This window comes from Microtus pennsylvanicus, chromosome 9 (genome assembly GCF_037038515.1).
Source record: "Microtus pennsylvanicus isolate mMicPen1 chromosome 9, mMicPen1.hap1, whole genome shotgun sequence".
Classification (NCBI taxonomy): Eukaryota; Metazoa; Chordata; class Mammalia; order Rodentia; family Cricetidae; genus Microtus; species Microtus pennsylvanicus.
In genome coordinates this window covers 58,517,615-58,589,703 of record NC_134587.1, presented here as the reverse complement: position 1 = coordinate 58,589,703, position 72,089 = coordinate 58,517,615, and positions in this window count along the sequence as shown.

Here is a 72,089-nt window from a genome sequence, read left to right as displayed (position 1 = left end):
GTGGTGTATGCTGTGTGTGTTTTGTGTGGTGTATAGTGTGTGGTCTGTTGTGTGATCTTGAACGTCATCCTCACCAACCAAGAAGGGAATGATAGCTGGGTACCAGTGAAGGGACACATGAGCCTCTACTGACTGCACTGGGTTCAGCAACCGACACTCACAGACTGGCCTCTCTCTCTCTCTGAGAAGCAGGGAAGAGAAAGGCTCAGCTCTATCCATGGCTGACCCATGGGGAGGAGGCTACAGCCCACTAGCTTCGCTCGTGTGGTTTGCACTTACGCCCATGCCAAGCTCTCTTCCTATGGCCCGTGGGACATTCTGATGTGAGTGTTGTCTTTAGACTAAATTCCCTGTTTTCCGTCATTGCTGCTGCCTGATTTTCTTATAAATGTACTGTTTCCATGAACATCCCAAGAGAGCTGCTGGCTCCTCTCCAGGTTCTTCTGAGCGTCTCTGTGGCAGCTGCCGGACACTGCCGCCCCGTTCCTCCTGTGACAAGAAATGCGCGTCTTTGCATCAGGTTGCATCAGATGATGTCAAAGGCTGGAAGAAAACAAAGCGTTTTCTCAAGGGAGTGGGACCTTGGGGACCACAGAAGAGATCCAGGAGGCCCAGCTTGTGTTTCCAGCGGGGACCGTCTCCCTCGGCTTTACCAGTCTTCCCCTTATCAGGCCCGCCACGCTTTTGGTGACTGTTTATTTTCCGGTCTAACAGTGCTGTGGCAAGCAGGGGCCTTGCCTAGAATGCACAATTTCCTGTCTTCCACCCCAGCACTTAAAAAATCGGGCCCTGGGATCCACTCTAATCTCAGCACATGGGAGGTGGAAGCCGGAGGATCCGAAGGTCATCCTCTGATACAGAGAAGGTTCAAGACTAGCCTGGGCTTCATGACAATTTGTCCCGGAACAAACAACAAAAAAAAACCATGCAAGTGAGCAAAAAAAAAAAAAAAAAAAAAACAAAAAAAAAAAAACACAAAAAAACCCAAACCCTGACCAGATGTGAGAGAGATGGGCAGAGCTGGCTGTGAGCCTGCTCAGAGGTGCAGGTGTAGCTGGGCACGCGTTGGAAGGCTCGAGAACCTTGCCTAGCCCAAGGTGGGTCAGGATGACAAGTCCTTGGGAGGAGTTCTGGACAACACCTGCAGCTGTCAATCACACTGTGGTCTGGTGCCGTCACAGTTGTAGCATGAGGGCAAACAAGATGAAACCAGTCCACATCCAACCCCTATCCATAATTCTCCAGTGCAGGGAAAGCAAGGTGTTGTGAGCTCTGAGTCTCCCAGACATTTCTACCTTGGCGCTTCTGGGGCTGTTAGATAGGAATAACTGGTTAGGGGTTCTATGCATGCTTCTGGGGCTGTTAAATAGGAATAACTGGTCAGGGGTTCTATGCGGTGCTGTCTGTGTTCTCCCAAAATATCCTGGCACTTTTTTTTTAACCACCTGTTCCCAACTACAGGCCATGAGGAAGCTGGAAGGCCGTGGAAAATGCTAGTGTGCGGTCAGGACATCGTCACCTTATCTGTCCAAGCTCTGAGTATGTCTGGCCTGGTTCCCCTCACTCCCCTGTGGGCCCAGGTGGGGGGAGGAGAAGGTGGTGACAGAGCTGGGGGTGCTTTGCCCCAGTGCCTTTTATCTGAGTCTTCCAGTCCATGCATGGTTAGTGAACAGATGCCAGACCAGACATCACACAGGGTCTGTGAGACTGTGCAACAAGTAAAGGCCCTTGTAGCACAAGCCTAGCAACTTAAGGGTGGTCTCTGGGTGGACCAGAATCCACCAACTGACCTTTGACCTTTGACCTGTGTCATGGCATGAGTACCCCACCTCTCTGTCTCTCTGTCTCTCTGTCTCTGTCTCTCAAAAGCTGCCACACAAACCCAGAAAGACATCCAGTTACCATTAGATACCCTGTATTAGAGTATCATATTAGAGCCCCTGTAGTTCATCCATGCCACCGTCTCAGGGCAGAGAGAAACCACTTCTCCAAAGGGGACTGGCGCTGTCCTGCTCTGCCTACAGCTCCCAGCTGCCCACCCCTGGCACCTGCTCTCTTTTGCCTCTGCCCACAACTCTTGCTTCTTCTCTGTATTTTGCAGCCCCTGGGTTTGCCCTGTTCCCCCCTCTCTGGCTGTTCGCGGGTGTTTTTCTCTTACTTAAACCCCTGCCCCCCCTCCTTCTACCAGGCAAAGCCCTGAGGGCCTTCAGAGCTAACTTCCTCAGGGAACCTTTCTGTCTCTCATATGAGGCACAGGATTTGATGATATCACTGGGTCACCATATTGTGTATTTCCTCCTTGATTGTTAAGGAACAGGTCAAATACTTTGGAAATGTTCTGATGTGATGTCATGCTTTTCAATTCCTGGACCATGGTCACCTCTTCTCAGCCATAACAGCCGCCTCCTGGGGTGAAGGATAACCCACAAGGATACAGGAAAAAAGAAAAGAAAACAAAACCAAACCCAGTTCATCCCCCCAGCAAATATACTGACTAGGACTTGAGAAGCGCAGAAGCATCCAGGCCCCAAAGGTAGGCCTTGTAGATGAAGAATATGGAGATCTTCCAAGCAGGGAGTCTCTCCTTTAGACAGACCCACAGCCAAGCAAGATGATCCAATGATCATGGAGGTCTGTGTTAGCAAGGTGTAGTGACAGGGATCGAAAAAGGATGTGGATTGTGAGGGCCCCCGGAACTGGAGCTAGAGCTCCAAGCAGTGATGTGAAAGCTGTCGTCAACTCCAGAGAGGCTCCTTGGGTCTGTGTGAACAGGAGAGAATGTGGGTGAGGGAAGAGTCCTTGCAGAAGTCCACGGGCGGAGAGGCTCTGTTTGCTCATTCGTTCTCTGAAAAACTTTGAACATGCGTGAGTGTGAAGGTTGCCTCTGTTCCCAACCCAATGGTTGATCCCAGCACACACAGGCAGACAGCGCCCAGCACAGGGCATCCTGCTGTTCCCATGGGTACAGGGGAGAGTGGAGAATGTAGAAAACAACTCAGGGACGTCTTAGAGACAAAGATGGCCTGTGCTCGAACTTAGTGGAAGTCAGCGACAATATTAGGGAACCCGAGAGCCAGGGAGCAGGGGTATTGGGTGGTGATTCCTGGGAAAGACAAGGGCATAGTCAAAGGAAGCAGGCGTTCACCAGCTACCAACTTCAGTGCAAAAAGGGCATCATATCAGGTAGGCATACGGTGGCTGTGACTCTCCGGGTAGGAGGGTCACAATAGGCTGGAGTCAGGCAGAGACTTGGCATGCTTGTAGTTATTGTTAGCCATGGCCAGGACACTCAGGTTTGACTCTCACACCCATAACAAAGTAGCTGTGTTAGTCTAGTCCTGTGGTCTCAGTAGCTCACTGTAGCAATGCAGTTTACTATTGGAAAAGTTCAGTGATGTCAGAGAAGTCAAACTGTGAGGATGGGGGGCCCCCACCACCCCGACAGTGGCTCCACTGCTGTGGCCCAAGGTGAGGCTGGACACCTCAGAGCAGACAAAAGAGGGGGACTAATTAGGGGGAAAAGTTTATTTTTTCAGACTAGCCCACTTCTGCTAGCTAGGGCCTATCTCTCAATTCCCAATAAAACCATTGTATTACGAATCCATCATGGAGTACTTGAGTTCAATTGCCTCTCATGAGTCAACCCACAAGCTGGGGACAGACTCTGATGTAGGAAGTCCTTCTGTATGTGTGTGTTGCTTTTATTGGTTAATGAATAAAATCTGCTTTGGCCTATGGCAGGCAGAATATAGCCAGGCTGGATATATATATATATATATATATATATATATATATATATATAGAGAGAGAGAGAGAGAGAGAGAGAGAGAGAGAGAAAGAGAAAATAGACAGAGCCAAGGAGATGCCATGTAGCTGCCAAAGGAGAAGGACACGCAGGAATCTTACCTATAGGCCACAGCCTCATGGCGATACACAGATGAATAGAAATGGGTTAATTTAAGATGTAAGAGCTAGCTGGGAATATGTCTAAGCTATTGGCCAAGCAGTGTTGTAATTAATATAGTTTCTGTGTGATGATTCAGGTCTGGGCGGCCGGGAAACTAATGAGCAACCTCTGTTTACAGACTCCAACATCTGGGCCTCTTTAGGGGTCATGTCACATTCAAACCACAATAGTGACAACTCTTTCACCAACTCATCTTGGTGGCTGCTACAGCATTATGCATATCACAGAAGATGAACAATATTCCTGGCTATAATAAACCTTTATACTGGTTTATATAAATAAACCTTTAACTGGAACAGGAAGCTTATTTTTAAGGGGTGTGTACTTGTGTCAATAATAGTGAATGATGCCCAGAAGGAAAAGAAAGTGCGTAATAGAATAACTAAGATTGCTCACTGCAGCACACAGTACATGGAGTGGGATTAAGTTTCCTTCCTTAACAACACGCAGAGTCTCACACTGACTTTGACACACAAAGACATGCACGGGAAGGAAGGCAAATGGCACTGAAAATGTAGACGGGATCTGAGAAGGAGCTAGAAGACAAATAGGAAAGGAAAATCAGCATTGATATCAACTGGAGTAGACTGTAAGTAAAGAATAAGGAACTGGACTACTCTAAGTTTAAAAGGGACAGTTTGGCCTGCCATGATACCAAAGAGGTATGTTTAGGAACGAGATGGCAAAGCCTCAGAACACCTCACGGAAAACCATTCGGCAGACAGTAAAGGACTTGGCAGAGTACAATTTGAATAGGATACTTGAATAACATCTCTGCTCTTTTTAATGCAGATTTATATTTATATTTTTATAAGTGTGTATGGGCACGAGCATACAACGTCACTTGTGTGGCAGTCTCAGGACTTCTAGAAGTCACTCTCTCTTTCTACCACCTGAGTTCTGGGGACTGAACTCAGATCGGCAGGGTTAGCAGCAAGCACTGCTCCCCACTGAGCCATCTCTCTGGTCTATCTTCATTCTTGGTATATATTAAAGTAGATGAATTTTTAAAGGGAATTGAATAGTGTAATCATCACTTTTTGTTTACTCAAAATTTGCTAAACACAAAACCAAGCAACAGAACAAACAAAAATCCCTCTGTTAAAATGCCCGTGATCTAGTTACATTGTTGCAGTCTCAGGAATAGCACAGCAAGATAAAGATCAAGGCAATGCTTCCTGAAGGCGCAGCAGCCTTGTAACTAGAGAATGCAGCAAGCCCCCTGGAAATTAAAAACACTCAGTGGAGAAATTGAGGATAAGGGTCTCAGAATTCAGGGACGGAACAGGGGAACAGGGTGGGTGTGTCAGGGGAACCTTCGTGAGTTTCAGCTGAGAGCTTGGTTACAGCTCAACTCTCCCTCCCTTGTAAAGCAGGGAACCTTCAGGGGCAACAGCCTAAGAGAAAGCAATCAATAAAGGCGCTAGGAGACAGCTCAGTGTGTAAGACCTTGCTCTGCAAGCTGGGGGACCTGAGTTCAGATCCCAAGCACCCACATAAAAGCTGAGATAATGTGCATACCTGTAACCCTGGAACTGGAAAGACAGAGACATCTGAGTCCTGGGGGCCCACTGATCAGTCAGTCAGTCTAGCTCCAAGGTGTCCCAGGCTGAGCCAGAGACCTGTCTGAAAAGGTGAACAGAGAGATAGAGAAGGCACCTGACAATGACCTTTACCCTCATGAGCAAGGAGGAGGGTCCTGGTACATACATGTGCACAAACACATAGACACCACACACACAAGGGGGAAGATGAGGGAGAGAGGGAGGAAGGGAGGAAGGGAGGGAGGGAGGGAGGGAGAGAGAGAGAGAGAGAGAGAGAGAGAGAGAGAGAGAGCACGCATCTGCTTAAAATCCCTGCTTTCTGTGCTTCCTCTGGCTGCCCTGGGCCCACGACTCTTCCACAGATACTCTGAGTCTCCCTGAGGGTTTTAGACACTCCAGGGACCACACAGGTACGACAGCTTTCACTTTCCAGTCCTGACTGGACTTCAGTCTGGCTTTAGCCATCTCTGATTCTCTCTAAGGTTCCCACCATCCACGGTTTTGAATCTGTTGGTCACTGACCTAGCAGGACTTTTTTTTTCTTATTCCTTTGTTTGGTTTGTGTTGCTTTTAAATGTAGAGCTTTCTTCTGGTTGCCACAGAGAAGGAGGCTGCCCTTCGCAGCCAGCGGTGCCCACCGAAATTTTATTTTGCTGGCACCTCTTGGCTTGTGCTGTTTTCTCTTCTACTCCTTCCTCTCCTCCCCCTCCTGATTGTAGCTCCTTCCCTTTATGGGTGCAATTTCCTTGGCTATCTCCCTGGCTCAAATGGGGTGTTTGATTATTGTTTGCTTCCTCCTGGGCCAGCTCTTTCGCTTGCTCCTTGCTGCCACTATCAGCTTGGCGTGTTCCTCTGCCTGGGATTGGCCCTTGGTTCTGTTTTTATGAATGGAGGCTGGGCTGCTTTGTGCAGGGCTGGTGCTGGTTTCTTCTGCCCGTGTACACATCTGTTTCCTGTGCGGCCTCTTCCTTGAACGGCAACTGCTGCTGCTCAGCAGTGGGCGAGGCGGCAGGAAGGCCAGAGCCACCTCCCCACGCTTGCCTGGGCCAGCTGCCAAGCTAGGGAGGTTTTCCCAGGAGCTGATAACTGCATTACGGAGACTTCCTGGCTCTCTTGGTTCAGGGCGGCCTCCTTGCCTCAGTAAAGGTTCACAGCAGCCCAGGCCAAGAGAACTTTTTGCTTTGTGCGGTGCAGAGGCAATCAGGGGCAGCCCCTCATCCCCACTGGGCAGCCACCGCGTCTGCAGAATCCATTCATGGAAACGGAAAGGAAAACAGTGGGTTTTTTTTGTTTTGTTTTGTTTTTTGTCATCTCTAAATCTCTAAAATCCTGGTGCTTACCAAAGGGCTGTTTGTGTGCTGGCTTCTCAGCCTTTGTGTATGGTTTGGGACTGAGATGTCCCTCAGGCTCAGATGCCAGTCCTCTGGGCTTTGTGTAGGTGACTGAGTCTTCAAGCCTCTTTGGTGGCCTCATAGCTTGACGGCAATATTGGGAGGTCCTGGAAAGGAGGTGGGTTCTTCTTGGAGGTAATGGTCCCCAGAGACCTGCATCTTTTTTTTATCTCTGGGCCCTCTTGTAGCATGATTAATAAAACCCAGAGTCAAATATTGGGGTTCAACCTGAAGGTCAGAAAAGCAAAACAGCCAGCCACTGGCTCTCGCTTCTATCTTAGTACAAAATGATGATCCTGCCTCCAGGAATCTTCAGAATAAGACTGTGTGTGAGAGCTGTCTCCTCCCATCTTATATTCCTCTCTAGGGCTGGGATTAAAGGTTGTGCACCACCACCACACCATTTGTATGGCAAACTAGTGTGGCTACTTTGATTAAAGGTGTGTATCACCACTGCCTGGTCTGTAAGGCTGGCCAGTGCGGCTGTTTTACTCTCTGAAATTCAGGCAAGCTTTATTTATTAAACTACAAATGAAATATTGCTATATCCTCTCTGTGTGTTTACTGGCCACCATGGGAGAGGCAGCTCTACCCTGCCGCATACCGTGAAGATGCTCAGCCCAGGAGTGACTGAGCCCAGGGACCACAGACTTGCGGCAGGCCCTCACGCCGATCTGTCAGTCTCTGGGAAGCTGAGTTCTGTCCTCACTCTTGTGGCACACATACTGTTGTTGATAAGCCATCCCTCAATCCCCCAGCCCCATCTTTTGTGTTGCTAGGCATTTTGTCACAGTAAAGAAAAGTGGCAACCATACCTTGGGACTGGATTGGACACCTGCTGGCATCTCTATCCACACTGCTTTTCTCGTGATGTATACCTTTTATTATGACACCTGATGGGAATTTTCTTTTCCAAGACGGAGCCTCATAAGGAAGAATGCAAAGCAACCCAATACCAATACTGAGGGTATCCAGGGCATGAACCCCAAGTGGGTACAGCTTCCAGGAAGCCAGCCCTTCTGTTTTGCGGTTCTGGTGTGGGCAGCTTTTTCAGTTCCCAGCGATGTCCTCTTCTGCAGTGCCAACAGTGCACGCCACGCCCACATCACACACCCTTGATCCTCTGCCTTCACCCGTATCATTTATTTTCCCTCTCTCCTCTTTACCCTCGTTGGCACCACCTTGCCTGAGATCCAGCTTTTAGGCCAGCTTCTCATATGGAGGTTCTCTGGAGTCAAAGCAGCCAAATCCCCATCCCAGAAGCTCTTGAAGAATGAGCTGTCTCCCCTGGAGCCTCCGATATTCCCAGCACATTTGGAGAAGCACCCCACTTCCTGGCTGGAAGGTTCTAGAGACCCCTGGCTGTGGCTCCAGCCCATCAGCACCACTGGAGTTCCACAGCTCAGAGGCTCTTTGGGGTGGGCTCCCATCACATCCTTAGGACCCCAGCCTGCAGTCTCCTCCAGAAGTGAACACCCCTGCTTCTACCAAGGCTCAGGGGCTCTCACACTAGGAGTCCTCATCTTTCGGGTGTCATGTCTGTGCAGGCTTCATTGTGGCCAGCACCTTTCCTTCTCCAAAACCAGGCTCCATTCTCTGCTTGATGCTGCAAGCTTAGCTCCCTATTGCTTATCCTTTTAACTATATTTCCCTCTGAGTTCTTAGCGTGTCTTTGGACCAAAGAGCAAGGCTGCAGTGCTTGTAGCACCCTGTTTCTCATTCTTCAGCTTTACTTAGAGAAGAAGGGGTGATTTAGGACTCAGACACATGGCATCCACTTTTTCTGGGAGAAAGACAGCATTGTCCATGTCATTGGACTGATTTTAAGCTTTTGAAATGCTCACAGATTGATAAAAGAGGGTTATGTGCTCCAGTTTTCAGGCTGCTGGGAAACCTGTGTGAGTTGCCTCATTTGTGGGAAATCCTGTGTCTAACATGTAACCCGAATCCCAGCAAGCAAATGGCCAGTATTCGGAGAAAGAAAATGGAAGGTTAAGGGTAGGGCAAGAAGTCTGTCTGGGAACTGAACTCAGGCTTAAAGGTAGTTCAAGGGCAGCACCTGAGGTCTGCTGGGTGAGGAGCTCATCAGCGGAATTGGAAGCCACTATGAATGAATGGGAGCGTGGACCGAGTTCACTCTTTTCTGACTTACTCTGGTTGGACAGAGGGTGATTTTCCCCACTAAAGAGAAGTAAGCAAGGGTGGACAGCATAATCTTCTAAGGTTTTCTGTGGACTCCACAGTGGGGCGTGTGGGTTGGATTCCCAGCTATGGCTTGGTAGTGCTCTGGGAGGTCTCCCAGCCTAACTCCTCAGTTGAGAAGTGAGACTCTGGCCTGGGTAACTACACAGCTTTCTTGTGGTGAACACAAAGCTGTCACAGTGTAAGCTCAGGGAGTCATTGGATTCGATCAGCTGAAGACACTCTGGAGTTTTCGTGATGGTGGAGGCTCCTGCACGCTCCTTCATGCTCACTGCAAGCTTTGGGAACATGGCAGCTACCTGCCTCGCCCTGTCCTCTGGCTGCGCATCTATTCTCTTTTCTCTTTAGATATTTTTATTGCCCTCAGTTCAAACCCAAAATGCTATCCCCCTCACTGGTCTTACATGTGGCTCATCAAGCATCAGCTATCAAGCTGTTATTATTGCAAGCTCAGATGTCTTTATGGAGAGCTGTATTTTCAGCCCCCACGGATATCGTTGCCCCAACATCTTACCTCTCACTCCAAGTGTACAGAGTTGAATTTGTGACCTTTCTTTGTAACTGATCCCTTGTGATAAAAATACTGCTTCCCTTCCCTCCAAAGTCACCTCCAATCCATCCGCCCTGGGTAATAGAACGATCCCGCTAAAACCCAAATCTAATCACATTTTTTGACCGATTACAACTCTCTGGTTTCCTCATTGCAGTCCGAGTTATTTTGGAAACCCTCTACAGCCTTTCAAAGCACACCTTCCAGGCTCCTCAAGTATCTGTTCTCTGGCACACGAGCCCTTCAGCCACGCAGAAGGCAGACTGGTTTCTTTAGGCATGTACGCCTGTCAGGCTGGCTACACGTATGGATGGGCGTGCTCTGTCACAATTAGGATTCTAAACAATTCCTTCGTCCCAAACCCCCTCAGGCCACTGCTCTGATTGGACCCCCTCTGCACTACCCTGGACTTGGCAACCATCACTAGGGAGCGTCACTGCCCATTTGTCTTCTCAATGGTTTCATCCTAAGATATGGGGCTCTAAGGACCAGCTGGCTTTATTTTACTCACCGGAGTGCCTTTAAGAGTCATTGAAGCCGGGGCTGTGAGCGCACTCCTTTTCATGGCTGAGTTGTAGTCAGTGACCATGAGGTCTAGAGCGTCTTCATTCATTCACCTGTGGAGAGACATTTTGGTTGTTCAAGCATGGGGCAATTATGTCTAGAGTTGCCACACACGCTCCAGAGTAGGTTCTCCTCTGGAGACCTAGTTCTGTTTCTCTAGGGCAAACACCCAGGTGTGGTGTGACGCGGTCTCACAAAACATTCTGTCTTATGACTCATTCTGCAGCTCCATTTTGGGGGTGTTTTTTTTTACTTGTTTATTTACCAACTTATTGTCTTCTCAAGTTGGAATTCAACCTTAGGGACTTGGGCATGTTAGGCGAACCCTGAACCTCTGAACTAGAAGCCTTGGCCCTGGTTTGATTCCTGGGGCAAAGACGGTCAGTCTAGAGGTCTGTGACTTTGTAGCTGCCTCATGAAACCAGTGGAGGCTCAGGGGATAGGTGTGTGTGTGTGTGTGTGTGTGTGTATGGGGGGAGGTATCCTAGACACAGCATGGACACCTGTCTTTCCCTAGAAGGCCCCCATATATGCAGAGGGCCACACACATTCCTTGCATTCTTCTCTGTCCCCTATTTATAATGTCACTGCATCTGCAGGGTGTCCCTAAGCAACTGCAGCCATACCCTTCCCTCTTCCTGTTACCACTGGTTTCCCACTGGTCAGGCACCTGCCTCAGTTTCCCTGTGAGGATATTTGTTCCCCAGAGTGTGCCAGATATTTCGGCTGGTGTAGAGCAACCCAGCCTGGAGTGGTGTGGCCAGCTTGGGGCAGGCTCTCATAGATTAATTATTTACCTAGCAAATAAGTGATTGAATAAAGGAGTACTCAGAAACTCTAAGACTCGATATTCCTGGACTTGGTCTCGGAAGGGCTGGTGTTTATTTTGATTTCTGCTGTATTCAAGTAACTTATTTATGCCTCTTCCAAAGAGAACATAGGGTATCTTACAAAATGTCCACGCAATAAGATAAAAATAGGCACTGAAATCAGAGTAAGGAGAAAAGCAAGGTGGCTTCATTCTTATAGACAGGAAACATGCATTTAAAAAATTTACCTCTCTGGTAAAATCCAAGCTAGAATATAGGAAATGCAAGGCACCTCAGGATGATGGTTCTCCAGACATCAAAGTGTGTTCTCCTGGCTAGATCAAGGGTTTCACCCTTAAAGCTATGACTCTTCCCAAGGGCACTTTCAAGGTTAGGCATGTGGAAAGAACTTTCTCTGTGGAAAACAAACAAACTTCTCTGGTGGGTTACCTTTTTCTTAAATCTTTGGCTCAGTCCACAACTTATCTGCCAGGAAACACTTGAACTGATAAGAAGTAAGAGCTAGTTCCAACCTTTTCCAAGCAGCCGCTGAGATACCTTGTGGGCAGCTGTGCCCCTGGGATGAGGCTTGCAAAATGACTGACCTTTTTCAGCATGAAAAGAAACAGTCCAGTTTTGCAAGGGAAGGCTTTATCGTGTTCTGATTTTTGAGTCCCTAGATAATCAAGCGTCCCCGTGCAGCCTCAGTGACCCCCCTCCACCGCCCTAAGCCTAAACAGAGAACTGTTCCCTAGGCAGCGTGCCCACAGAAGCTGTGTGCCCTGGGTGCAAACTCATCAAACTGCAACAAGTGACTTGCAAGGCTGCATGTATTCAGGGGTCTCTGGGCCCCTCAAGTCTAGGCGCCATCACAGACGCCAGTCACAGCATGGGCACTTGAATGCAAAAGTCCAGATTTGTTCCTGTCTCCGTGGTCCAGCAAGTGTAGATTTGGGTTTAACGCCTGTAGGTGCCTCCAAAGCAGTTGCGATGAAGAGATTCGTGGAAATCCCGTTCAAACAACTCACTCAGCCAAAGCCGGATTCAGGGAACAGAAGTGACCCCTCAACAGCTTCAGGCTGTGGAACCTCACAGAGGAGCTTCCATCTCTTCTCTCTGTCCCCTATAAAGGTCATCGAGAGCGAACTCCTACTTAGCACACTGAGTGCCCATCTGGGCCAGCCCACCGTATTTGGGCTTCTCTGACCTCAGGCCCCCACACCTGTCCCCTTCCTCCTTATTTGCCTGCATTCTGGCCCTGCTGAGCCAGGCACAGTGCCTGTGGATTTTCAGGCTCTCGTAGTCTCCCAAACAGCCCCCCCCCTACTCCCTCTGGTTGCCTAACTTTTCCTTTAACCCAGACCCAAAGGAGCCAGAGGTAGAGGCTCCTGTGCCTAGGGCACCAGGCTGCTGCTGGGTCAGCTGTTGGGATGAAGTGAATTCTTGCAGCCTGGGATAAACATCACCTTTCCCCTAGTTGACCTGCTCCTGTTGAAAACACACCCACCCTTGCTGCTCGGATTACAAGTCTAGACTTGACCTCAAGCCAAGTTGCTTGTTTTCTGCTTCTGGCTGGGTTTTGCACAGGAGGCCACTGGGCAGGCTTCTTGGACAGCCTGTTTATACACATTCTCCGAGCTGCACACAGTGGGGTTCTTTGATTTTGATTAAGCCACGTTTAACGTGGCAGAAGCATCTGGAAGACCATTTCTCACGTGTCCCCTTCTAAAAGATGCGTTGGTTGCCTATCCGACCTCATTTTCATTCATGTAGGATGAGATCTGACGTCAATTTGTTCAAATTCCTTGTTTGATCTTGGGGTGCCATATGCCCTGTGGAGGTTCAACACTTGAGGCGATCACAGGATGTCCTGGAGGACAGGTGGGCAGTCTCGGACCTTGGAATCGTAAGTTGGAGATTAGTGACATCAGCAGGGGGTTGGGAAATGTTGACATGCAACAAAAACCTCAAAACTCAAACAGTTCTGGGTGGGGCATACTCCTTCTACAGCCAGGCTCCACTTATCTTCGTGTTTGCCCAGCTCCGTGAACTTTAAACGAATAAATCTTCCCTTTGTGAAGTAGAGCTTTCAAACTGCGCCGTGAGACGTACTCAGGTCGTTTCCGTGACGCTATGAGCCCCGTGGGGATTCGTCTGCAGCCATGTCCTCTGATCCCACTACATGTGTTGAGCTCGCCCTGGCCAGGGCACCTTTTTGCTTGCTCTGCACCTCAGGTGTAAGACTCTCCCTGGGAAGGAGTAACACTTGTGTGTAGGGTTGTCATGGCGAGTGATGTGTCCAGAGAGCTGGGCAGTGATGCCCTAGGGGTCTACATGTGTGGCATTCTCCTTCCCTTTGCTGGAGTGAGGCTCAGCATCCTCACATACTCTTCTCCTCGTTCCATTCCTATCCCTGAATTTAGCACCTTGCTATCTGCCTGCCTCCACATGCACAGACATTCTCGAAGGGGCAGACACATGTAGGCAAAGTCCTGAGCTTCTCATCTGTTCATATAAACTCTCCCCTCTTCCCTACTAGGGTGCACTGCCCGTCTCTCCAGTCTTTTTGGCTACACTTATTAGGGACAGGATGACCAACACCTTCCTGACATCCTCCGTGTTAAGGTCTCATCTTCCTTTCTTTCTCTGCATTTTCTTTCCATAGCTTGCAGCGTGGTCCCAGCATTCAATCCCCACCCCACCACCGCCATCATAGTGATGTCCCATGGCTTGTCTTCTCTCAGTAGTGTTACCGAGTTTGTTATTTGTGTTTGAAACTGGGTTGGACCTTATGGAAGAGAAAAAGAAAAAGCAGGTCAGCCAGGTGATGGCTAACAGAGTACAGCATTTGCTGCATAAGCTGGAAGTCCCGAGTTTAATGTCTGAAACTCCCGTGAGAAGAGGTGGTGGTGTGTGTCCACCACCCCAGTTCTCCTACGGAGGGGTGGGAGGTAGAGAAAAAAAGAATTGCACAGGTCACAGCCTGCTTAACCTAGAATACACGGTGTGGCAGAAGCCAGAGAAGTCCTACTTCAAAAACAAGGCGTAGGAAGAGAATGTCTCCCCAACACTACCCTCTGATCTGCACAAGTATGTCCTGGCAAGTGCTCACTAGCAGTGCGTGTACACACACACACACACACACACACACACACACACACACACAAATGTACTGACACACGAGTGTGATTGTTCACACAGAGCAAATTAAAAAGAAAAAAAATTTTAAAAGAAAGAAGGAAAAGCCCATTATTGAGAAAACGGCTCTTCCCTGCTTTCTCTGAGATCCAGTCTTGCACATCATATGTCCCTGGGTGTTCTAGAACTTGGTACGGTGCTGACGATGACCTAGGCTTCTGATCCTCCTGTGAGCTGAGATTACAGACAGGAACCACCATCCCTGGTTCACGCAGTACTGGGGATAGAACCCAGGGTATCTTCACATTTGGCACACACTCTATCCGTTAAGTTTATTTGTAAGCCACATGGTTCCACTCTTTGCCCGGTGGTGTCGGATTTAGTTGACCTGTTGCACTGGAGAGGATGAGGTGATCTCAAGGAGCAGAAATGCCTTGCTGGGAGGGGGGATCAACAAGGATCTCAGGGGCTTAGCCACATAGAGTTACGGAAGACAGAGGCACCAGGTACAGTCAGTCTTGGAGTCTGAGATGGTAGGAGCAGGAGATGCTAAAACTGGCATCTATAAAAGTTTCAGGACTGGGCAGGTGGCGTGGAGCAATACAGTTCTGGAGTCTTCCCCCTTTCTCCACCGCTGACATTTGAATCTAGCCCCCACTAACATGGCACTAAACAAGCCCTGCTCTACCATAGAGCTGCCTCTCTGGCCTCCAGCCCTGGGAGCCAGAATGGCTGCACTAAGTCAGGTCAGGGATAGCAGCAATAGAGATGGGAAGAAACAAGCTGCAGCCATACTGATACATGTGACAGTCCCCAGAAGGTGACATCAGGATGCTCCAGACATCTGTTTACTGGCTTTGGATTCAAGGTTGTCCATCCTTGTGGATTCTTCAAAAGCAGGCAGCATCTGTGTGTGAGGCAGGTGATGGGTCCCCAGGATACAGAGTTTCACAGAGCTGGCACACACAGTGAGGGCTTTTCTAAGCCCTGTTCATTGCTGCGGGCCTCACCTGTGGCAGCTTCGCAGCAGCTATGCGCTAGCTTCTTTCTCATTCTGTCTTGATTGCTCTTGGTAGAACTGCCAGACCCAGGGCTGACTGACAGGGCCCTGCACCCTCTGTCTCATCCTTTCCTGTGTATTCGCAGGGATTCCTCAGTAAGTGGCCACTTCCGAGTGCCACCATGTGCCATGGAGAGCTGCAGCCTTCAAGAGCTTTGAGTCTTGTTTTCCGACACATTGGGAGGGGCCAGGACACATTGTTCTTCAGCATGGCTCTTGCCACACACCGCTCAATGTTCCAAGCCCAAGGCTCCGAGCCTACGTCTTATCAGCTAAGACCGGGGCTGTTCTTGGCTGTGTGGTGTAAGACCAATCAGCCACAAGCTCTGGATGTCTGCAACTCAATGAAATAGTTCTGACTCGGTGAGTTAAGTTTGCTGAAGGACGCAATGATGTCATTGGGATCCCAAAAGACCCTGTACTGGTTGGTGTTGTGTGTCAACTGGACACAAGCTAGAGTCATCAGAGGAAGGAGCCTCAGTTGGGGAAATGCCTCCCTGAGATCCAGCTGTAAGGCATTTTCTCAGTTAGTGATCAGCCGGAGAGGGTTCAGTCCATGGTGGGCGGTGCCTTACCCAGGCTGCTGGTCCTGGGTTCTATAAGAAAGCAGGCTGAGCAAGCTAGTAAACCGTACCCCTCCATGGTCTCTGTAGCAGCTCCTGCCTCCAGGTTCCTGCCCTGTTTTGAATTCCTGCTCTGACTTCCTTCGGTGATGACCAACAAATAAAGTCAAATTAACCATTTCCTCTCCAATTTGCTTTTTGGTCATGGTGTTTCATTGCAACAATAGAAACCCTTATTAAGCCATGTCCCTTCCCGGAGACATGATTTCAGGACTGACTGTTTGGTCCTGGACAACCCATTTGATGTGCTCCTCCCTGGGGAAGGCCACATCGCCTGCTCCCACCTTCCCTCAGTTTTTCCATAGTTCTCTGTGTGAGGTTGAGGCCTCAGGGACTTTTTCCTGTCCACTTTGGCATGTTCATTGCTATCACCCTTGCTCAGCTCACACCTGGGCAGTCATATTAGTGAGACTTTATGGGTGTCACTTCTGAAGTTACCATGAGATCCAATCTCTCAGCCAGCTCACCAATCCTCTTACAGTCTTTCTGCCCACAATGTCCCCCGAGCCCTAGGGGTAGGAGTGTTTTGTAGCTGCTTCCAGGTTTTCAAGCTACACAAGTCCCACATGTGTGTGCTGTGTTCAGCATATAAGACTTTGGAGAGTGCTGTAGAGGTTGGAGCTGAAGTTAGAGATGTTAGGTAGATGGCAGCAAGCTGAATCCACATTCTGCAATCCAATAGAACATGTCTTATTTGTTGTATGTCACATTTTAAATCACAAAGTCTTTCCTGCATTTGCATCTAGCAGACAAGGAGAGGATAGTGGTCGCATGGCTCAGTGAATGGATGAGCCTTCTACAAAGTTCCCTGTGTTCCTTCTTCCGTCTCTTTAAGCCACCCATTCCACAGGGATGCCATCTGCCCTAGGGACACTTACCCTCAGTGGCTCCTTGTGTATGGATGAACATTAACATCCCTGCCTGTAAACTCCAGTGGCAGAGCTAGGCCTGGGTCTTCTTCATCCCAGCATCCTTTCCATTCCCAGTGTGTAAAAATAACAGCCTGAAAGCCCGGGGAATCGGGTACCACTCTGCCATCTCTGCCCTAGTTCAAATGCCTTTGAGGTTACAGTGTCTATGCAACAACAGTAGCAAACCCAGAAGCCGTGCGCTGGGTTTCCATCTCTACCTGAAATGTCTGAAGGGGAGGAAGCCAGTCACAGAATATGAAAATCCACTGACTCAATGGACAAACATTTATTAAATACCTGTTATGTTCCAGGTATCTTGTGTTAACATGCCTTCTTGTGCTCCCCAAGACGCCTAGCCTCAAGAAGTACGTAACGTGGAAGAGGAGGGCAGGTCACACACTGCTGCATGATAAACAGCTAGAATGAGAGAGAGGAGGTGAGGCCAGGTAAGAGGTGGTATCCTGCCAGGCCTGGGACCTGACAGTTGAGATGGAGCTGTCAGGAGAGCCTCGTGGTAGTGAGTGCTCAGGCACATGGTGGAGAAGGATGGATTTGAAATGTAATTTATCAATGGCATTTCTATGAGGTTTGAATGTAATGTAAATATTTTTTCCTTTAGTCCCACACCCCCACATTATAATACTTCTAAGGATAATGGCGTATTTAACCAAATAATGCAATAGAAAAGGAAGATTTATAAGCCCACAGTGGATAGCTTTGAATCTATCTTAATTTTCACCCAAGGATCAGAGTCCCCAATACGAACTTAATAAAGATGTCTTGGCTGATTCTCTTCACTTAGCCCCTGTCTAGCCCATCGAGGTGGTGTTTGGCTCTTGACTTTCATTTTTCTCTTTGACGGATCCTTTTAACTTTGCTCTGGGTCTTGAACGTGACTGATGGATGCCTCAAGACACAGCGTTTGCAACTTGTATTCAGCACCGCCAAGGCGATGTAGTTAAAGGCATAATGTAATTATTTTCAAAACAAATAGATTTAAAAGCACGCAAGGTGATGACATAGTTAGATTCATGCACACTTGTAGGAATAATACAAACAGACGCCGTGCCAAGTTTCTCTCAAGGGGGAGACTTTGGAAAACGACGGTACATGTAGTACACGGGTTGTACAAACGGGCCACCCTGGGAGCACCTACAGTCTGTCCCCAGTTGTTTTGTCTGTATGGTCCTCGTTATCTGTCCCTTCCATCACAGTCCCTCCATCCTTAACTCCTGGAAAGTGTAATGTGTCTTACACGTCTGAAATTGTGCCATTTAAAAAAGTACTAAACAAGGTGGGTCTTGAGAGACTTCTCAGTGGTTAAACCCCTGCTGCTCTTACAGAGGACCCAGGTTCAGTTCCCAGAACCTACATCAGGTGTTTCCCAAGCTGCTCTAACTCCAGTACCCTAGGATCTAAAATCCTCTTTTGGAGTGAGTGATGTTAAGTTGGGAGCTTAGGCCCCAGCCCCTTGCATATATCCTAGCCCCCTGACCCTGAGAGTTAGCACTCTGAACTCCAAATCCCAGCAGGCCAGGTCCTGACCCCTCCTAGGGGGAGAAGTCAAGACCACTCCCAAGAATATTTAAGTGAACTCCCAAAAGAGGAACAGGTGGTCTCCTTTTCTTCCTCTTGGTGGTTGCATTCTAGCATGTGCATGCGTGCGCAGCTTCCCGGTTTCCCCTCGGGGACACCTGAGAGCACAGACCTCCCATTAAACCTGGATATCTCTTAATTTGGCTTGTTTTGATTTGGCTTGATCGGGAATTTTGCGTCAGCAGAGAGCTCACGTTAGGAAAATATTCCTAACAAGTGCCCAGGACGGATAGGGCCCAATACATAAAGGCTTTTGTAAATAAAAATGGGTCAATAAGAGAGCTGGGGGTTTCTGGCAGGATCCCTGCTGTCCTGGGAAGTGGTTTTATCTTGTGTCTTACATGGAGGGCAGGACGGAGGCCTTGAGAACAGCCTGAAAAACTTCCTGAGCTTGGGGGAGAACCAAGCCTTCATTTCCCACTTCCATCCTCATTTTCTTTCCTCATGTCCCAGGGTCTGTGGTTACCAGGCTATCAGGTCATTTACCCTAGGTCTGTCCTAGGTTTCTAAGCAACGAGGAGATGCAGCTTTTTCCCTCATCCTTTACGGAGGTGGACATCTGGGACTTAAGCCCAGGGCTCAGGCGTCATCAAGGCTCGGACAGACGTTTGCACCCTGGAACACAAAGCCAGCTTACTCAGGTTGAGAAATCAGCTTGTCCGCAGGGCTGGCTCCTGCTGGCAATGCTCCCTCCCCTATAGACAGCAAAACGCAAAGCCCCTGAGAGGAGCTGAGTGAAAACACATTTCATTGAGTCGGGGTTTTGTTACAAAATAGATAAACTTGCAACTGTTTCCAGGCCAACGGATTCAAACCGCTGAGATGTTGACCAAGTTGGCAATGCCTTCTGGAAGTCTCTCAGCTCCACTGGAATGAACTGTTTCATTGGGAGAAGCCCTCAAAGGGGAACATGTGAGTGAGCCAGGAAATGGAGTAAACTGGGTCCCCCAGAACATTTGATTGTAACACTGGGCATTTGTCCAAATCCCAGGGGCCTTTGTCCCAGAAAAGATAATCGCTTAGCGGTGATGCTGGACAGAAGTCCTGTGTGCAGTGTGGTGGAAGAAGCCAGGGTGTTCTTGCTTTAGCATCTCCCCATTAGCTTCATTAATTTTTTTGGATAGTGTGATCACGTGATGGGATGTGTTTGGTGCCCAGTATGGTTGTTTTCAGATGATTCACAGAGCTATGTGGCTGATACCACAATCCCATTTCAGGACATTTTTATCATGCCTGGAAGAACCCTCCATTCATGAAAGACTAGTCAGCCCCCAGTTCTATTGACTGTAGCCCCTGCCAACCACCAGGGTATTTCACAACCACAGACCCACATGTATGTGGGTTCAGTCCCTTCTTGCTGTCACCCATGCCAGCGCTCTTGTGACTGCATACTAGTCTGTTGTATAAATAAAGCCTTCACTTTTAAAATCAGAATTAACCCAAACACGCACTATCCAACACAAGAGGCTGTCTTTGATTATGCACCTAAATACTGACCGCGGGTTCCTCTTGTGGCTTTGTTAAGGTTCCCCACCATGCTCTGTTCTTACTCCGCCAGGGTTTTATTCTCCTGTTGGTTGAATGTGATGCGGCCGGCACTCTGGGCTGGGTGTCTGCCGCAGGCTTGCTTTGTTCAGGTATGTCTTTAGGATGGGAAACAGAATTTTCTGAATTCGCTTGCTGGGTGTTGGAGGCGGCTGTTCTGGGTCTCAGGCAGTCCGTGAGGTTTCCTAGTGAGGGTCAGCAGTGTGTGTGGCGACAGGGTTGTGTACGAGGGAGAAAAGACTCAGTCTTTGATTTCAGGTATTTGTTGAGAAAGCATGTCTATGCCACCCCCTACTTCAGGCCTGAAGTCATTGTTACCTGAGGTACTGACCTGAGGTCATGCCTTGACGACCCGTGAAGGTCGACAAAGATTCCACTTAGACAAGACAAAGAGTAGTGCTGGGCCAGTATCGCATCCACGTGAGGCCGTCCTGGGCTCAACCAGACCTTCCTGGGCTCCGTCAAAGCACAGTATCGGTGAGCCAAGTGGAGGACAGGATGTCCACATTGGGCAAAGGCAGCCAAACCCAAGTCATTCTGGGTTCCAGCAGATGCCCTGGGAGGTGGTGGTAACTGGCACACTGTTGCGGAGTACCTCTTGAGAGTCCGCAGAAGAACTACTACAACCTCCCTCCCACCAGATGTCAGGCTGCAGGGATCTGGACAGAACACGGGAGGGCAAGGGAATTCTCAGCACAGGCAGCCTTGCTACCTTTGTGCCTCTTTTGTGTGTGTGGTGGTGGGGAGTGGGGTTGGTCACTGCACCAACGTGACCCTACACTGGATCCTTGCTGCGGTAGCTCTACATTTTCCCATGAAGTCTGCGGGAAGTTCTCAGGCTCCCATCTCAGAGGGGTAGTTGCTGCCTCTCTTGCTACCGGTATGGGAACAATTACAGGTCTTGCCTATGTTGAATCTGAACCAAGACATCCAGGAGAGGCGATTGGACTGCCTCTCCATCATCAACAGTCACCTGCTAAGCACACCACCCCCAGGTCTGTGCGCGGGAGCTCAGGTGTGCAGGGACGGTGAGGACAACATGAAGCAGCCTGTGATGGAAAGTCACCTCGGTGGTGGGAGTGGCGGACAGGCTGTGCTGTCTCCTTTGAGTAAACCAGAGAGGCTGCCAAGTGCTGCACGGCCTCCGTTGACTGGCAGAGGTTCCTCCTGGCACCGTGTGGGATGTGAACTTCCCCCTCAATTCCTGGATTTATTCTGGGATAATGGCCTGTGGAAAGGTTACAGGAGGTTGAATCTGGCCTGACGATGAAGCTCCAGCCACAGCCAGAGGCGCACGGGGCTGTAGCTGAAGCTTCTTAGGAGCCTGCCTCCTCTGAAGATCTGGTGCCATCTGAGGGTCCATGCAGTGGCCATGTGAAAATCCTTCAGTTAGTGGGGATATAGCACCCTCCTCGCCCCCAATTTATTCCTGTAGCAGGGCTAATGAACTGCGTATGTCTGTTTTGGGGACACCCTCTACCTACACTCAATCATGGTGCTTTGGAACAAATGCAGACAGTCTCCCATCTCCGAGGATTAGTCTTGGGCTGTGTTCTCAGGGATGCTGGGTTTGGACAAGAGGTCTCCACTGAGGAAGCATCAACATCTCTCAGGCCTCCAGGAGCAGTCGCCTAGGAGTAGGAAGGGGATTCTTAAGGATTTCTTCCCTCAGTTTCTCTCTCTGTACCAGTCTTCTGGGCTCCCTGGATGCAAGACTACAGAGTCGGTAGTTAAAGGCCCCAGTCCTTCCATCATAGGACACTGTGGAGCTCAGGTCTGATGGACACCAAGCTATTTGTTCTATTGTAGCTGCAGTTACTAAGCTATCAGGAGAGTCTGCACCCCGAAGCCCCATGGCTGCCTTTCGGTGGTAATCCAATACCTGACCGGAAGCAGCTCAAGACAGGGAAGGTTGATTCCTGTGCAGTGTGGACATAGAGACTGCTGTGGTAGAGAAGACGCAGCTGGAGAAGTGGTTCTCAGGGCTGCCGGCTCAAACGCTGGAGAGGATTAGGCGGCTGTGAGCGGACAGGAAGTGGGCCTGGCCCCCTCCGGAGAAGCACCGACTGCCCCACCTCTCCCTGCTCCACCTGTGCCGGGAGGAGCAGCAGGAGTGTGCTTCAGGGACCAGCTGGGGTAGAGGGTTCTCGGCCTCCAGGCAGTGACTCACCACACACTTCTACCCCATTAGACTTTGAATTAGAGCCTTTCCGGACAGAGGGCCAGAGAACCGGATCTAAACACTCCATCCGTTTCCAGCAGGGCTTTGGTTTTCCCTCATAATTTAAATCCATTTGAAAAAAAAATCAAAAGAACAGAAGAAGAAAGGTTAAGTTTTCAACCTGGCAAAGAGGCTCAGGTGACCTCCTCCGGTGTCAAACAAGCCTCCTTGTGCAGCCCACCTAGGGGCTCCCTTCTTGAAGGCTGCTTATCAAAGGGAGCCGGCCCTTTTGTTTTTAAACCTGTTCTCTGTAAAGCAAGAGTCTGCTCTGGCCACCCCCACCTCCAGTGGGAAACAACTTTATTTTGACTGGTTGGTTTTCTTTCTTTTTTTCTTTTTTCCTCCTTTAGAATCTGCTCCTTTATTCCCAAATGTAAAAATGCAAGCTTCAAAGCAAATCCCCCTCCAATCAGTGCCAAACAAGGCAAGAACCCTCCCAAAGCCTGGGGTTGTCAAGGCCTCAGTTTGGGTTTCAGTAGGCCACTCCTGAAAGAGTGCAGGCCGCCCCTACCTCCAGGCACTTAGCAACACGACGCCTTTTGAATTTGCTTAAAACTATTAAGAAGTAATTAAGCAGTTAAAGGGGCTTTTTCAGCCGTGCAGAGGCTGGGGAGGAGGGAGCCGGGTTCCATGAATGGGAGGCCGCCAACCCGGCCTTGCTTTCCTCTGAGCTGACCTTGCAGGGTAATACATTCATCCTGTATTTTTCTGCTACTGCCAATTTATGGCCTACAGGAAACTAATCTTGTACAATAACTACCTTCCTGTACTTAGTCCCTAAGTAGAGCCAAATGGATTTGGTGGCGGATGGGCTCTCCAGCAGTTCCCGGGGAACAGTGCTGAGCCCAGCAAGATCTGATAGGGGCTGCCGCTCTTAACTGACTCCGTATAATTAGGTTCCTGTTTTGGCTGCCCTGCATTTAAGAACAGAAAATAAAAAAGCTGTCCTCCGGCCCCGCCTACCGCTGTGGTTTCAGTTCCAAGCCAGAGAGGGAGATGGGCTTTGGAACACGCGGGAGGGACACGATCGCCGTGAGTTTAGGGAGATGACGGCCACCCACCCATGCTGTGTCACCGAAGTCTTTGATGAGAGGTGGGAACCTGCTTTGTGACTAAGAAAATTATTCACATAGGAGTAAATTCTGTAATGAGCTAATGAAAGATGTTCTCATTTCAAAGTCAAATGCATTTTTTAGCGAGAGAGAGAGAGAGAGAGAGAGAGAGAGAGAGAGAGAGAGAGAGAGAGAGAGATCTGGAAGAAAGGAGGTGAAGGGGGTCAGGAGGGGGAGAAGGAGAAGAGAAAGGAAAAGGGGGGAACATTCCTGGGGGAGGGGTGCATTTCCAGGCTGAGGTGGTTTGAATTAAAATGCAGGATGTTGACAAAAGACAGGCTAACAAATGCACAGGCTCACCTGGGTGTGCAGTGGGGGTAGGGGCAGGTGCTGGTGCTTTTCTGCCTGCGGGTGCACATTCCACTGTGTGCAGAGGTTTCCTCTTTTATCTCTCCATATTATTATTAATTATTGTATTTTGAGGCAGGCCCTGGAGTTCACCAACTGACTGTGCTGGCTGGACAGCCAGCTTCAGAAAGCCTCCTTTTTCTGCTCCCCAGGATAGAGGTTCCGTGTGGGTTCTACCACAACCAGCTTCTAGGTGGGCTGCTGGGGGTCTGAACTCGGCTTCTCAGCTGAGCAATCTTCCCAGTCCCAGATGAGTTGAGAAGCTCCGGCCAAGGCCTCACTGGCTGTTGTTCCCTAGTTCACTGATGGAAGCAAGACCTCAGGTCCACATCGATCTTTCCCTTGCGAACTGCGTTCCCTTCCGGCTTTATCTTGTTCTAGAGCTATAATGGGCCTGATAATGCAACAGGAGATGGAATCGTCTTGAGAAAGGTTGAAAACATGACCACGACCAAAAGAAAAGAATAGAGAGGAATCTATATCTATTTATCTATCTATCTATGGGCGTGGTTAGAGAGGTGTGCTTCCCCAGCAGGTATGAACCCCTGTCTAGAGACCCCGGCTTACAATTCTGCACTGTGGCCCGGGCCTCAGGATTTCTCAAATGCCCTATGGAGTGTAATCAGGCTTTGCAACCGGGATTGGGAAGGACCACATGACCGTCACCACAATGACTGAAGGCCTAGTTCCCTGGGGCCTTACGCCCTTGTGTCCTCTGAGGATGACAGGATGGACCAGCTGCTGGGAAATAAACTTGAATGAGTAAGAAGGCTTGGCTTCATCTTGGTCCTGGTCATGGGCGGGGTTGCCCATCTTTGCATCATACCCCGCTGTAAAGTAAGTCCATTAATACCCAATTAGTAGAATGCTGTCAAGACCAGGGATCGTGAGGAAAAACAACAACAAACATACATTGCACATGACTGATGCAGACACGCTACCTGAAAATTCTTTATGTCAGAGAGCGGCCAACTGTCTTATTATTGACATAATTATTTGCATCTATATGTTTGTCATCCAACTTGAGCACTGTCTTTGAATGGTAGAAATTGTGTGTTGGCCTGGGTGGAAAGGACTGGGTGATCCAGAGTGGGATGGAATAGCCCGATAAGGAGACTCAGGAAGGAGTTTTGCTCCTGTTTCTTTTCGTGGCCCCTCTTCTTCTCCATCCTAAAAGCCAGCAGGCTCTTGTGTGTGGTCTTCTTTAAGTACTTGAGCCTAGGCAGGGGTCAGGACTGACTTCAGCGCCAGAGGAAGGGGCCCTTCTCACTGCTGTTGGCTAGAATGGTTCCTAAAGGCTGTCAAGAGAAAGGAGGTCATGGGAGCGGGAGGGGGGCACAGGCTGGGCAAAAGATCCAAGGCACAGCTCGGGTCTGGTGCTTTGACAGCAGTTACACATTCAGACCTGTTTGGTCTGCCCTTACCTAGTCTCCTTCTGTCCGAAGATTTGCTTGGGGACCTCCTCGGAAGGTATTGAAAGATACACAAGCAGGGAGGCTCCTTGCTGCATCCCTCCATGTTGCCTCTCCCGCACCAGCTGTCTCCTGCCTGGTTTGTCAGATAGGTACCTTTCCTTCTCCTACACAGTAGCGAGCAAACAGCAGCCCACACGGAGGAGTGTGCGGCCATCGCTGCCCAAAACTGGCAAGATGTGTTTTAGAGTAGACACATGGAGTGACCTGGGGTCATCCCCTGAACTTCATACCCTCCTGGACACTTTCTTCCCTCCGCTCTCTTTGCCAGCTTGAAGGGAAACAACCGGGGCTGGGATACATGTCCAGAAGATATCCATGATTATGGGAGTGAAGAGGCCACAACCCAACAACACCTCCCCCAACAGCCTCCCGGCTCAGCCAGCATCCTCACAAGCTCTGTATCCATGGCAATGTTTCCTGTGTGCCTCTGGACACAATTGCTGGAATAGCCAAGATGAGTGGAATAGCTTTGTGCTCAGGCCTGGATGCTGTCATTGCCCAGGTATTTGAGAGAAAAGGCCCCTTCCAGCCGAGGAGGAATGGAGAGCTCCCAACCCACCTGCTCTTTAAGCTGACTATGAGACAGGTGAGCTGAGGGCTGAGACAATCTGTGGTGTCACCTGTCTGGGTGGGACATGTTTAAAGAGTGAATTCAGATCATAGGATTTAGGGCTCAGTTTCCAGAAAGTGAGGAGGTTACCTAGGAAATCATTGTCTACAGGTGGTGGAGGCTGGATAGGGGCCTTCTAGCCTCAGGCTGCTTGAGAGTGAGCTGTATTGAGATGTGTTCAGAGCACTCTTGCTGTAAGGGGCTTTGATATTCAGGACCATGTCAGTGAAGGTCAGCCTATACAAAGACAGATATTGCTCAGTCTGCCTTCCCCCAGAGGTAGGAAGTGTGTGTGTATGTGTGTTTGTATGGTGAGTGCGTGTGCATGTGTGAGTGTGTGTCTGTGTGTGTGGTGAGTATGTACATGTGTGTGTGCGTGTGTGTGCATGGGTGAGTATGTGAGCATATGTGTGTGGTGTGTATGTGAATGTGTGCATGTGTGTATGTGAGTGTGCATGTATGTATGTGAGTGTGCATGTGCGTATATGTGTGTGTGCACGTGTGTGCATGTGTGTGTGTGTGCATGGGGGGGTGATGAGGGAAGACAAGGGTTTAGTGACTAGGGACAGAAAGGGTGAGGAGTCATTCTCCTGTTCTGCAGCACAGTGGGATGCCTGCATCTGCTGGTGTTGATCGCCGAATTGCACACCTGCCAGAGCGTCATGCTGCACCCAGAAATACACACAATTATTGTGTTAGTGTGCAGGCTACTTTTATGCCAGTTTGACACAAGCTAGAATCATTTGGGAAGAGGGAACCTCAACTGAGAAAGTGCCCTGCTTGAGTGGCCTGTGGACCAGATTGATGACTGATGTGGGAAGAGTCAGCTCACTGTGGGGGGTGCCACCTTGGCCTGGTGGTCCTGGGTTCTATAAGAAAGCAGGCTGAGCAAGCCAAGGCAGCAAGCCAATTAGCAGCTCTACTCTGTGGCCTCTGCATCAGCTCTTGTCTCTAGGTTCCTGCCTTAAGTTCCTTGTCTGGCTTCCCTTAGTGATGATCCTATAAACTGTAAAATGAAATAGACCCCTTTCTTCCCAAGTTGCTTTTGGTCATGGTGTTTTGTCACAGCAGTGGAAACACTAAGGCACACAAAGGAGAGAAGGGTAGTATATAGGTCTTTAATCCTTGCCACTTAGGAGACTGGAGCAGGAGGATTGCAAGTTTGAGACTATCCTGGGTAATTTGGTGAGCTCCCATCTCCAAACAGAAAGTAAAGAGAGGGCCGAATACATAGCTTGGCAGAATAGCACCTACCCAGAAGGCACAGGTTCGATTCCAGTACCAAAGAGAAAAAAGATAAAAACATAACGACCAGGAGGAACCATTGATGGCAGCTCATAAATCAGAATTCCCATATGTCCTGTGATGAGTCACCTGATGGCAGGTGAGCTTCCAGCTGTTTCTCTATCGTAGGCTCCGCCTCTAAAAGACAACACTCTTGGCTCCTTCAGGGGATCATTGTGGTTGCCTCAGTCAGATGCTGGCCGTGCTCTCAAAAGGATCGTGTGAGATGGTGTGTATAGGGACATTGTAACAAGTAGTCAGATCCTATGAGATGGTGTGTACAGGGACCTAACAAGTAGTCAGATCCTATGAGATGGTGTGTATAGGAACCTAACAAGTAGTCAGATCCTATGAGATGGTGTGTACAGGGACCTAACAAATAGTCAGATCCTATGAGATGGTGTGTATAGGAACCTAACAAGTAGTCAGATCCTATGAGATGGTGCGTATAGGGACCTAACAAATAGTCAGATCCTATGAGATGGTGTGTATAGGGACCTAACAAGTAGTCAGATCCTATGAGATGGTGTCTATAGGGACCTAACAAGTACCGAATGATGAAGTCAGTCATCAGCTTGAGAACCAAGAGGATCTCATCACCCCTGGCTGGGTGTTTGATGGGAATCCAAGGACAGGAGTGTCTGGACCCTCTTCGATGGAACCAGTTGATTGTCTCCAATCATCAGCTGACCGAGATCATTCGTGGGTGTCACTGCCAAAAAATCAGCGGAGGAGACTGAGCTCAACACTATGGAATAAGGAGCCAGGCAACATGAGGGGGTTGTGTTAGCTCCTTCCACATCACTGACCAAAGCATCCAACGGAAACAACTTACAGGAAGAAGGATGTATTTGTGTTCATGGTTTCAAGGGATTTCCGCCCGTTATGGAGGTCATGGCATCAGGTCATAGACAGCCCTCTAGTAATCTATCACTTCTACCAGCTAGGCTAAACTTTCTCAAGGTTCTACAGCCCCCCCCGCCCCAAACCCCATGTAGTATCACCAGCTGGAGAACAAGCCTTCACGACATGAACACAGGGATATTTCAGATTCAGGGATTCAGACCATCACACAGGGAAAGGCTAGCCTTTCAGAGAGCACAGACAGAGGCAGCCATGTAAGCTTTCAACTTGCTAAGTCCCCCAGAGACACAGTGACAGTCATTTTTGTATAAATTGTCATGGCCTTTGGGAAAGAATTTATGTGATCAAGTTTGCATTGGACATCAGGTAGGTAAAAAATACTTATCTACCAAATATCTCAAGCCAATATTAAAAATTTCAAATTAACAAAAAACAAAAGCAAGAACAAAATTAACACAACTACAAAAGGTCAGATAATTCCAATATTTTTTACAAGTGGTTAGTGACCCTATAGGTGCCTAGTAGGCCTTCCTTGATTGATATGACCCACCAAGAACAAAAGGATGACTACTCCAAAAAGAACTTCCCAACACAAGAACGACAAAGTCACAGCTATAAATGGTCATGAACTTGACCAAGGACTACAAAAATGGTGCTAGCTGACACAAAAGAGTATCCCATGGCACTGTGTGTCCATGGCATGTGGTCATCCAAGAGGAGGGTGAGTTAATTCAGTGTGAAGTCATCACCACCATGACTGTCAGTATCACTATCACCAACCATCATGACTGCTATTACCACCCTTGTCACCAATGTCACCATCACAAACATCATCACCACCATGGCCATCAATATCACCATCACCAACCATCATGACTGCTATTACCACTCTTGTCATGTCACCATTATCACCACCCTGATCATCATTGTCCTCATCTTGTGAAGGGGGAGTTGAAAGCAGATGATTGACACCAAGGTCTCAGGTCAGCTCCTGGTAAAGAGACTTCACCTCCGTATTCAACAGTCAGTTCAGGTTCCCAGAGACTCAGGTTTCGATGTCAGGGGCTTTTTGGCATGCTTCCTGCTTCCCAGTTCTAGAACTACTGGGCCAATTAAGAGTCTCCCTAGAATGTTAGGCCAGCACGACACATGCTGTACTCGGCCTACAAACAAAACCTCCAAAGTAGCAAGGAAACAGTAAAGATGCTAAAATGCACCCTTTCATCTGCTTCTGGTTTATTTTTTTCAAGGGTTACTACTTTAGAGCGTAGAATATAGATCCTGGCTTTCCCAAAAGACAACCGAGGCTCGAGTTGCCCTTTTTAGGCATCTCCCTGCCCCTTTGAAGATCCGATTTACAGCCCAGATGTTACATTTAATCCTGCCAGCGGTAGGAGCCAGGTTGACCAGCAAAAAGCTGGGATTCTAGTGTCTCCAGTGTCTGTCTAGAGCCTCACAAATCCCATTGTGAAAAGATATTTGTTTGTTCAAGAAAAAAAAAATAGATAGCACTTGGTGATATCTAAAATATGAACTGCTCTCAAAAGAGGAATCTCTGGTATGATCTGATAGCACCCTTGACAGAAGCCGGAGGTCTGTGACTTCACCAGCATGCCTTCCTTCTGTTCTCTGAGCATGCTGGCCCCATAGCACTGGACCAGCAGGCTAAGGACCTTCAGGAGTGGCAGTGAAACTAAGAGCCAAGGTCACATCCTGGGATGGGCATTAGCTGATCCTCTGTGCTGTGAGACCCCCAGTCCCCCTGCAGCTGCATGGTTCTGGGTCTAATATGTGCTAGACTGGATCTCCCTCAGCCATGGGGTGGCCATTTGAAGGGTGTTTTTCTCTCTAAGTGTGTATCTAACTTCACACCTTCCAAAGCTTTCCCGTGACTCCCCCTTCCCTACCAGGCTCTCATCATCCCTTCGGGGTCTTGGGATGCTTTCCTGGGCCACTCCACGAAGTGCCACAAGTTGGGTGACTTAACACGGCCGGCTTCCACCAGCTCGTTGACTCTGGTTGGGAGAGATGCAGACACCTGTGGCAGGACTTATCCTAGACAGGGAGCTGACCCTACCTCTCGCCACCTGGTCTTGCCAGTAGTCCTTAGCACAAATAGGTTTTCAGATGGCTTCCTCTGACCTGTGCTGTCTTCGTCACATAGCTCTTCTCTGTTTCATCATGGCTCTGTTTGCTTTCCTTATAGTGTTGTACCTCTTAACTCCCCCTGATCCAGCAAGATGTCATGACACCCAATTTTACCTGTGTAGATTATTCCTCAACAAGGCTCCATTCTGAGTCCCAGATGGACATGAACTTGGGGCCCCACTCTAGCAGGGATAATGCCATTGTCTCAGAAAGTGGTCCTGCTGGCTCCTAACCCATCTGAGTTGTTAGTGCCAAGATATGAAGGACTGGCGACCGTGTGAGCTTCAGGGTGATGGGATGGGGTCATGGCGCTGATCTGAGCAGTGTTCTTAGTTCTTGTTTTGGAGGACTAGGTCTTCTTCTTATCTGAGATTACATCCTTTCGTCTTCAGTTTTTAAGCCATAGGAAAGGATTCAATTGCACTTTGAAACCTGCCTGTAACTGGAGACTCTCTACCCAGCCCTCTTGCTTCTTGCTTCCTGTTTCTTTACCATCCTTGCCCCTGGCTGCCACCATTACTGACACAACATTCAGGTCGGGTAAAGGCAGCTTGAAGGCGACCACTTACATCTATCACTCTGTGTTTGGTGTGCATTCCTGAAGGCAGGAGCAGAGTCTTGTTGGTTTCTGTGTTTTTACTATTGCGTGAAGACATAAAAATAAGCAGGGTATGTGCCTAGCCAAAGATGATCACTGAAGGTAGATTGAATGGGGAGTGGGCATGTGACGTGGACAGGGCTCTAGGCTCTAGAAACTGTTAGATCTAAGGGGTAGGAGCTTCTTCAACAGGACCTGGGGCAGGGCTGTGAAAATGCAAGAAGACAGTGTATTCACTTAGCACCTTCCTCTGGGAGCTGCTGTCTGAGCTATGGCTTTCTGCTGGGGCTCACTTAAGTTTGGTAAGAAGGACTACGGTGACTATGGAGAGACGTGTGCCATCACGTGCTCACCACACCTCCAGCCTCGGCTCATGCCAGGCAATCCAGAAGGGCAAAGCCCTCAGGGATGCTGCTGCTCATTTTTGCCCTGAAGTATTTTCCATCAAGGAGGGCCCTCAGACTTTCTTTGTCTGTTGCTTTAAGTACCTCTTCTGGGAAGAATATGTGTTGGCTGTGCAAACAATTCTCAGTCAGCTTCTAGAAGGAAAATAGTGGAAGCCTCAGCTGACCTCTCCCTGGAGGGCGGCTACCCCAGAGCAAGGGCTGGCGGGTCTGTTGTGGCTGGCCCATTGGGGAGCTCACTTTATATTATTACACCTTTCTAGGGGATGCATTAGTATTTATATGTGTTGATGGCAAAATGTTTCCCATGGTAGGCTAATGAAAACATCCACCAGCACCGTGTGTGTGTGTGTGTGTGTGTGTCACATGCATATGTGGACACATTGAGTGGAGAGTTTCACACATAATAGTTGAGGTCCTAGAGTCATAAGTCATACCAAATCTCTAGATTTCTCCATCTGATATATATGCTGCTAGGTGCAAGCCACTTATAGTCCACATATCCCCATTTTTTTCCTAAGCCCCCGATGACCCCAGCTTTGCTTTCCATCTCTGTATATGTTAATTTATTCTTTTAGATTTTACACAAGTACAGTCACGCATAGCTTTCTCATGACTTAGCTGAACTGGATGTGTTCTGGGGTAGCAGCTCCCTCTGTTAGAAAGATGGCTGTGTAAACGGCAGTTCTATGGTTGCCATAGGACTCTACATTGCTGGCTTTGAAACCTACAAGGTTACCATGTTACTGTTCTATGACTGTTGCCGGGAGACATCAAGGAACGTCACTTCATGCCAGAAAGCCTATTAGTGTCAAACCAAAGAAATGATTCCACCTGGGTCTAGCTTGGTGAGCCAGCGAGTTTGCTGGTATCACCTACAGGAGCATAGGTGAGGGGTGACTGGCAGGAGCACAGACGACTCAGAGTCAGGCACACCACCATAAACGTCCACCCAGAATTCACAGGAAGCTTTGCCACGGAAGAGTCTCCCCTCAAGGGAGAGGCCTTGAATCTTCTACATTCCGGGAGCTCCCTTAGCCTTGGCAGTTTTGTTCACTTCTGGAGTCTTGTCAGCTGCTCTCGTCCCGTGAGTCTCCTTCTTCCTTCCAACAGGGACTCTTTCAGTTCACAGATATGAATTTGAATAGCTGCACACATACCTCAAGCAGAATGGTCTCCTGTGGGGGGGAAAAACACCTGCACATTTGTTAGGGTGTTCTCCAGAACTGGCCCTTGCTGGATGGGTGCAACACTAATTAAACCTTGTTTGTCTCCCAGGACAAGTCTAGATTTCTCTAAGACAGCTAGGAGGAATGACAGGAATGAATCTGTATTTATCTAGACCAGCGTTTAGCCGGGACAAAGACCACATCCAGGTAAGGGTGCTTCTTCGGGCTTGGTGAGACTGCCCCAGCGTTTTCAACCAGCTTGCAGTAAGTTTGCAGCCTGGTCTGGGTTCATAGTTTGACAATGTTCTAAAACCCCAGCCACAGTTGAACGCTGTGCTCTTGGCCCCGGTTTTGCTCGGTGACAAAGGCTACTGTTGCTTCTTTGCTCATAGGTTTCTGAATCTGTAGCTTAGAAAAGCACATCCGTTAAAATGAACGGTTTGTAGTTGAGTCTCCATCCCAGGAAACTAACACACTCTGGGGTGTGTAGTGTCCCAATGCTGCTGGTCAGACACTCGTAGACTAAAAGGGAAAGCCTCCGTCCTTGTCATTTGATACAGAGGTTATAGATCAGAGAGAATCCAGATGTGCCGCATTCTGCTCTGCTGGCCTCCTTCCGAATCTCTTGAGATTCTTTCCTCTCTCAGATTAAATGACTCACCTTTAATATCTTGTTTCTGCAGAGCTTGGAGCCTCTCTTATATGCTAAACTAAAGCTTTGCACTGGGATCCAGGAACATTTGAAAGTGCAGTATTTAGATCCCGACAGTGTGGCCTCAAGTCTGGGCCACCATCCCATAGTCCTGCTGTCTCATAGATGGCCACTCTGAAGACCACTCACTTCTGATGTCACCAGTGAAGGCAGACAGCTGTTTCCTCTAATGTGCATTTTTATAAAGCCATGAGAGGAGCCAAGTAGGAAAACAGCATCCAGTAGGAGAGGCCCAGAGTCCAGGAGGTGAGTGCTGGACGAAGAAGGGTCAGTGGCAGCTTACCATATAGGAACACAGGAAATGGGGTGGGAGGGTCACTGGTTGAGCTCATGTATGAGCTAGGAGAACAGATCAAAATCAACAAACACAGGAGTGCCTGACCTCGGAGAAGCAAATGGAATTCTGCTGTCCTGTACCACCACTAGATCTACCTACCATGGCCTTCTTTGCCTGTCAGAAGTCTCCAGACACATTGTGACCACCTCAGTTCCCAGAGGTGGAGAAAAGAAATGGGAGGGTGAAGGCTGATGCTGCCCGCTGGGGAACTGGAAGGGTTGAGAGGAACACTGTTGCCTGCAGAGGTATCAAAGTCATGCATCTACCACCTCAGGCTCCTGTTCACACTGCACGCCTTGTATTTAGTGAATGTTTCCTTTGCTGGGCAGAGAGCTTCAAGGCCTGTATTTCACACATTGTTCAAGGTACTGTTGCCTTCTGGGACGAGACACGGCAATTGTCCTTCACACAGCCCAGAATTTGCCTGGCGCTTCAGTGAGGAAAGCCAAGTCAGAGTCTAGATTGGTAATTCCTGAGTGTTCAGATCCAGCAACAGCCTCTAGCCTTCTGTGGAACTGGAGTTACCTCAGGGAGGACGTGCCTCAGTCAGAGTGGCTTCCAGGGAATCCAGGGGACTCAGCCTCTCATGGGAAGATGTTCACACAGTCCACTGTCCACACCATCCTGCAGCATGGCTGTTTCTGGCCTTTTGAGGAGGAAGCCTGCTTCAGCCCCTGAAGGCTTGCCTGCTGATCCATGGATAGGAAGATGCTGTTTCTAAGACAAAGTTCTCGTATCTAGCCCGTGCTTGGCTTACTTGTGCTCATCCTCCTGTCTCAGCTTTCTGAGTGCTGAGACTATAGGTGTGTACCCCTCGCCCTCAGGATCCAGGTTTTTGGTATCTGACATGAAATCTGTCATTGCTGTGAGCTCAGTTTGTTTTTTTTCCCCTCTGCCCAACTTAGGTGACTGATCTTCGTCACTGGCCTGGGAGAGTTCTTGGGAAACTTTGTACCGGTCCTCCCATGACAGGAAGGAATTAAAGGGGAAGGAAAGCTCTCAGGGATTAGAGTTGAATTCTCCCTCCCTTTCTGGAAATAAGCCTGTGGATTTGGTCTGAACTCCAGCCTGGCTTAGCTCACCACACGCGGTTGGCCTGCCAGGCTCCGTCACTGAGTTCATTCTGCCCTGATGGAATACAGAGCCCTTGGCTCAGCTCCTCTCCAAAAATCTCAGGGGAGACCTTTGACATACTTCCAGTGTGTCCAAGTTCAAGCCACTTCAGTTCAAATCCACGGGTGCTTTCTGGCATATCGTCTGAGAGTTCAGAAACGCTGTCGCAAACCCCTGACCTCACACTCACGCACGTGTGCACACAGAGGCCCAAGGTCCCTTCTGACACAGCATAACCGCTCTCCCATAGCGTTGTAAAGCAAGTCCTACTTTCCTCTGAAAATGCACGGTCTCTACATCTTTGGCTTTTTCTTCATGATTTGCTTCCTTTAATTGTGGCTTTTCTCTTCCTCTGTTGCAAAACATTACGTCTAGATTTACAGGAACAATCAGCAGAACACCTTGTTCTAAGTGAGCCGGATTATGTATGACACTGCTCTCCTCACCATGGCTCCCTGAGAGCAAAGGGGACCCTGCAGTCTCCACACAGCCAAACAACGCTGGGCGGGACGAGGGCCCTGTGTGACAGCCATTCTGAACACACAGGCTCCGCGTCTGCGGGGTTCCCAGGGGGTCAGAGGTGAAGAAGGCGGACATTGCTGTGTGAGCACCCCAGTCCGTCTTCTTTTCAGTAGCCATGAACTTGGTGGACTATTTATTGTAGGGTGGGGTTGTCTCTTCTTTTCTGATGGGACCTCCAGCCAGGGTTCATGTAAAGCATTTCTTCCTATGCTGTGGCCACACACTGGATCGTTGATAGGAGGTCTCTGGGGGGTGTCCGTGACCTGGATGACTTCCCATTCTGGGACGTTTAGCCTTCTGTCTCAGGTCCTTGACAATAAGGAGAGGCTTCATTCCCAGCCTGTGAGCGAGAACACTGTTGCTGAAAATCGTGACAGGAAGTAACAACTCGGACAGCCACATTCCCCCAGACTCTCGCTTCCTCTCCGTGAACTTTGGCCTGGCCTGGCCTGAGCCATGGCTGGTTGCTAAGAGGGTGGCTTCCAAAGGCCAGATCCCTCAGTCAGTCACAGTTTTCCAGAACCTTATCAGAGTGACCGGCGTCGAGGTCCTGACTCCCTTGTCTCTGTCTTTTCCTGTGAGGATGAATTCTTGTTGGGCGCTAAAGCTTGTCAGCCACGTTCACAGTACCATAGAGTCAAAGTTCAAGTGGACAGCCAATACCATCCATCCTATTTCAGACAAAATGGACATGGGCAGGAGAGAGCCATGGAGTGTCACTTCCTGGGAACTGCCAACTGTCTAGCCCTGAGATGGATGGGGCCAGTGCTGTGCTTTCCTATCAGTGGGTCATTAGAGTGCCTAACTTCACATCCTGAGAACTTCTGAGCCCATACTCTACCCAATACACTTGCACTGTGTGTGTGTGTGTGTGTGATTTTCATTAGGCAGAGAAGGGTAGGAGTCTCCCAGTCAGGAGAATTTACAGACTCCTCTCGTCCCCTCCCCCCCAACACATGGTGGGCTCTGACTGCCTGCCACTTGCCCTCTCTTGTCATTTGATGGGCAGGAGGTCTCACTGGCCAGCTACTCTCTGACACAGAATTATCCGGACTTTGTGTTTGGGGTAGCCGGCTCCATCCCAGTCCTCTGAAATCGGAGCAGACACTGCCCTATCTTCTGGTGAGGATCTAGACCTTTCTCTTTCGGCTGCTGTCTCCTCCTAGCCCACTCAGGCAGACCCTGAGCCTCAGGAATCCAGATGTGCAGGACAAGGCCATCATCACACTTGGTTCTGGAAGGTAGCCATGGGACAAGACACTGGGGAGCCGGAGCCACAGAAGGTTCTGTTGTATGTAGGAGCTGCCAGAAGGTACTGGAGGCAAGGCCTTGTTGTGCGGCTTCAGAGCTGATGTTGTGCACACATCTTTGGCTGTGTTTATCTGGTTACAGGGTGGTTGCCACCTTCCGTTCCTTCTCACCGACTCTGTCGCTACCTGTAACAATGCTTTTCTCTTCTTTTTAAGATAGTTTGTGACGTCTAAATAAGACGAGACTACCCAAAGCAGGAAAGCAATTGGACGTTTTTATAAAATAGGACTTTTTTGCATGGTGGTTGTGTGTTCTTAGTAAATGTGTGTTGACTATATGAACAAATGACTTGAAGGTTGTGTCGTGACCTGCCACCGGAAACTGGTTTATTTCATGCTTTGAATGCATGTTTTAATTTGTGTGTGTGTGTGTGTGTGTGTATGAGTGTGGTGCTTGTATGTTTGTGGTGTGTGCATGTGGTATATGTGTGTATGTAGTATGTGTGTATATGTGTGTGTATGGGTGTGGTGTGTGTATTTGTATAGTGTATGTGTGGCATGTGTGTGTATATATTTGTGTGTGTATGTGGTGTGTGTATGTGTGCAGTGTATGTGTGTGGTGTGTATGTATGTGGTGTGCATGTGTGTGTGTTGTGTATGTATGTGATGTGTGTGTATATGGTGTGTGGTATGTGTATATGATGTGTGTGTGTGTGTGTGCATGTGTGCTTGCTCAGGCACATGGCCATGCATGCAGAGGTCACCATCATCAGGTTTCTTTCTCAATTGCTCTTCACTTTGCTTTTTGAGGCTACATCTCTCGTTGAACTGGGAGCTTACTGAACATCTAGACTGGCCATTGAGTCCACTCTAGGCATCATCTTGCCTCTGCCCCTACAAAGCAGGTTTTTCAGAGGTTCACCATCATGGCGCAGGTGCTGGGATCCAAACTCGGGCTTCACCTGAGCCCCCTCTCAGCCCTTACTGCTGATTTGCTGAGATTTTCTTCTTTGAACAAACTTTTTAAAAATCTTGAAATAAATTAGATTTACAGAGCTGCTTCCCAGAGACAGACTAGAGAGTTAGCATCTTGTATAATGCCGGGACTCTTTTCAGAACCCAGAGATGAACACGGACAGACAATTTTCACTCAGGTAAAGGCCTCCTCATAGGTAACCAGTTGCTCTTTCATCCATTTCAGGGTGCATTTCAGAATGCCATGCTGCATTCATGACAAGTTAAGAATTTTTTCCTTGTGGAATTATAGGAATAAAACATCCTCCTTAGAAAATAGCAGTCAATGAATGACTAAGAGTTTGGCAGAATTATTCCGCAGAGAGCAAGACAGTATTTTAGATTTTATGGTTTGTCTAATCTCTGCTGTAGCTGCTTAACCCTGACACTGCAGTACAGACAATGACAATGTGTGGGCCCAGGTTGCAATAAAGCTTTATTCAGAAAGGCAGGATGTAGGGAGAATGCATTTTGTGCTGATGGATCTAAGAGGACCCCGTTTTGCTCCTGGATTACTTTGTGCTCACCGTTTCTTTCTCCTCATCCCTCAAATTGCCAACCACCATGGAACTTTTTGCTGCCCCCATAGTTGACTACAATAGACTATTGTACAGTTAGACTCCTATAGTCCTTTATGACGGGCTTCTTTGTCTTGATAGAGTGGATTAAGTTTCCTCAATTGCTTCTTCCTTCCTTCCTTTTTTTTTTTAAATTTGACTAGAAAGTTCATTGATCCTTAGCACCAAATGATACCCAACTGCCTGGGTAGATACCACAATTATCCATTTACACACTGAGACCTTTCTTTCTTTCTTCCTTTCTTTCTTTCTTTCTTTCTTTCTTTCTTTCTTTCTTTCTTTCTTTCATGTTCTGGTGGTTACAAACAAAGCAGCTCTTTAAACATTGGAGATAATTTGTGTGGACATAAGTGTTCAGTTTATTGAGGTAAGTAACGAAAGGACGTACATGATTACATGGCGGGAGTGTGGGTAGCTTTGCAGGAAACTCTCAAACTGTCTTTCCATGTGACATATCATTCTGCATCCTCCCAAGCAGTGCACAGAAGCCCCGGCTGCCACACCTGGGCCAGTACTTGCTAGAGTCAACGCTGTGAACTTTAGCCACATAGTGGGTGTCGATCACCTTTAATTTTCCACTCCTTGCTGGTGGGAGGCTAAATCTCCACATGCTTGCTGTTTCTCACCTTCCTGTCAGCCCCCCACAAGGTCTTCCCACCATTTCCCAAGATGGCTGTTTGCTTAGTTTTGATCTTTGAGAGTCTGTGCATCCTCTTACAGTTATTTTCTTATAACTGCAAGTACGCATTTCTCCCAGGATGAGGTTTTATCTTTTTAACAGCAGAAGTTTCAAATTTTAATGGGGACCCCTTATCAATTGATCCTTAGGGATCTTGAATCTTATCATATATTTTGCCTAAGGGGTCTCCCCCAAGCCCAAGACCACAGGCTTTCTGCTGGGAGTTCTGTGGGTTTGTGCTTGCGTTTAGGTCTGTGAACCAGATAGAGTTAATTTTCATGAAATTCCTCTAGATTTGTTTTTAAAAACATGCTGTGCGGCTTTCCCAGCGTTTGCTGGAAATGCCTTCTTTCCTTCATCATACAGCTCGTGGGTCTTCGCTAACGGCCCTTAACTTTACTGGCGAGGGTCTTTCTGGATTATCTGCCCTGTTTCTGCTGGTGTTTTTCTGTCCTGAGGGCTGGAACTCCATAGCCAGCCCTCAGTTTGGGGACTTTCAGCGCTCCAGCTTCTGACTTCTTCAACACCGTGTTAGTTGTTTTGTATTTGTTAAGGTTCTTAAGGTTCTAGAAGGTTTAGGGACTTGAGTTTTTTTTTTTTTTCCGGCTCTGTTCTTTCTCTGAAGGTGTTTACTGACAGGCTTGGAGTTTTTTCTTTTCTTCAGATGTCCTTGGCACTGACACGGCCCTTTGTGCTGTTTCGATTTTCCTTCTGGGTTGACTGTGTGTACGATGCTCTTTGTTTTTGTTAAGTTTCTGGAAGTTGTCAATGCCCTGGTTAGATCATATATACAACCCTGCTCTTGTTTAGAACTTGTCAGCTGGGGAAGCTGAACTCGGCCTCATTTAGAAGGTGTGGCTTGGGGCATGCTTAGTGAAAAACAAAACAGCTCTAAAAAGGAATTTCTGAGAACATCTCGACTTAGGAATAACCTTACTTTACTTCCTGCTTAGTCTCAGAGCTGCTGATCCTCCTGGGAAGGAGCCTCCGTGGGCCCTGGGAACGGGGCTGATGATGGGGAGAGGAAAGGGAGGTGAGTGTGGCTTTGTGGAGGCCTGAGGGCTGCTCCCATTGGCTGCCCGTGAAGGCCTTGGGGCCTGAGGATGGGACGAAGGACTGAGGGTCCAGGGAGTATTATTCCTGGGGAATTTTACAGAGTGGCTGCTGATGTCATCAGGAGAAAGGAGGACTTATTTTAGGCTGATGTTTACCAGTGGGGTGTTTTTATTTTGCTTTGTTTGGTTTACCCTCAGCTCTCTGGGCCTCAGGCCACTATGGACCAGAAATCTGTGGGAGGCAGTTGCACAATGGTTTGCTGATAACTTAAAAGGCACAACAGACCTCCCGAACCTCAGAATGAGAGTCTACTCTTTGGAACCCTGGTTGAGAAGTCCCTTCCTGAAAGACATAGAGCCACACGTACGTGTGAGGGCAGCCGAAGCATGCTACAGAGGTGTGTACTCTTTGGCCCACGTGGGCTTTTTCCTAATGCCACGGGCCATAGCCTGTCAGTGAACCAATGGGTCCAATGAGGCCAGAGACCTTTTTTTGTAAGAGGTCACTGGACCACAGTGGAGCAGATGGGGAGGCAGCAGGACCTCTCCGAGTATGGCCCACACATTCCTTCGGTTCCATCACTGGAACCTTCCATCCTTCTCTGCCTCAGGGTCTATGTTCCCAGCCATCCGGTGCTCTCATTTCTTCCCCAACAGCTCCAGCTGCTTCTGTTCCTTTCCCCTAAGACCTTAGCTGGCTGGAACCTTATTTCTGGACTCAGATCTGTTCTCAGGCTGTCCTGGCCCTAGTAGTTTTCTGAGTGGTGTTGACATTCTAAACTGGAGTCAAGACCACTCCAGTCTTTGCACACATGTCTCGGCATGGCGGCTTGACGGAGTGCGGCAAACACTCCTTGCATCAGCTCACACCCCCACTAGCCCCACCCCGTCTTTCTTCAGATGTGCATTGGTGGGGCCTTGCTCATGGGAACAGGTCTTGGACCTGTCTAGTTGGTTCCTATATTTCCCGCTCTTTAAATGGAGCTTGCTGTGTGATGGCCAGCAACTAGGTTGTCGAGAATCCGAGTGGATTGGACCACTTTATTTGCTGTTGATGGGTGGCAAGAATTTCCCTTTCTGGGAATTCTCACATGACCACTGTGAGAATTAGCATGTCTTACATATTGGCTGTCACCCCAGCTGGTGCTTTTGTTTATATTTCCAGAGCTCACGAGAAGACGATATATAGTGGTCTTAGGTTTCATTGAGGGGCTGGAGAGATCGCAGTTAGGAGCACTGGCTGCATTTGCAGAGAACCCACATTGACAGCTCATGACTGTCTGTAACTCCGGTACCAGAGGATCTGACACCTTATTCTGGCTTCCACAGGTATCGGGCACACATGTGGTGCCCAGACATATATGCCGGCAAAACATCTATATACATAAAATATAACAAATTGTGCATAAAAAGTGTATTTTAACAAAGGGTTTCATTGATTCCTTATTCAAGAATTCCTTGGACAACTAACTCCACACTTATGAAACAGACGTCTAAGGAAGCAAGATGGGAGGTCAGGTACCAATGGGAGTTCAGGTACCAATGGGAGGTCAGGGACCAATGGGAGGTCAGGGACCAATGGGAGGTCAGGGACCAGTGACAGAGTCTGGATTCCAGCCTATGGGCTCATTGTAGAGCATTGTCTCCTGACTGAGCATTAACTGTCAGGGCTGACTTCCTTCTCACCTGAAAGAGGACGAAAGCCCAGGACTGAAGCCCTGTGTGTGAACAATGGGTTATCTTAAGCGTTTGCTCACATCTGAAATGGGCAAGGCCGGTAGGAGACTGGCAGCGACTGTGCGTGCCCTGGATTGTCAACTTGGTTGATGGGAAGAGAGGCCGGACAGCTTAGCACATGGAAGTGAGCGTGAACCAGGATGGGCAGAGAGTAGAGCCTACAGGTAGCTTAGTATTAAGTGTGACTTTCTGGGCTGAAGACCATCTTTTTGACTTTCAAATCTCAGAGGCAGATGCTCAATACTTTCAACTGTGGAGGAGTTGGCGCCTTGTGAGCCCATGGGCTCCCTGATAGGAAGTAGACATTTAATTTAGGGGTACCTACCTTAAGTCAGGCCTACTGAGCCCTCCATTCCTTCCAGGGTAGTCATAGCCCTACTCCCTTTTACACATGTAGCCCCCAACCCTGCAAGTGTTCTGTGGAGGTATCCCCGGCTCTCAACCCATAGGCTTCCCACGAGGAACTGAGAAGCATACGCGTCTTCATCTCATCCTTGACTATCACACATGGGTCATTCGATTTAACTGCCTCCAGTTTTATGTCTTAAGGACATTTTTCTGAGTTGTGTTTCTGGTTATCTGAGAGGTTCTACCAGCTCTACATGGTACCTGTTTCCAGACCTCACTGGAAGAGTATGGCAGGTCAGGTGTCCTTGTCTTGATACTTGGAAAATCTACCTGACCAAGCAACTTTGGGAAGGAAAGATTTGGCTCACAGTTTGAGGTGAAAAGGTCAGGGGTGTAGGAGAGGGAGGCAGCTGTTCGAGGAAGCAGGGAGCAAAGGATTGTGGCTCAGTTCACTTTTTCCTTTTTATTTGGTCTGGGACCCAGACAGTGAGACAGCGCCACTTATACTTGGTATGGGTCTCCTCACCTCAATTAACCTGACCTAGAAACTGTCTCAATGACATGCTCAGCGATTTGTTTCCCTAATGATGAAAATCTCATCAAATTGACAATTATGATGAACTTCTGCAGCTCCAATGAACTCAGGAGAGGTGGGCTTGGACCTCCCTCCTGCTGCAGCCTGACCCAGGCGAGTGGTCCCTTAGCTAGTTCATGCACCACTGTGTTCTCAGGGTACAGCCCCTCCCGGCCCTTCCCACTCACCTCCCACATCCAGGCTCCATTCTGCTTGTGAGATCAATAAGGGAAGTAAGTAATAGTTAGGGAACTGTTTTTCCCCCTAGAGACAGATTATTGATTATCTATAATTTAAATCAAACAAAACTCCCCATATTTGCCATTATTTTTAGAATCTTTGATGACCCTTCACATCAACAGGAATATTTTTTTTTTCTGTAAGTTGCCAGGCTCCAATGCATAACTGTGTCACGGGCAGAGGTCTGTAAAGGTCCCTCGTCTTCCTTAGCCTGTAATTTTCTCCAAAGAGAGAAAAACCAAAAAATGTCAGAAGATGAGGAGGGTCATTCCCCTGTTACCTGGAAGGACTCTGTCCTTATTCCTGGAGACTTGGATAGGGACTCCAGCACACAGAGAAAACAGTGTTCTCTAGCACACGCCTGCTGGCAGTTATGTAATCAAGGCTGCCGCACCGAACAAACACACACGTAAAAAGTGTTGCTGTTTTGGTGTTTGTGGCGACCGATTGCACAATCTGAGTTCTGAATTCATTGCACTGACCTTGTAAACAGCAGTGAAAAATCCCACTAAAAAAAAAAAGCCCAAACAAACAAACAAACAAAAAAACCCCAAAAAACCAGCCAGGGTTGAACCTAGGGAGGACAGGGGAGAGGAGGTCATACAGTAAACAGGCACCTGACCTAAGTTGGCCTTGCTCCTACCAACGCGTCTGGACAAATAAATGATACTTCCACAATTAGAAACCCAAGAGCTTAGAAACAGGGAAAAAACATGAAAGGGACTGTCTGGGGAAGAAATCCAGGTCAACAATAGGTGAGAAAAAACATGTGGGTGGCTGACAGTGTTGGAAATGACGAGAGAGAGGAAAATGGAGTCTCTAGTCTCCCCCCAGCCTTGGCCAGACTGAACATTCTCCTCCGCGGGAACAGGAGTCCTGGGAACACACATGTGAGCTATTGCGGGTTGGTACCCTGTGTTTCTTCTGCTGCCGAACGGCACAGACTGGTGTCAGGCTATGAAAAGAACCAGTCTGTCAGTATGTCATTGTTTTCTCGACCATCAGGAACACTTTCAGAAGCCCAAAAGATCATGGCTGCCTTTTGTCACCAAACGCCCCCAGGAACTCAGACTTTGAAGGCTTCACTTTCTTGCGGGGCAATGGCAGTTTCTCTCTTCTGACCTCGTGCTGTGGGTGACAGCGCATTGCTTGGATCAGTTTTTCTCGAAGCCCACATGACCCTGGTTGTGGGAGTACGTCAGGCGGAAGAGTCATTTGGTTTTACGCTGTCTAGTGGAGCACACACTTCTGCACAGGAAGAGATTTAAGAGTGGATGGCAGGTCACTCAGGAGATGTAGGCCACTCAAGATCGCTTTCCTGGGTCTTGTCCTAGGTAGGGTCTCTGTTGCTGTGATGAGACACCATGACCACGGCAACTCTTATAAAACAAAACATTTAACTGGGGTGGCTTACAGTTTCAGAGGGTTTGTCCATTATCGTCATGGTGGGGCCTGGCGGCATGCAGGCAGACATGCTGCTTGAGAAGGAGCTGAGAGTTCTATGTCTTGACCCACACGCAACAGGAAGTGAGCTGTGTCTGTGGGTATACTTTGAGCATCGGAGACCCTAAAGCCCACACCCATAGTGACATGCTTCCTCCAACAAGGCCATACGTACTCCAACAAAGCTGCATCTCCTAATAATGCCATTCCCTATAGGGGCCATTCTCTTTCAAAGCACAGGTTGTGTGACTGAGACCTCATACCTGGAGAGCTGCCCTACTCACACCCCTCACACCTCTCTTGGGAACAGAGGGGAGTAAAGGCTGTCTTATCCGCAGCAGGGAGGCAAGTAGGAAAAAATGTAGCTGTAATCTCCCTCTGCCTATAGTGCCCTCTGCCAAACACCTTTCTCCTGAACCTTTTTGTCTTAAAGAATGGAAGAATTCACAGCAAACTGTGATGTTTTTCACCACCTGTAGTGGAGCAATTAATTGTTCAAGGCTTTTAAAATTGTGCAAGAAAAAATAAACACAAACCCAAAACCACACACACACGCACATGCACCCCCCTACTTTAGTGATTTTAAATACGTGCCAAGTGAGTGTCAATATTATTCATTATAAAAAGGTTTTTACATACAGACTCAGATGAAAAACAATAAAAAATAATCATTTGGCATATTTCCCAGCACACTGTCTTTTTACTTCTCAGTGTATACATTTTGATTTTGGCCTAGAAATGTGTCCCCCTGCTCCTTGGGGGCCAGGCAGCATCTCTAGGTACAGCTGTCACTATGGCAAATGCGTTGATGGAAAAGGACCATGAAGGATGGTGGCTCTGACCGTGAGTCACACATGTACACGCATGAGCCTTAGGACCATGAAGGATGCTGGTCCACCAAATCAGAGCCACGAGAGCCCTTTCTGGAGATGTGAGCCTCTTGGCCTTAAGAGTAGGAGCGGCAGAGAGAGGCAAAGTCATCGATGGCTCTTATCGGATGGTGCGACCATAGTGATAGTGTCTTTAACTAAAGACAGCCTCAAAGCAGGTAGACAACTATCACAATGCCGCGTGCATGCTTAGCCAGGGGATGACTTATTTAGATGGGGGCTGCTGTGGGAATCCAGAGGAGGGAGGTTCTGTGGGCGTACCTGATCCAGAAAACATTCACGGAGAGGAGGGCAGACTGAGGCTGACGCTGGACAGGGGTGAGATGAGCTGGGGAAGGCCATAGGGAAGGTAAAATGTATGTGCAGGGCTTGAGAGGCTTTCTAAAGTAGGGAGACTGTTGAGTAAGAAGGCTGGGGTTCTACATCGAAAGGTTTCTGTCTGAAATGTACTTTTTTTGTTTTTGTTTTTTGAAATGCTAAGTGGAATTATCTATTTTATTCCATGGGAAAGGAGGGGGTGCTGAAGGCCTTCGGGTGGGCTGCGTTTCCTACACCCTTCTGCAGGAGGCCAACACTAACAATGACTATTGTGTGCACACTGTAGAGTCAGCCCTGTCCAGCTTGGTTCCAGTGTGGTTCTCGCTCCAGACCCTGTGTCTGGAGAGGCATTTCTTTCAATCCCATTTCATATGTCCTGATCACCTATAGCCCAACCTCTCCAGTCCTAAATTCCTAATCCTCACCTAACCCAAGCCTCCGTGATTCCTTCTGCATTTCCTCCTAAGTTCACTCCTGCTTTCTGTAACCAGCTGCATTCTGGGGCTGCAGAGCTAATGCCCCCAACATGCTGGTCCTGTGGACAGTCCTGGCTCTTACATGAGAGGCACCAATAGGCCATACATTGGCCCATCTCTTGGCAATGTTCTGTGGTCACTCAATTCTTTTGCACCCATTTTTAAGTGCCAATTGCCAGCTTCAGGTTCAGCGTGATACACAGGCCTACTAGTAGCTCTGTCGTGCCTCCCTCCTTCCTTATAACCAACCTAGAGGTGTTGACTATGGGTGATAAAAACACTGAGATGGAAGAATATTGTATAAACACATTAGAAAAAAATGGTGTCCGGTGGTAGTGGGTGCATGCCTTTTGTTCCAGCACTTGGGAGGCAGAGGCAGGTGGATCTCAGTGAGTTTGAGGTCAGCCTGGTCTACAAGAGCTAGTTCCAGGACAGCCAGAGCTGTTACACAGAGAGACCTGGTATTAGAAAAAAAAGAAAAGAAAAGACTGCAATAAATGTAGTTAAGAAGTGTAGGCCTATAAGAAGGGAGACGATGTGAGCTATAGGAGAGGCCGGAGTTTTAAGAAGTGTTGTGCATGAGAGTTGCAAGTGAAGGAAGAGCCAGGATGGACGGAATTGGGCAGTTTATTGGCTCCAGGGAACAAGAGACAACTGCAGATGTTGCAGGATGGCTTTGCAGAGAGTGGAGAAGGGGGCTGAGGGGCCTTAGACCTGGAGGCAAACAGCTCAGTGTAAACTCACCACCATGTGCAGGCAGGTATTTAGCTCAGTGTCCTCCAGAGAGAGGATGGCCTTCCTGGTATTCAAGTGATTCCCCCCCCCCCCCCGCGACATATAATACCAAGTCAGTAAAGGTCAAATGAGTGAGTTTGTTCTGGAAGGAGAGGTGGGTGTGGTCTCAGAGGAAGAAGAAGAAAAACCGATGGAGAAGCAGAGAAACAAGGCATAGAGGTTGATGTGAGACCACTCAGGGTCACCGATGTCAGGGAAACAACATGGTTTCAGAACAAACACAAGGTCAGACATGCCCTCTACCTAGAGGTCATTGTGAATATGGAAGAAACTCGCGGTTGGGCAGTGAGGGGTTCACTCATGGGCACAGCGATTGCCCTAGCTGGGCCAAACCAGCCAGGTAGTTAGCACCAAACTTTGATGAGATTTCCTCCTGGATTACACTTGGATGGAAGAGTTCAGCCTGAGAAATTAGCCAGTGAGAAGAACGACAGCTATGGTGCAAACACTCGTACTCTCTCTCCATGCACACGTGTTGGGCATCATGTCTGCATACATGCGTGTGCATACACAAAGGCAAGAGAAATGAGTATCTGCAGTTATTCCCAAAGATTAAAATCAAAATAAAAAGACTTGGAGGCTCAGAAAGAAGGACTGTGATGGTTTCTGATCCTGTCTGTAAGCAGCTGGAGGTGAAGCTATTTATCTTGAAGTATGCGTATTTGTACTGTGTCCACACAGTGTGATAGGAGAGGCCACAGCACCCATCAGAAAGGGTAGGTTGGTTCTTATGTCGTCCTTGAGGCTACCATAGCAACACACTGCACACTGCTGCCTAAGACAACAGAACACTGTCTCCTCGCAGGTCTGAGATCACGTGCCAGCTCAGTTCCTTTCTGGGAGGCCTGCCCTCTTGGCGGGCAGCCTTCTTCTGTGACCTCAAGTGTCTCTGTGCTGCGCATGTGTCCTCCTGCCATCTTCCTACTAGGACAGCAGCTCTGCTGGGCTAGGGCCCGATTCTAGTGTCCTCACTTACCCCAAATTGCTCCTCAGAGAACCTCTTTCCAAGATCAGTCACACAGAGATCCTGGCTTTCACCAGGCAAGTCTGGGGACACAGCTCTTACTGTGACCTCATCCTTTCTCTCTATTGCTTAAAGTGGGCACGGGAAGAGGCTGGCCAAAGAGGAAGCCGACTGGTCCTTGCAGTGTGCGCATGAGGGAAGTTGTACCCTCCCTTGGGTCTGGAGATGGTCCAAGTCATACCCTCCCTTGGGTCCGGAGATGGTCCAAGTCATACCCTCCCTTGGGTCCAGAGATGGTCCAAGTCATACCCTCCCTTGGGTCCGGAGATGGTCCCAGCAGTAATGTAGAGGGAACAGAGGGCCACAGGAATGACCATGGAAATATCAGGTGCTCTAATCAGGTGCAGACAGGCTTCCTAAGTGGGTAAAGTGCTTTCGTGGCAGAGAGGGGCGTCTGTGGCACTAGAAACATGAGGCACCCCTAAGGGGAAGTGGGCAGCCCACTCTTCCCGCAGCTGTTGGAAAGCTGGAGACAGCCAGACAGGTCTCCATTTGTGAAGATCCGTTCTTACTCTTTGATCACGTCATGTCTGACTATACCATTTTAACCCCCTCCATCACCCTCTCTCATTCCCCCCTTCTCTTCCACTGAGACAGCTTCTTTAGCCAGCTTCCTCCTACTGCAGACCTTCGTGACACACTGAGTTTAGTAAAGTTTGCTCTCAGGAGCAGGAGTGGGGGGGTGCTTATTAACTTGACCCCATACGGCTTATCAGCAGCTATGGCACCGAACCAAGTGGCACCCCCATCACTAGCACCCATTCACTGCCTAGAGGGTACCCCTCAGTAAGAGGTCTGGTCTCCTGAGTCCCTGCTCCATCATAGTGACATGGTGACAGGCCAGTCTTGTCCAGGCTGTCACATCTGCAGTAACGGCTGTCATGTCCAGAAGACACGGTTTCCCAGCATTCCTTGCTAACATTTTTGTTGCCACCTCTGAGGAGATGGCAGGTTGCAGCCATCTTGTGACCCTAGGTTGGAAGCATTCCCAGCTGTCACCTGCACTGGCCCCGGCTTTCCCTGATCATCACACAGCTGTGGAGAAGCAAGTAGCCATTGGGCAGGATGGAACGCTGAGTCCTGTCCCCGTCGTCGGTCGTTACCTCTGCACCCTTGCCTTTCTCTGCCCCTCATCCTGAGACTGAGATGTGGCATACTGAGTGTCACCTTGGCCTTTTCTGCAGTGCATACCAATGGCAGCGGGTGATTTGCTGGACTCTTCATGGCTACTGGGCCACAGTCAAATTCTGATGCTCTATGTAGATTCATCTGTAACACAGACTTTTTTTTTTGCTTCATAATCTTAAAAATATAAGGCACATTGTATAAAGACCTCCCCATCTCTCCTTCACTTCCTTCCTCTCTCCTCTCATCCTTCTCTATTTCCCTTTCCTTTCCTTCCCTTCCCTCTCCTCCCCTTCTCTCCCCTCCCCTCGCCTTCCCTCCCTTCCCTTCCCTTCCCCTCCCTTCCCCTTCCCTTCCTCCCACCCTAAGGAATTAAATAGCCAGAAGTAGCAACCATTGGTGTTGGGAGGGACCTCCTGGGAGTTCAGTCATTCACAGGAGCAACCAAGTCCCCTAATGCACATTACCTCCCCTTTCTTGCAAGCTATGCAACTTATTAGTAAAACTTCTCTCCCAGTGTCTTCACTGAAGGGCTGTGGCGGCTTGCCTCTTCCTGTCTTTGCTACAGGGACCGTCACCTCTAGGCCAGGAGCATCCACCTTCCTTCCTCCACACGCATCTCTCCTACCCCAAAGCTGGGCGAGGGTTATCAGTGGAGGTGGAGAATTTCTAGTGGAAAACTGTTGCTGTTGGCAGCGCAAAGCATCAGCTCTGCTTCCTGCCTTTCCCTAACAAATGCACCCCCAGTGAGCGGAAGACGAGGGTGGTAGCATTAGTTCCCTAGGACTTGGCGGAGGGGGTTAAATGACAGTGTTATGAGAAACCTAGGGGACGCATTACAGTTGCCAACAACACACTCTCCTGGATGCATTTCCTGTGGTCTGGGCTATTAAAAATGTATGGGGTCTGTGCATCACTTAAGTTTTATGCGGGCTCTGACCCTCCAGTATAGATTCATGCAGACATGAGTGTTATGCTACTCCTTCCACTGGGAGTGTGCTCTTGAGTTTGAACTTGCTCCCATCGAACTTCCATGGGCAAGAGTCACAGGTAACAGGGCTCACGGAGTGGGTGATGGTTCAGTTGTCATTCGTTGCTAAGATATATGCTGAAAGGCCACCCAGAGCCTCCTCCTTCTGAAAAACCCCTGCATCTTGTTTCCTGGGTGAAGGCAGCATGCCCGTGGGATTCCTGACAGGCGTCATGTGGCTTTGGAAGCTGGGTCTTGAGGTTGAGCAGCTTCCGCTTTTGCTGTCTCTTCTGCCTGTGTGCTGATGCTGCTGAGGTCTTGGGGACAGCAGAAGAAAGTTTATCGTATAGTTGGAAGTCAGGGATGAACCAGTGTGGGAATGAGTAATAGAGGGGCACCGGCAGTGGGGGTACTCAGCAGAGCGATGTTCCTGAGGAAGGGAGTTGAAGGGGGAGTTTAAAGGGGGAGAAGTCAGGAAGTGGTGGGGCTGGCTCAGAAAGCGCTTCTGTGGGGGGAAGGATAGCTACACCCCCATCTGGGTCTAACCTGTGCAAGGGTCATTTTCAAGACAGCCAGACCCGAGGCATGGAGAAGCAAAGAGGGCGGTGTGAGGTCGCAGGGCTGAGGAACTGGGAGCAAGGTCAGGTTTGAAATCTGTCAGCTGGATGAAGGTCCACACAGTCTATATTTCAAACTGGCCCCGACAGCCTGGGAACAACAGGAAGATGCTGGGGAGGATCCCAGCTGACAGGGTGCAGACAGCCGAGCTACTGAAGGCATGGGGTGGGCATGCACAATCCTGTTTTGGTGCAGTTTTGACCTGACCGTGGTTTTCAGGAGCCCAGTGTGCCTGGTTTGGACACACCCCTCCATAGACTCTCCAGGATGGGTGGAAATGAGACAGTGTTTCAATTCATAACATACTTGACTGTTTTTTTTCCATAGTACCAGTGGGTGGGGTGGGGACTTGATGGGGGGATAAGCTCTTGGGAGGAGAGGAACTGAAGTTATGGACAAGAGAATACAGATTGGGAAGATGGAACCTGAGGGTTTGAAAGGGATGATGGGAAAGCAGAGGAGAGGGTCTGCCAGGCTGGAGCGAGTTTCAGGCAGATGAGAAATTTCTGGTTACTCTGAGCAGAAGTGAAAAGAATTCTTCCCGAGGAGGATGATGAAGAAATGCAGGATGACTGGTTTGTGTGCTGTGAAATTCCTTCCAGCTGGCAAGGTCAGACTCCAAAAACAAAACAACAACAACAAAAAATGTTTAGTCAATGAGAAAGATTGGTCAGGAAAATGACAGGATGCAAGCTTTGTAGTTTGGGGACGTTGCCATGGTTACCTTGATCCAAGCGCTATTCTGGGAGCGGCAGACATAGCTGGAGTCAAGGCTGAGGACGGCTCCCTTGAATGGTACTTCCGTACTTGTGGGAGAAACATGGCCAGCGTCCAACCTGGAAGGCAGTGATATAAAGGTGGAGAGGCGGGACTGCACACAGAAATGGGACACAGGAACTGGACTGGGAGAGAATGGGGAGAAGCTACCCCTCAAGCTGAGGGATAAGAGGTCCTGAGGGTGGCCATGTTGTTTCTCTCTGTTTGTACTGGTTCCTAGTACTCACCCAGCCATAGGGTCAGCCTCTGTCCTTCTGCCCTTCTGGCGAAGGGTCCTCCTAACTTCCTTCAGCATCAGGACATTGGCTGTCAGGAGGCTTTGCTGCCAATAAAATGACTTCCCCAGAAGAACACTGCAGGCTCCAGGTCCCTCATGGACAGATGACCCCTGTCATCAGGCTGGCTGTCATATGATGCCAGAGGAAGTGCCAGCAGCTGTCTTACTTTGTATCATTAGAGAATGAGGCAGGAGATGAAATGAGCCATCGCAACCTGCATTTGCATGTAGACTTTCCTTTTGCAATTTTCAAAAAAAATGCCATTTAGAAGTTAAAGAAGTGTAAAGGTGAATTGGTTTATCACCTTTTTAGGCCATTACTCCAAAGGGTAAGTTTAATATCTCTGCATCCCCACTGATGACATGACCTAGTTCCAGGCAAAGGGCTTGACATTTAGAAACTTCCAGGCTGGACTGTGAGATCTTTCCCACCCTGCCTTGCCCTTACTGCAAACTTCAGAGCCCTGATCAGGAAGTACACCCTGAACTCCGTCCCATGCCTGTCTCATAAAATACAGCCCCAACTTTACAAGCCCCCAAATCTTTCACAATGAGCTTTAGAAGCCCAAAGTCTCTTAGCCATGAGTTCCTACACAATAAAGTAAGTGTTTTACTTCTAGCGTAGAATGGCGCAGAACAGACATTCTTATTCCCAGAGGGAAGACTCAGGAACATAGCAAGGAACAGTTATATTAAAACAGACCCCAGACCCAACAGGGAAACACAAAGTCCCACAGCTCAAGGTCCACCATCCAGGGTTTATCATAGCGTTCTGGGCTCCAAAGGCCTTGGGGAGCCTCACACCTCCAGCTCGGCACACACCACCCCTGCATCTCCAGTACCCTAGGGTCTCTATTGCCAGTGTGGCATCACCTTGCTAGCTCCATGAGCTGGCTTCTCAGGGCTTTTCTGCAGGGACCCCTTAGTGGCTTCCATGACCCTCTTAGTCCTCCTCTTTTGTGCCTTCAACACCAGCGCCATGTGGGTGCCGCTCAGGGCGCTGCTGAAGTCTGCAGCTGGGTGGAGGTGTAGTCTGCCTGCCTAGGCCTCTGTTGCTCTTTGCTGCGGCGAAGGCTGGGCGAGTTGGTCTGTGAGCTTCCCTGGGCGTCGTCTGCCTCCATTTCCCATTTCCAGCTGGAGTAGTGCGGACACAGCTGTGCCCTACTGAGTCTGGCTTCCCACATCAGTTCCGGTGACTCAGCTCAGCTGATCGGATCTGCGCACCAAGCAGAAACGTCTCCCTTGCCCAGGAGCTGCGTTTTATTTTATTTTCTTAAATCACTGCTCCCCCATGCATCCAGGAGTGTATAGTGAGTAATGATTATATCCCCTATACCAAGCATTCTTAAAGTTAAACAGTTCCCTTGTGTGAGACAGGGTTTTTCATGTAGCCCAGGCTAGCTTTGAACTGGCTATGTAGCCAAGGATGACCTTGAATGTCTGATTTTCCTGCCTCTTCTTCCTGAGTGTTGGGGTCACAGAAGCGAGTCATTGCACCAGGCTTGTGGAGTGTTGGCGATTAAACCCAGAACTTCATGAGTGCGGAGTAAACACTAACAATGAGATACATTCCAGCCATCTTCTCTTGTTCTGGACTGATGCAAGTAAGCTAACGAAAGTGAAACATAACATTGAGATAACCTCAGTGCTGTAAACAGACAATCCCAAAGAATGCCGGGAAATTTAGTGGAAATCAGAGCAAAATACAATCACCAGGAGACAGTCCTGATGTATATCTAAAAATGACGATAATTGGAGAAAAACATAGAACTCAACAAAAACAATAAAAAATTAAAATTAAAAATAAATAAAAATGATGGTAATTCTCTGTTTTCACCGGAAAACTTTCCCAAGAGCCTTACTCTGGAGCTCAAAAGCTTGAGGTGAATAGAACACAAGGAATTGTGGGCAAACCGCCTTTGACAAAGGCTGAGGCAGGCAGGCCAGCCAGAGAGAGTTTCCTGGGACAGTGGCTTTCCCATACACCTGAGTAAGGACGGTAGATGCGCCTTCAGAGAGGATCAAGGTCTCAGAGTCGATGGAATCTAGACCACACACTCCTGTGATTGACAAGGCTGGTGACTCTACACGCTCCACCTGTTGATTCTGACTTAATTAAAGACAGAAGCATTATAGCCGCAGCGCATGAGAGCGTCATCAAAGTATTAAAAGCATGGCATGCAGCATACAGCCTCTGAGCAACCACATTGCATTGGTGGATGCAGATGGTGTAAGCTTCCCTGCGGCCTATGTAGCATGCTCGAGTTGACTTCACCATGAAGTTATAGCGGTGCCATTTTCACTCAGTGGGGTAAGTTTATCAGCACAGCTAAAAACTCTCAATAATCAATTTATACATTGAAATGGGTCAACAGTGTGAGAGAGCCCCTGCAGATACCAGGGCAATGTTTACATCAGTAATATTGGATGTCGCAGGCAACATGTTGGTCATAGAGCAGAGCTGATGCTGCAAATGAAATCAATGGGCAATCAAATATGATTTAGCATCAAAAAAAGACTTGTAGTGGCCTCCATACACCTAGTTTCTCTGCCCAGGATGGAGGAAGATACAGGAGGTTTGCATTAACAGTCACTAGAGAGCCACTCGCTAAAGAGTATTTGATACTTCCTACGTATGAGGTGAAAATGTATCGGCAATGGTGCCGGAGTGCTTTAGGGAAATGTGGCTGGATGGAAGCAGGACTGAGATTCATGTTTGGTACCTCTGCTTCCTGCTGGTTGACCTGGATAAGCCTTGTATCTCCCTCTGCATCCATCACCCATCTTGGTCAGGTGGGGAAGAGCAGTTCCAGGGGAGGGACTGTCAAGGAAGTTGAGACTTGCTGGAAGGAACAGCCCCTCCTGGCCAGAGGCACTGGAAGGGAAGGAGAGGGTGGTACTAGGCATAGCTCAGAGATGCAGGCAACCTTGGGGGTGGGAACAAGTATTGGGCTTAGGGGCTGGAGCAGGTTGAAGGGCGTCTGAGGTCAGCCTGCACCATTCTGCGGCACTGCCAGTGCTGACGCAGGAGGATTCCAGGCACCCAGCTCCTTTCCCCCTGAAGATTCTGCCCCTGTCTGGTTGCCAGAAGTGGTCCCGCTGCATGTGATCCTACTCTTAAAGAGCTTTGGTGACACTAGACCCCATGGGGGAGTTCCCCATAGGAGCATTTGTTTTCCCGATTCCCCAAAGTTCAAGGTTGGAGTGTTGGCAGCACAGTGTCTCTCTGAAGGCTCCAGAACATTCTGGACTTTGTCCTGTGTCTTCATCTGTGCTTCCAAACACCTCCTGTTGCTCCAGCCTTACAGAGGCCCCAGCGGAAGCTCTGCCCATAGTGTCTTTCTGTCTTCCCTCCAAGGCGTGTCCAGGTCCTTGCCTCTTCTGAAGACCTCTAGACTTAGGTCTCATCCTATGCAATCAAAGTGCCCTCACCAGAGTGGGCTCACCATTATTAAGATGCTGTTCACTCTGAAGTCCTCAGAAGACATGAATTCGGGTGACTCTTTCCAACACCCCTGTGTCTCACTGTCTCTGACGCTGCGTCCTCATGGTGCCTCTGATTCCTGCTGCTCTTGGGCTCAGGGGCAGCCAACTGGATTGATGCCCTGGGAAGAATGGAGCTTCCTCCAATGCTCCACCCTCTTCCCGGAAGTTTGCTCTTCAGTATTTCTCCTTGCAGTCACTGTCTTTGCCTTGGCCGCCATCACTAAGCTTTTGTGCTTAGTGACGCCCTGGGAGGACGGTCCTCATACATGTTCGCCATGGCTGGGGGCAGAGGTCTTCTGTATTCCTTGTTTTCGTTACCCACTTTGCCTCGGTACATCTTACTTTTTATAAGCTATAAAGTAATACCTCAAGGAATTTACACATGGTGCACTTCCTCTAGTTACTAAAATGTAAGGAGTGTTTCTAATCTATAAAATCCACGTAGAGTAACTTGGATAAATTTTAACTATGGTAGCCTGTAAGATTCTTTATGTGCATCGTTTGCATACATGACTCTTGGCTTGCTCATGGAAATATCTTTTCCTCTTTCAAACCTGGTCAAGGATAGCGCAGAAATTACTGTGCTGTAGGTAACACATGCAGGCAGCCAACACAGTGTTATGGAGCGCACTAGAGCATGACACTCCCGGGTAGAAAACACAAGTACAGAGATAGCAATGCTGTCTCCATGAAACACATGGTTGCCTCAGGTTTGGCTTGTAACATCCTGGGCTTGCTGAGTGCGTCTGTTTAGTTTATGATACCTCTGGCTAATTAAATATTAGTCCATTTGATTAACTTTCAGGACAGAAGGCTTTCACGGGAAATAATGATTTATTCATCTTCATAATAAAATTGATTTTTGTGCACTTTTTTCCTTTGTAGTCGAGGTAGCCTGGTATCTGCAGGGCTGGCGGCTCCAGGAGTCTACACTGAATGCGGCTGAGTTAATACACAGGAAATTGAAGTCAGCTGGTTAACCTTTGTGCCTCAGTTGTTCGATCTGCAAATAGGCGATAATTAGACCTTCGTTAGAGAAAGGAAGCAGGAGATCTGGAGGAATGGGGAGGCGATGAGCCCGGCACTCATTCTCATCAGGACCTCTGGCATGTGAAAGTGCTGTGTGTGCATGTAACATGGCTGTTGCATGGTTGCATGCACCAGCATCGTGTTAGCCATGGACTCACTGTGAGGCTGAGTTTTAAAGATGGTAGACCCCTGTCCTTGATTTCCTGACATGATTAGAAACCACAGTGCTGGTCATACCATTCGGCTCTTCCAGTTTATAAGGGCCACTGGTGAGTATGCTCTGATTTACCCTCTCCAGTGGGAAGAAATGGGAGGGGGCCATGGCCAGGAAGTGGAAGATGTTGACAGCAATCAACTCGTATCTTCTGAAGGTCCCTGCAGTCACTCTCCTAAGAGCGCAGAACATATATTCCAAGCCAGTGTCTCCCAGAGTATGACCCCACACTGCAGGGAATGTGGCTTTCACGACACTCCTCAGTGATCCTTCTGTTTATATTGCTGCATTCTGTTTTGACATGAGTAACAGGTGTAAACCAATCATGGGGAAACTTAAAAGCTAAATAGGAGAGCGTTGAGCACATGACTGTTGGACTGTGGTACTGGCAGGAGCCTGGGCACTGCTCAGATGAGTGGTGTGAAATCTTTACCACAGTCCCCAGTGACCAGGACACTAGCCTCAAAGCTTGGCAAACTGGTTAAACAGGAACACTTTGCTTTAAAATCTGAACTCTCACACAGGCTCTAAGGCATCTTTGTTTTCCCTTTACAACTCGAGGCATCCTATCATGCTGGAGAAGATACCCATCAGGTATCAGGGCCAGCGTCGGCACAGCTGGGGAGTCATGAAGTCTATTTGGTGTGTTAGAATGGCGATAGCCACATCAACCTCACACAAACTAGAATCACCTGGGAAGAGTCTCAGCGAGGGAGCGTCTACATTGGGTCGGCCTGCGGATTACTCTAGTTAGGTTAGTTTCCGTGGAAAGGGCAGATCACTGTGGGTGTTACCATTCTCTAGTCAGGGGATCCTGAGCCATATGAACAGAGAAACTGAGCCAAACAAGCAAGCAAGGGACTAAGTTCGCGTAGTTAGCTTCTCTCTGCTCCTGACTGGCTGGGATGGGACTCTCGGCTGCATGTTCCTGCCCTGACTTCCTCACAGTGATGGCCTGTTTCTGGAGCTGGAAGCGGGAATAGACCACGCACCCCTAAACTGTATTTGTCAGGGAATTTATGCAGAGAGAAATGAAAGTAGAACAGATGGAGATTTTAATCCACAAGGGAAGTCCCTATGAATTTCATCTGATCTTATTGGGAAGACTCTGCCTGTGACTTTCAACACACCTGAGGAAAACAACACAGAAGGAAATCTAAAGGGTGGGCTGTGTTTTCAGGGTGGTTTTGGGGGGGACAGAGGAACTCATGTATTCTGTTTATTTCAAGACGGTGTTGTGAAGCCTTTTTACTTTAGTGCCCTGGGCTTTACTTTGTGTTGTAATGTTTCTTGTGGTTTACTGAAAATTAGGCAAATGAAAGAAAGGAAAAATGTTAGGTTACCATAGACAAAGGGCTTCATCTCAGTATGGGGTAGGGGTGGGGTCCCAGGTTAAGGAGACAGGGGCAGTTTGTTGGGGGCAGCTGTGAGAACATGAAGACAGGAAGTTTATGGCGTATTGAAGGTAGCAGGACCAGGACGGGTAAATTCCATACATCAGCTCCAGCCCTCAGGCTTCTGAGGAGACACTGGTCCTCTGTATGCACTCTTATTGAATACCAGTTGGGTGGCCAAACACATAACAGGTGAAAGTGCCTAAAACGCAGGAGGAGATGTGGCAGAAGATTCCCAGGCCACCACCCTCTAGATCCCACTTCCTTCTGAAGAGCGGGCAGGCCCTGTGTTAGATATACAACCTGAGTCTCTCATAGCCCTATATGAATATCATTACCTGTCTAGTAGGGTAACTTACTAGATGGGTGATGTCATGGTCTCTCCTCTCTTACTCCGTCTTTAGCCAGTACAATGGGGAATGCAGAAACCCCTGTCACCCTGTCACCAATGGCACAGATGACCATTCCTGTGTGTATCCGTCCCGACCATTTGGTGCATACGGACATGCATTCAAGTGACATTGTTCTCCACCATCTGAATATCTTGATTCTCGAAATTAATGTTACTTTATGATTATTCAAGTACTAGTTCTCTGAAGTGTATGGAATGGTGCTGACATGATTCCCAATGTTCAGCCATTCTTCGGTTCTTAGAAATAAATTTAACCTAGTGGGAAGGAACACAGCAGTCAGGCAGACCTCTGGTATTGTGCTTCTGGAGACAGGTTTGTGCTGGCAAAATCCCCCAGGGCTCTGCTACTGCAGACACCTAGATATGTTGAACAAAAACAGAAGATGGCTCACTCCAAGGAAGGGGCTGGGTTGCAGAGCCAAAGCTGGTCCTGAGGCGCAGTGGGAGCAGCCACATTAGGACGGTGCAGGGTTCCAGAGGATGGAGTCATTGCTCACCCAGAGACAGGAGGACAAGGGAAGAGTTAAGAATCCTTGTCCTGTCTTAACCTTAAGACTTGACCTATCAACATCCTTACAGAAAGACAGCACCCACCCCACCCCCCAGTTTCCTGGTAAATTGACACAGCCAAAGAAGAGACACAAATTATCCCCTTTTCAGGAGGAAGATTCTCCCTGTTCTGGGAAGAAAACGCTGCCAGCCTACAATTCTGACTCTGAGAATCAGCGAGGACAATGTAAGGGTACCGGTTGGCAGATGCCAAGAGCTCGACACAGGAAATGGCCATTGATGGACAGTCTGAAAATTGCATGAAGAAGGCAGGGCCAGTGAGGCATGCCCGAGAGAAAGGAAAAGGGCACAAAGTAGAGGAATGGAAAGGCTGGCTGATTTAAACGGAGACGGAGCCTGTGGGTCCATAGCATGGTTCCCCAGGTAGCCACAAACAGAAGGAAGCTGCATTGCCCCAAACAGCGCTGATGTCTGTAATGAGCAGGAACTGGAAAGCCTGGCTCGGCTTTGCACTGACCTGAGCCCTTGGGGATTTTTTTAATGTCCAGAGTATCACTAGAGATTTATAAAGGGTGCAAACGTCTAAAGGAATGGATGAAAAGAGAAGGAATACACAATTAAATCTATTCTTTTAAGTATGTTATTAAGAAGTGATAAAAAAAAACAGTGAAGTAACATTCTAAAAACAAAAACCAAAATAGATCGTATGGCACAGAAGTGGATAAAGTTTAGAAGAGTCACTTTAGGAGCGTGTCCAACCATCATCAGACATATCAAAGTCGGCTCAGCTCAAGAGTGTGTGTGTAACCGTGTGTGTGTGTGTGACCGTGTGTGTGTGTATGTGTATGTGGGACCGAGCTGTTGCTTCTGTTTATTTTTTGATGCACTGCCCCTCCGTGTGACTGTGTTGTATTTGGAGTTAGTTTTTAAAGGGATGATAAAGGTTAAATGAGGCCACAGACTGGGTCTTTATCCGATATGATGAGTGTCCTTCTAAGAAGAGTGGAACACTGGCATGTTGGCACCAGAGAAGAGGGCATCTGAGGATGCAGAGGGAAGAAGACATCAGTTGTCATGGCAACAGGCCTCAGGAAAAGGAAGACTGGACCTCCAGACTTCCATGGCTTATGCCTCCAGTTTGGTTACAGCGTACTGGCGTGGAGAACATACTCTAAGCTGCTGTGTGTACATACCTTTTAGAACATATAAGGATGGGTACGATGATGATAAGACAAAATGTGACTTGGGGACTGTCGAGCTGTCGTTTCTGGAGTGGGGGTGCGGAGCCAGACATGACGGAGGCAGAAGAGCTCTTCCACACTGCAGGGAACAAAGGCTTCAACCTGTTCAATGGTTGCCCCTGTGCTGACTGTGGCTCATACATAACTACATGTAGTATTAATTCCTTCCTGAACTGTATGTCTGCAACATGCAGATGGAAAAATGAACAATAAGAAAAGTTCAGGGGGCCACCAAGTAGATAACTTAGGGTAGTGCTTGGCTTTATTGGAAGATACAAAAATAAGAATAAAAGGGTCCCCAGGATTGTGTTGAATGTCTTTCTGTAGATGGGGAGGCCGTGGGCATGCTCATCTTATTTGTCTGTCTATCTATCTATCTATCTATCTATCTATCTATCTATCTATCTATCTATCTATCATCTATCTATCTTATCTATCTATCATCTATCTATCTATCTATCTATCTATCTATCTATCTATCTATCTATCTATCATATATATCATGTAAGCATACTATTCATTTCATATATACTTCAGAAAGTCAATTAGAATGCTTTAGGTTGTTTTATTTTATGTGTATGAATGTGTTGCCTGCATGTATGTATGTGCACCATGTGTATGCCTGCTTCCTACAGAAGTCAGAAAAAGGTGCTGAGTCCCTTGGAACTGGAGTTACAGACAGTTGTACTGTGTGTGCTGGGATCAAATCCAGGTCCTCTGTAAGGGCAACAAGTGCTCTTAACCATTGAACCATAGCCCTAGTTCAAAGTTAAAAACAAGAAAGGAGTAATGATACTGATGGGTTCAGAAATTGAACCATGTTTTATATATCAACTCCACCTAATCAATAAGATTACTGGGAGAAAAAAGATTCACCTAATAAATCCCCAAATCCTGACAAGCAATGGGAGGTTTTAGGGACAGCCATCCCAAATACTGCCTGAGACGTAGGGGTACCATTCTGATATGTTGTCTGGTACTTACAGGAGATGCTTACTAAACTGTTAGTTTGAGTTAGATGCTCTCCTGTTAGTTTGGGGTCTGTATATCCTATGCAGTATGAGAGAGACCGTTTATGCTCTTGTTCAGTGTGCAGCACCAGCATCCCGCTCCCCAAGAGTGAATTCCCTCTGACGTCACAGATTCTTCTGTGAGCTCTGAGAAGCTGTGCAGGTTTATCCACCCCTTGGCCATCTTGCATGTGTCTAAGAGCAAACTTGTTATCTTGGCTCTTAAACAAGGTCATGGTTCTCCCCTGAACTTCCCCGTTTGTGTTAAGGATGTTGTCTTAGGATTCTTTGCTACAACTGGCAGAGAAACTCAACTGTCCTGGGTGGAGCTGACTGACAGTTGTGGCTAAATGGGAATGGCTTGAGTAGAGAGGAAAAATACGTGGGCCCTGGGGATAAAGGTGGGTTTTGCAGCAGCCAGTGGGCCTCACCTCTGTCCCTGCTGTTAATAACTCTCATGTTGGACTTTTGTTTGTTCAGTGTTTATTTTCTCTCTTCTTCTTCCTCACCTCCTTTTTCATTTTGTTTTCTTTTTCAATTAACTGACAATTATTTAATTAACTGATATTAACCCCATAAGTGGGGGTATGATACGAAGTCTTATAGAATGATCATGTCAGGTGTATTAGCATGTCTATCAAGGCAAATAGGTCACTTCTTTGTCGTGATGACATCTGCAACCCCCTCTTCTAGGGCTCAGAAAATGCTCAGTCAGAAAGAGCATGTGCTCTGCACGATGAGGTCCTCAGTTTAAAACCCCAGTGCCTGTTCAAAAAGCTGTGCATGGCTGTGTGTGTGCCTGTGATCCCAGCATAGTCAGGAGGCAGAGACAGACAGATCTCAAGACCTCACCATTGTGATCCCAGCACAGATAGGAGACAGACAGATTTCAAGAGCTCACCATTGTGATCCCAGCACAGACAGGAGACAGACAGATTTCAAGAGCTCACTATTGTGATCCCAGCACAGACAGGAGGCAGAGACAGACAGATCTCAAGAGCTCACCGTTGTGATCCCAGCACAGACAGGAGACAGACAGATTTCAAGAGCTCACTATTGTGATCCCAGCACAGACAGGAGGCAGAGACAGACAGATCTCAAGAGCTCACCGTCCAGCCAGCCTTGCTAGAACAGCCAGCTTCATGTTCAGTGGGAGACCCTGTCTCAGGGCAAGAGGCTGGTGAGCAGTATAGGAAGCAACCGGATACCCCGCTCTGTTTTCCACATGCACACTCACATGTTGGCACTGCAACCACATCCAGAGTGTGCACGCGCGCGCATGCACACACACACACACACACACACACACACACACACACACACACACACACAAATCAAATTTCTGAAACTCTTCTCTCCACAGTCTTTGAATTGTGCATTTCATCACTGTTAGCTGTGCTTGGCACTCTGTGCTAAGCACACCAGAGATTATCCCCCTATCCAAATGGAGCTTTGTACTGGCTCCTTAGGTTCCTTTTCCAGGGGCACCCACCGAAGTGATCTCTTGGTAACTATGTTTGCCTCTTCCATGAGTTTGGTGTTTGTTTTTGAAAACTGAGTGACATCATAGGCATGTTTATCCTTTGTGTTCTTGCTTATTTCACCCATGCCATGAAAAAAGATTGCTTTGCTCCCCTTCTCTCTTTGCCCATCGCTTCCTTCCTTCCCTTCTCTCCTCTCCTTCTCCCTTTGATAGCGTCTTGTGTAACCCAGACTGGCCTCAAATTACTACACAGCTAAGGATGACCTTGACTTCTCATCTTCCCACATGGGCTCTCTTGCAACTTTGTGTTTGTGCTTCTCCTTGGTCTGCTGCTGGGTGAGCCATGGTCAACCTTCGGTTCCCCATTGTACTTGCTGTGGTCACTGTGGGTTGGTGAGAAGCTTTCCTTTTCCTCCGTCTCAAAGCTTGAGACTCTTCCTGTGAGTCCAATGCCCACAGACAATTCCCTGTGTCTAGCTGGCAGCCATGTTTTCCAAGACAGGCTCCAGCTTACCATCAACACCTTTTGGCCCGAGACCCACTGTTTTGTACACAAATCATGAGGCCGCACCCAAGAAATGGTGGTGGCTCCAGAGTCTGCCACATGATTCTGAACGCTCAGATACTTAGCTGCATCAACAGGGATGGCAATATTTGGGCTTAACTACTAAGCAGAGCTTAAGTTCCGAACCCAAGGTGGTTGTCATTCTATAATCCAGGATTCAGAGCACAGACCACAGGCAGGGCCATCTGCCCGTGCAATGCACCTCTTGTAAGCTCTTTGTTCTCAGGGTAGCCCTAAGGTCTGCATAGATCTTATAGATGGAATTTTGAGTGTAAACAGAGACTCTTTTGTTCCTGGCCAGCCCGCCTGAATAACCACATAGAAACTATATTAATTATAATGCTGTTTGGTCTATTAGCTCAGGCTTCTTATTAACTAACTCTTACAACTTAAATAACCCATTTCTATTAATCTGTGTATCACTATGAGGCTGTGGCTTACTGGAAAGATTCCAGGCGTCTTTCTCCTTCGGCAGCTAAATGGCGTCTCCCTGACTCTGCCTACTCTCTCTCTATCTCTGTTTAGATTTCTGGCCTGGTTTTACTCTGCCCTGCTATAGGCTAAAGCAGCTTCCTTATTAATCAATGGTAATAAAACATATTCACAACATATAGAGGGGAATCCCACATTATTTGGGCACCAATATATCAAATATATTAGAATCTCCATTCTAGTTGTCCACTTCATCTGTAAATCTGTTTTCATCAAACATCTCTGGGAGGATTTGTCCCACCAGACACTTCTGATGGAAGATGTGCCTCCCCTGATACCTCTGATGGAGAATGTGAACCCCTCCCAACACCTCTGATGTTTTAATCACCTGGTGGGACTGTCTAGCCACCACCTCTTTTTCCTCCATTGCTTACTGTGTGAAGATTATTCTAATCCTCCAGCTTTCACTGATGGTGACACCACCAGGCAGGAAGGATGCTCGCTCCCATAGTTCAGAGATGAAGAAATTTAGAGAAGAGACTTGCAGTGCTTTGAAGTTGCCATCATTTTCTTTTTCACCACCTCGGATTCTTTTCACTTGGAAATTGGGTATGGAAGAGCCAACCTCACCTGCCCCTTCCACTGGAACCTCCCAAACCCTTGGTTTACCGAAGCTATGCCGCTGTCATCTGGGCACTGTCTGCCTAAATGAAACATCTCTGACAGAGCCATCACTCTCTGACTTATTTTGCCCACACAAGTTTTCATACTTTTTTTCGTTTTTCAGAACTTGGGAACACACCTAAGCATGGTGAATTACAAACTACGTGCTGGACAGCTGTGCTGAGGGCAATAACGAAGGGAGGGAAGTGGGAGATGAGGTAGCCAGAACACTTCCAGTCACAAATGCGTGGAGGTCAACGAAAGCAGGCACGCTGGTGCTGTCTGCATCCCGGGGACTCTGTGAGGCTGTTTTTCCTTTGTGAGGCCAGCAGAAGTTGGTGTGTAGAGTTGAGAACATGGAGTGGAAGAAAACACTGGTGTGTGTGTGTGTGTGTGTGTGTGTGTGTGTGTGTGTGTGTGTATTCGGTTCAGAGACTAGAGTTTCAGACAGTCATCCTGGAAGGCCCCTCTGCGCATCCAAAGCTGAAGGAGAGACAGGATAGCTCTCTAGGGATTCTGCAGAGATCTCTCACTTTGGATGTTGTCTCTGCCCTGCTCTGAGGCTATTCTGTGCTCAAAGGGCTGGAGCTCGGAGGTGTTTGGCTGCCTCCCAGCCTTAGACTCCTCAGGAGATCAGACCTTGTCCCCTTGTTCTCTTTGCAGCTGGTGTTCCTTGGTGGCAGAAATGCTCAGGCCAGTTGATGGCAACACTGCAGAACTGCCTTTACCCTTGCCTGCGTGTGGTTGCCAGTCAATGACAGAGGGGCAAAATCTCAGAGTAACTTTCTGGCTAGAACTGTAACTGAGGGAGTTAAAGCCTCTTGAATAATTTCTTGTAAAATGACCACATTTTATTGGTCTCATTTACACAAAGGTCACCAAACACAGATACAGTTGATGAGTGAGAAAGGGTGAAGAGCTTCAGCTAGCACCTGGCAACAGCTAGACAGCAGGAAGATGCCAGGCATGAGTGTGGTGTCGTCGTGAAGCTCCTGCCAACATTTTTGTCAGGCCCTGGTGCCCATCCAAGGGTCCTATCAAGCCTTCTTGTGCCTGTAATGGAAATGTTTGGATCAGCTATGCAAAGCCTGAGTTTGAACATTCCTAGCTGTGTGTGCTCTCCTGCCTGGACTTTGTACTTCATGTAAACTCCGTCCTCCTGAGTGTGTATAAAGGGCAGCGGATTCTGGAAAACAAGTCAGACTCGCCCCTGTTTACCACAAACCCGGCAGCTAACAAGGGGAGGGTTGTGAAACTGGGTATTCCAGGTCACCCTTCTACACGCCTGAGATCACGGCCCTGAGGAGATGGAGCCATCTTCTGGGGAACAAAGGGCTGCTGGGCTGTGGGATATGGCTTATGTGTCACCAGCCCTTCCAGAGTCCCGTGCACGGGAGGTCTCACTGTGAGAGTGGAAAGATGTCCTTTGAATGAAGCATGTGATGGCTTCCTGTGTTTCCTGTGGTCCTCAGGGTGTCGTGGAGTTGAGGAGTCTGGGCATGTGGGCAGCATTTCAAGCTTGCTTCCTTCAGTGTGAAGAGGTTATGCCCCATGTATTCCTCCATCATCCCTCTTCTTCAAGAACCAGCAGCCAAACGAGGCTGCCATTGGCCTCCTTGTGACTTTAAACCACTCTTGCTCCTTCCTGTGTTGATGATGCTCACGATGACAGCCTTACAAGCTGCCAAGTGCATTGGCAAGGACATGTGGTCCCTTTATAAAACTGAAGGGAGGTGGGCTTTTCTAATCATAGTTGATCCATGAGGGAGGAAGCATGCTTGAGTCTCTGAAACTCTCCTGGTTTGCTTTGATCCTTCATACTAGATACAAGCTGTCTTCAAGGAGGAAGACTTTGAACAGTTTGCAAAGCTAGTATGTTTCTTGCAAAACCTTTAAATCAAAAGACTATTGATTGGCTCTGACGTCAGCTGACCACTAGCTGACCACACGCTGTGCCTGGGGAAAGCCAGCATTTTCTCATGACATCAGTGCTTTGGCCAGGGATGAAAGGGAAAAGATAGATCTTCAGTAGGGAGCTACTGGGAGACTTTAAATAAATGCCTTCGAAGTAATTTTTTTTTAAACAAAACTAGAAGTTATTTCAAGAAACTATGCAGTAACTAGAAGCGGCTGCCAGCGTGTCAGAACACAGATTAGCGCATTGGTGTGAGTGGATAGCTCACCCGCAGGATTCCCCTTCCCTGTTATCAGGGTGGAAGAGGGAATGTTCACCGTGATCCACCTCAGGCTTATATTGTGCATGTGTGGCTAAGCCTGCAGAGCTTCCAGCAAAGTCTTTTCTGTAACCTAGCAGGGAACAGCAGAACCTCTGTCTTGTGGTGGCTTTGGGGAAGCATTCCCAAACAGCTATGAGGCTCGGCCAGCCATGTGGGGGCAAGGCAGCCACGAGGACCCTTCCCTCGGCAGGTTCTCCTTTCCCACCAGACCTGTTCCTTGGTTCTGTCCAGGATGTGAGTGCTTGCCCTGTGGTGCTGTCTGTAGGCCAAGTTCCACCGCTTTTAGCTGGTTGACAGTTAACAGTCACTGTCCACAGTAGTCACATTCCTTAATGTCGCCTTGAACAGTGGATTTCGGAATCTCAAACCTCTACTGGCCATATTTCTACCAGCTGCTCGGTAGGCTTGTCACAGGCACACTTCTGATTAGGGAGTTCGTTCTTATTTATACAGTTGATAACTCAGCCCAAATCAAATTTCTCTAAAAGGCACACGTTTTCTGAAGGGCACATCATGGTGTTCCTGCCCTACCAGAAGCAGGGTTGCCTGTTGGTATTGTGTGTTTGGGGGGCTGTTTGAAATTCAAATAAAGAAGCACAAAGGGAAAGAAAGCCATTACACTCTCTCACTAGAAGGTGCTTATGTATGGTATGAGAGAGCTGAGCTGGGCATTAGCTTCTTTGCTGGGGACATGGGCGTCCGTATTTGGCTGCTGTGTGCCTGTCCTTGAACCTTCCATGCCATATGGTTTTGGGTTAACCTCGAGGGTGACTTGGTCACTTAGCATGGCTACTTGCCACATGCCTGGCTGTGTGGACAAGCTGCACTCATGAGTAGTCTCATTCAGTCCCGGCAGCTGACCTCCATGCAACGCTTGGGCCCGTCAGTCCAGAAAGTTTTCATGTGTACTGACACCTCCTGCTCTAGGTCCTAGCGATGCATCTCTGACCTGTATAGGTCCTGATTCTGGGGCTCTGCCTGACCAGTCCTGGCATCGAGCTGTCAAGACCAGGATCCTGAAGTCTATTGTAGCTTGGACTTTGTAGTTTCAAATCTACAAATAAGCTTTAGGGCATAGATAGCTCATCGGATGGAATCAAGGACCAACTGACCCAGCTTTATGAACTGGGGTCACGGGCCTATCCTGGGTTGTGTTGGTACACATGGGGGACGGTGACAAAAATGGGAACAGTAAAAGGTTTCTGAACATGCAATGGGCAAAAGTTAATTCAAAGCCAAGCACATACTGACTGAGGTGTTTCATGACTTGGTTGCAGCCTCGGTCCTGAATACACAGCATGGGCTTTGGACCAGACGCTGTCATCTGTCACACCTATGAATGCAGCCTGAAACCTGTGACTATTGCTCAGACAGAGACTACTGTGTGTGTGTTATCAGTTTCAGTGTCCCACTGTACACGCTTGGGTCTTCCTCTTGTACAGAAAGCTAACGAGTTAATGTTTGAAAACACACCACCACTATGGCCCCGCTGTCACCCCTCAGCAGGCGGGTATCAGAGCAGTCTGTCTTCGGATTGCGTTATGCTAGGTTGTTTGATTTTTAACAGTTCATGTTTGGGTCACTGACTTGAGCTTCACCACACACACACACACACACACACACACCACGCACTCCTTTGGATACATTTTAGCTTTGGATTGAGAGGGCATTTTTAACCACTTTTGAAAAGACCCTGACCACACACCTGCTATTTTGTGCTTTGTATTCTGTAAAGTAATATTCTCAGCTCTGATGGTTATAAAATCAAAATATCAGTCAACTCTGAAAGCCACTGAAGAGTCTCTGTCCTGCAGTATCGAGTATTCAGCCACGAGCTTGCTCTTAGATGGAAACAAGAAGCCTGACCATCTCACTCGGATGGATTAGAATTTTGCTTTTGTCTTTAATGATTGTTAACATTGTATGTACACTATCAAATTGTTTTAAAGATAGATTCTTTTATGATTTATTATTGGTAAACTTTTGATTTGCATATCTGTCCTATATGTCTGAGTGACATTCATTTGTTGGGTGAAAAGGAGACAAAAGTGGAAAAGTTTAAGGAGCCCTGGTTTATGACGCTAATCTCTCCTAGTTTCAGGCTTGGAATTTTAACCCTACATGTGCCAACCAGAAAGACTCTCTGGATTGATTTAGAACTGTTGTGATGGTCTGGGGACCTTCCTTGGGGACAGAGGCTGGATCTGTGTGTAAATTTCTTGGCATTCTGGTTCATGGCAGGGCTCATCCTTTCTTTGAATTGGTTGGAAGGATGCCTCTGGCATCCCAAATACTGACAGGTGTCAGAGGCCAGAAGAGAAGGCGTGTGGTTTTGCAATCCAATGTACCTTTCCCATGAGCTATGGGAACCCAAGGGAAGTAGCTTGCAAGTCACACAGTCTCAATTTGCTCAGTTTCTTTGACTCTTACACCTCTTGTGTGAGAAATCCTACCGGTGTTCTTTTGCCTCCTCTTTATAGTGTAGCGATGATCATGGCAGAGACTTAAGCCTTCTGAGTGTGTGCGCAGACACAAGACATGTTGTGGTGAGTGTGAAAAACCAGCCACGAGACTAAGCAAGCATCTGGCTATAACCACGTTAGCAAGAAATACAGCACCGAGGATGCTTCCTCTCGGACACTCCACCATGAGCGGTGTGTGTGCATGTGCGTGCATGCGTGTGTGTGTGTGTGGTGCATGTATATGTGTGCTCATCATCTGTATGTACATGTCCTCATACACGTGCTTCTGAACGCAGAGGTCTATGTCCTGTGTCTTCCTCCGTTTCTCTCCTCTTAAGTTTTGAGACCACCATAGAGCCTGTGAACCGTCTAGGAGGGCTCGCTCACCAACAGACCCTGGGATCCTCTTGTCCTTGTGTCCTAGTTCTGGGATGACTGGTGTGTGCTCCCATGGACCGATTTTTAAGTTGGTTCTAGAGCTCCAAACTCAAGCTGCAACATCTTACCAGTGATCTCGCCATCTTTTATCCTGAGGTTCCTAAAGCACAGACCAAATTCTCAGAAGCAAATGGGGGACATTAGGATCCCCACGGAATGCTTGGTTTTTACTCTAGGGCAGAAATGAATCTATGTCTTTCTTCTTTGTCCCAACAAAGAGGCTTTGGAGATTTTTTTTTCACTCGTTTGCTCATGTGAATGCAGAAAAAATGAAAGGCAGGGGTTTCCCAGGGACCCCAAAGCCTGGACTCTGTGATTTAAATGAAGACATGGACATAATATGACTCCCATTAAACACACTATAGCTGTCCCCCAGGGCAGAGTCCAGACATCTGGGCAGAGCGGCCCTGAAGAGAACATCCACCTGTTCATAGAGGCAGAGGCCCAGACACGAGTTTGGTCAGAGAACAACCCTCCGTGAGGTCATAAGTGAGATGTCTGATACACTGAACAGACCAGATGCTAGTAAGTCTGGAAGTGGGCCAAGCATTCGTACCCTGATATTGGATACCTGGTTTCCAGAATCATCCATGAGCCATGAGGATTGCACTGCTCTTACTTACAGATCCCCACTTTAGGGTATTTTTTGAGACTTCAAGGGAAAGAGTCACTTACAACCTCCCAAAGCTCACCCAAGCTGATGACCATTAAAGGATTCAATTCTGGTTCTTGTCCTGAACCTCTTAGGTGAGCAGCCAATGGCTGCTCCACCATCAGAGATGGAGATGGCCCCCTAATTTCTATGAAACAGTCTAAGTGCTAACTGTCCGCTCTGTGTCCACACTAGCAGTGGCCTTGTGTTGTCCTCAGCAGTGGACAGTCTCTCATCATAGGGCAACTCCGGCCACTGCCATGTAAGTCACCTCCTCTGCTCAGCCTGGCCCTCCTAGGAGACAAACATGGCCGCTCTGTTCTCCAGGGCTTCCACAACCTCAGTTCCTGCCCATCTTGAAGCAGGCGGCTCAGCCCCCAGAAAGCTGCTTCGCTTCTGGATCACCATCTGCTTGGGAGGAGAGGAAAAGCATTCTCTTGTCTTGGTTTATTTGAGTTTTGAGAACCAAGGTCTCAGTGAAGCTTCAGTGATTCCCAGGGGCATCTCTAGCTCCAGCCTTCAGGGCTAGAGCCTCTGAGACGGCAAGGGTGTTCACAAAGCTTGGTTCAGAAAGATTCTGTAGAGCGAGGAAAAGTAGACATCCCAGGCCCGGGAGAACAGGAGCAGGCCCGTTCTAGCGCTCTGGGGTGGAGGGGAGGAAGGTGTCACAATCGGTATTTGTTGTACCTGATCCTCAGAGGGGTCACATACCTGAGTTAACATTTGACAGAGAGGCTAACATTGTGTGTATCCAGAAAAGCGCCTGGGACAAAGGGAGCAGGTCATACGGATGAGGTCAAGATACAATGTTAGTCGTGTTGTGTGCAAGGGTTGGCACAGTACTGGAACCTTCAATGCCCCCAACCCCCATAGCTCTCCCTCCCCTCTCTCAGCTTCCCCAGCACCTCCGAGAGGGAAGCCTTTGAGGGACACCTGCTTCCTTCCTCTTCATCTCTATGGCAGGGTCCACTCTCCAGAATCTCCCCTTGTCTACTCACAGTATCATAGCTTAGGGAAGAAGGATGCACTGCACAATACACGTATCAGAGGGAGAATGTCTGCACATCACGGGGATGATGAAGGTACTAGGGGCATCCATGGTGTCAAAGCTTGGCAGCTGCCCTAATTGAGATGCCGTCAGAGCTCTTTGCTAGCCTGCTTCCAGAATTCCCGTCCAGTGATGACAGCTGAATGGGGCGTGGCAGGCACAGCCCATTGGATGGTAAAGGAGACAGGGGACGGCAGAGAGCAGGCACAGCCCTTTGGGTGTGTATAGGGGACAGGGGACAGCTTGTGAAGCCTTCTAAGAATCATAGTCTCGTCATTGTCAGCGTCAACTCCCCAGTTTTTACCGACTAGTGATACAGCATCATTACAGCCTCCTTGCACGCATCCTTCACACTTTTGGAATGGGGGGAAAGCGAGATTAATTGCAGAGCAAGACTCTTCAACAATTTGCTGAACCTGTCCATTAGTCTTCCCCCAAGTGCCCTATCATTAACTTGGAAAACCAACCAGGCGAAACCATCACATAGAGCATGCAAATGCAAACACATAAATAGTGTGAGGAGCCAGAGGGCAGGGGCTGGGGGGGGGGAGCTGTCGGGCACCAGAGAACCAGTTGAGAAGGAAGATGATACATGGGGCTCTTTCTCCAGAAAGCTCTGTCCATGACTGGGCCATTTATCTACCGCCATGCACTCTTTATTAGAATGGCTTATTTTGGGTTTGGGCTGTGGGAAACATTTCCATGTCCAGGTTGTTCTCAAATCTTGTGAATAAAAATTGCTTCATTGCTTGCTCTCCCAAACACTCTTCTGCCCACAGATGGAGTCTGGGGACCATTTTCTCGTGAAATACTCCTCCCCCCTGAAAGGAAAAATAGGCAAAATACGCTGATTCTGAGTTTTTTCCCACACTGTAGTGATTTTTCCTATGCCAAGTTAGATTAGTGTTATCATGTATAGAATTGGCCAGAGCACTGGGTTGCTCAATGCAGCCTGGAAAACTGACTGTCCACGCAGAGATTTGAATTTTAGATAACTGGAGGTCTCTGTTTGTGCCCATAAAGTCATACTACCCAGCAAGGCAGGAAAAGAGGTGTCCCCCAGAGGACAGCGGCCCTCGTGTCTGAGTGGTGGATGCAGGCTTTGTTCCTGCAGCCAAGCTACCACACTCGGCACTGATGGTGTTAGAAAAAAGAGGAAGCGTGAGCCTGTGTCCCCCCCAACTGCTGGTGAGCAGGATCTTTTAAGTGTTCGGACCAAGTAGGATCTCTCTGCTTAGCTCTGTACCCATGTTTTCCAGCCAGCCATACTAGCTAGAGCAGAAACTACAGGTGCAGTAGACGAACGCATGCAGCTAGTGAGGTTTTATATGGAGATTTGGTGCAACACCCACATTTAGGTTATTTTCTAAGTTTACCTGAAAGGTGGGTCTGCCCGTCATAGCAAGCTTATGAAGCTGATGCTGGGAAACCTAATTCAAACTCGAATTTAAAATGCAAATTAATTTGCCACTGTGTATTTTTTTCCCCCTTTGGAAACTGAGCATTGTTATGTGCAGCTAAAACTTCTAACTAAAGGGGTGTGAAGGTTTTTTCCCTAATTATTCATTAGTTGCTCTATCTGGTCTCCTGTGCTGATATCTATAACCAGACAATGGAGTCATCGGAAACATCAGGACAAAAGGAATGCTTGAACTTTGCTTTTTAACTAAAATAACAGCTCATTCCAATAAGTCTGAACGCTTAGCTTATACAAGAGTTATTCAAATTCTGGAGCTGGAGAGATGGCTCAGTGGTTTGGAGCCCTGGCTGTTCTTCCAGAGGACCCAGGTTTAATTCTTGGCAGCTCA